Source organism: Sinohyriopsis cumingii, chromosome 4, assembly GCF_028554795.1.
Source record: "Sinohyriopsis cumingii isolate HCF-2022 chromosome 4, ASM2855479v2, whole genome shotgun sequence".
NCBI classification, from domain to species: Eukaryota; Metazoa; Mollusca; class Bivalvia; order Unionida; family Unionidae; genus Sinohyriopsis; species Sinohyriopsis cumingii.
This window is the reverse complement of record NC_142964.1, coordinates 46,207,835-46,279,923: the sequence shown is the minus strand read 5'-3', so window position 1 is coordinate 46,279,923 and position 72,089 is coordinate 46,207,835. Positions and strand designations below refer to the sequence as shown.

Sequence of the window (72,089 nt, the reverse complement as noted above, 5' to 3'; positions counted from 1 at the left end):
TAATATGATGTATTTATTGTTTGGTTGTTGTTGTTGCTTCTTAGACATATTAAAACTTTCTAAAAATTAATTATTATTAATTAAATATAAAATTTAAAATGCATCTCTCTCTCTCTCTCTCTCTCTCTCTCTCTCTCTCTCTCTCTCTCTCTCTCTGGACCATCGTAGCAAGATACGGGCTAAAATCTATGAAATGAAGAGCTTAGAGGATTTTCGTTTGTGTCATCCCACGATGTCTTTTGACTTATGATGGTAAAAGTTGTCAAACTGACCAATGGCTGAAAAAGAGAGAGTGAGAGGTCTTTGAATTTGGATGACGATAATCTCGGAAAATAAATTTACTTCGTCTATTATAAATAATATCAGCTATAAATATAAATATCTATAACAATGCAAAATTAATCTCAATCATAAACAAAGACGCTCATTACCTACATTACGTATGACATTAGAGCATATATATATATATATATATATATATATATATATATATATATATATATATATATATATAGGCTAGAGAGAGTTTTTGGTCGGTGGTACAGTTACTTAAGCAAATTAATGGCTTAGTTCAACTAAATATATTAAAATGTTTTAATTACCTTTTAATGGTTAGTCATTTCGCTTTGTTTCTATTCCACGTTACTTTTCATGCGCCGGTACCTGAATGGCTAAGCTTTCAGGTGAATTGCATAGCTGACCATGTTTTTTTTTTAGTGCTTTCCTTTTATCATTAAAACCATCTTTCATGTTTAATTCATAAGTGTGTATTATATTGATTTAATCAATGTAAAGGAAAATAGAAACTAAAAAACGGAAAACAATCAACTTATCAATATGCAAGGGTGATTGTAAATATGCCAATGTCAAACGTCGTCTATCTCTGACTTAATTAATGTGAAGAAACATAGAAATAAAAAACAAAAAAATCAACTTATCAATATGCAAAGGTGATTGTGAGCCACAAAAGACAGGTAACTGTATTTTGTAGCGGACACACTCGACGATGTGACGGGTTTATTCACTCGGTCAATGTGATATATATATATATATATATATATATATATATATATATATATATATATATATATATATATATATATATATATATATATATATATATATATATATATATATATATATATATATATATATATATAATTTTTACAACTATAGAAAATACCCTAAGGTGACGAGTATTCATTGCAGCACAATACAAAATACATTGTAGCACATTACAAAAGGGTACGTTGTTATTTATTTATTGAAAAATTGGGTCATTATGAGAAAACGTACGTCTGAGGTATGTGCTAGTCGCAAGACGTCATTGAGCTATACAAATTGTTGTTTCTACGTGTTATAGGCAGAAAATGCTAAGTTTAGCTCATCAAACAGTCTTGGCTGGCCATTTATATTCGGTAAGTCTTATCACAATATCTTTTATCATTCATATTGGCCAGAAATTAAAAAGTTATATTCCCAAATAGTGTAGATCGTGTTCTATTGTCACTTGGTAAGTTTTTGTTCTTTGGAACTAGTTTTTGGCCATTTTGTCCATGGACCGTAGGAATGTTTTAAACCGAAACGTCTTTTAACAGAAGATTCCGACACTATTAGTGTAGTCTCTGATTTTGAGGTGACAGCAAAACATCTTCTGTCTACTCTATAAAATATGCAATTAGGGAAAGTCAGAATCACAAAGGTAAGAACTTTTTAGCCTGGTGATAAAGCTCGGTTTCTCTTGCCAATACTGCTAAGTCTTCGGTTATGATATCATGGTACTTATAAAGTTTAAAAGAATGTGAGTTCAATTATTTCAACACTCATTAGAGGAACAGTCATGTAAGTATCTTTAAGGGGTATGTTAATCGTGTTAGGTAAATTATTCAATAAATGTAGTTGTTCCTGTCCCACACGGTGACGATTCAAATGGAGTATAACTGTATTTTAGTTACATAATTCAATCAGTCATCAAAAGTCTGAAATATTGAAGAATATAACATTTATTATATGTTCAAATTGTAGATTATAAACCTGTAAATAAGCATCATCACATGATGAAATCATTTCAAGCAGGAATGTCTGAAAAACGAAATTGAATATTTATTGGAGAATGATTTTATCGAACCAAGTGAAAGTAGCTGGAGTTCGCCGTTTATTATTTGAGCTGAGACCAGATAATTCATTCCGTATATGTACTGACTACAAAAATGTAAATAGAATAATTTCCTACATCAATAGTTTATTAATGGCTTGACAGAATTGAAAATGAGATGCAAAACATGTCGTAAATTTGTTATGTTAAAAGGACTCTGGTAGGATCCCTTACGGACAGAACAAAAAAATATACTCTCCAACTCCATATGAACCATTCCAATTGAGAGTGAGCCCACTTGGGACGAAACATTCCAGCGCTTAATAGATGAGTGTGTTGCTTTATCGACGACGTCAATATATACAGCCACTGCTGTAAAGATCACATATATACTAACCGGAAATTCTTTATTCCACTGAGTTAGGCACAATTGACAATTATTTTAAGCAAAAGTGAGATTTGGCTAACTGGTGCACAGTTTTAGGATGTATTGTGGGACATGGTCGAGTTAATTCCGTTGAAGGTAAGGCTAACGCTGCCTCAGTAAAAAGTAACTAATGCAAATTTCGGGTATGGCTGAATATTACCGGAAAGTTGGTTCCATTACTGCTGAACCTCTGACCAATTTATTGAGTAAGAAGATCACATTGTAATGGTCTTATCAATGTCAGGAAGCGTTCTTAAGATTAAAGGCCATACTTAAAAGAGCAATAGTTTCAGATTGCATTCGCATAATATGTTTGTTAATGCAAGTGTTAGGGGTGGTGCCGTATTAACTCAGGAAGATAAAAATGGCGTGTATCATCCAGTGTGCCATTTCTTTAAAAAATATTAAACAAGCACCAGATAAATTATTCTACTGTCGAGAAGGTGAGTTTGGCTTTCAATTTAGCTTTACGTCACCTTGAAGTGTATATTAATTCTGCTCCTTCTCTGATTATTGTATTAAGTGATCACGAATCCCTTATTTCCATCAACAAAATGAATAGTAAAAATGAAGGATTTTTGGTGGGTTAGATGTTGCAATAATACAATATTGACATACGGCACATCACGAGAAAATAAAATTTCATTACAGATGCATTTCTATATTGTTTTGTTTTGTATATATTTGTGTAAATTTAGTATACATGTTTCTGTGTAATTTCATTATTATTAACATTTGTGACATGACAACAATTATAAAGATAAGTATTGGTACCGAAAATTGATACGATGTTGGTCTGTTTGCACACTGGACATCAAAATAATTTTTCTCGTAATATTCTCTATTTTGCAACGTTTGAAGCAATGCTTAATTTGTGCCTTTGTGGCGGTGGTGGTATTAGTGGTATCCCATTGTCTGAACTATTCGGTATCTAATTTTTAAGCACGAAAGGTTTGTTGTTTTTTTTGTGCCCGGCGATGTGTTATTTTCTGTATCTCCACATCCAGCGCAAAATATGCCATTACTACTAAACACTTTAACAGTCTATACTCATCTCGAATAACTAATTATTATTTAGTTTTTACCTACTTCACTGATGTAGTTAGTTTTTCTATCTCAAATGCAGATGCTGCTTATTGTCCTAAATGTAGCGTTAATGCTCACTGTCGGCTAAAACTCTTTAATGTTAATTATCAACCTATGACACAATAGCAAACACATAAGTACACCTCTGAAAACCATCACCCATTTCATTAAATATTTGCCCTGTTTATGTTTTGCTGACTATAAGTCCAGTGGCGTAAACGTTTTAAACTTCTTGGGGAGGACAAGCGAGATAATATGTTATATATGGCCTACGTACATATGAAGTAAAGTCCACACCAAATTATAAATATATTCTAAATTGTGTCACTGTTTTAAGCTCCAATATCTGAAGAAAAAGTGCGGAACGAAACATTGCAAAGCATTCAATTTGCTTCCCGAGGCACTGGCTAGGAATGTCATGAGCATAGAGTAATAAAGCGTCTAGAACAACACTGTTTAATTAAATCACAATATATTTGTATGAAACGCATTCACACGAAATGTTTAACAAATCCTTTGTAATGTCATGAATGGAGGGTAAACTAATGCAGCATGGAACCTGTAGCAGCATGTGATGCAAATTAGACAATGATGGATAACCCCTCTTGTATCGCTCATAGTTGTTTAGTATTTAAGTGATTTGAAATGTTTTGGATTTCAAAAAGTCGACCGATTAACACTGCGCAGATACATAGCAATAATAGTAATAGTAACAGCTGACGTTCATCTTGATATTTAGCTCTATCGTTTATAGACAAAGGCATACATTTTGTAGTAGTATTATGCTATTTCTTCAGAACAGAAAGTCATACATACTATGCGTTTCAAACAAAGATTCCTTGTGATGCCTAGATGATCCTAAACGAACCTTGTTTCCTGTCTGACAAATGTTCTTTATATCTGTATTGTTTATACAATTGGTACGTGATAGTATTTATATTTTGTCTATACTTTGTGTAATTTGTGTTCATGGCTGTCGATTACAATGATCATCTATAATGAAGATATTAGATAACTAATTTTTGTACATTGGTACAAAATTTTATTTTAAATTATCAAGAGCCCATATTGCGAGGACCTGTAATAGGTGTCTAGGTGTGTGTTTACAATCATTAAAAATAATATTAATAATAATACCTGTTGACAAGCTTGGGATAATTTCTCACTGGCTGGTGGGGTCAGTTGGGTTCATAAATCTATTACGTTATTTCCAATTGGATTGGTTAGGTAAGTCGTGTTCTATCAATATTGGGAAATATTTGCAAAATGCGATGTCGCTAGTAGGAGCTCAATATGTTTTCACCTCTTATGGCTCTCAATATATAGATAGAAATAGACAATTTGGTCGTCGTTGTTTATTATGTTCTTGATGAAATATCAGACCAAAAAAGTATTTGATGTTGGGTTTATACATTATTTGAGAGGAAACATTTATTACGACCATTTATTAGACTTACAAAGTCTTCACAGGACTAAAATATTATTCTAGGATTATTGTGAATTATTCAAAGGAGACCTGGAAAAGACCATTTTGATACATCAGGACTCTTGGCAGACTAATACATTCAATGATCTGAATTTCCTGCGGCACATTCGATTCTCTTGGAGTTGAAAAGAATTTTTAGAATTATATTGGACTCGATTAATTTTACTGTAAGTTCCCCTTTAACGTTTCATTTTATAAGCTTGAAAATTCAATTCCTCAAATTTAATTTTTTTTTTTGTTGGTTTTGCTTCTTTGTGTCACTTAGTTTGTGACCATATAGTCGTAACGCAGCCGATATTGTTGCCATGGCAGCTATCTTGAATATGTTGTTATAGTTGCTCTTAGTGGAGTGATGATCGTGCTGGAGTTTCCTCAAAAGACTTCGTCTAAACTCTATTTGGGTCTAATTAAATATGTTGTATATCTTAAAACCAGTCTGATCCTTTGAAAACCAGTCTGACCATTGAAAATCCTCTTATGATTGCTATTAATTCCTCCTGACTGGATGGTTGTACCAACATAGACTTTTCAGTAAATAGCTTTTTATGATGTCTAATTGGTGCAAAAAGGAGAATTGCCTATTTTACATCCAGTATGGCAACCATCTTGCCCATCAGAGAAACATTGTATTCATTTAAGGCTATCAGTGATGGTTTCTACAGTAGCTGAAAAGAATAAATGCTCTCTCTTGGATTCCTGGACTTGTTTTCAACCGTTATAGCGTCAGTGCCTTCAAGGGACTCCTGTTTATAATACAATGTTCCTGATATAATTTATATTATTATTAGTAGTAGTAGTAGTAGTAGTACTTTATTGGGAGCCTGTGTAGCTCAATTGTTCAATACACGGCGGCCTCGATGTGCCATTTTGGAAAGGCGGTTAGATTCCATTTCCTCGTCATGATATAGATTATAGCCGGTTATCAATGCCATGGAAAACAATAACGTATTAACGTATCATAATGATAATGATTACACCATTAATTTGCGACAATATGTTTGAAGTTCATTTGTCATAGCAGACTACGCAGAAAGGCTGTAATATTTAATACGATGATTTTTAATGAGCACCTAATTTGCGAGAAAGTTTTCTGCTGCTGAAGTGGTGGGGTGACTTAAGAATGTTTTCTCTGTTGCCCTGCCTTCTCGAGTAAAGAGTGCACTATTGTATTTGCATTCTTGTTATGTTTACGTGCATTCCATATAGGAATGTATCTGTGACATTCTAAAATCTCATCTGTAACTATCAATCTATATGAGATAAAGATGGAAACGGTGCATGCCGTGGCATCATAATTACAAGGTGTACCACGTAGCAGATTACAAAATATACGTGTGTTAAAGTTAAGGTCTGCGCTCAGTATCTGATGTTTTCCGTTATAATTTACTTCCAACACTAAACATTTTCCTGTATATCAGAAGAAACAACTTAACGGAGGTAGCCGGTTTAATGTGAATTGTGTTTCGTGTCGTTTTGAAATCTTGGTAGAGGAGCGGTAGACGGGGACAACTTCGATTCAGTTACCATGGTGATTAAATCATCCTAATTTTATTCTTGAAATAGTAAAAGGGGATTTTTAACGCAGTTTTAACAATGTTTCAGTCATATCGCTACGATGTCTGCAGTGTGGCAGTTTATAGTGATGTCTAGCACTGGGGCATCATGCCGCAGACATGTAGCATGATGTCCCATCCAGTCACTTTATCCTCATACGAGGCCGACCAGTCCTAACATTAACCTCTTAATGCTGAGCCCCAAGCGAGGCAGCTGTTAGTACCATTTTTGTATGTCTTTGGTATGACTTAGCCGGGGATCAAACCTACGACCTCCCGCATCCGAGGCGCACGCTCGAACCACTAGGCCACCTGAGAGGTCTCCGAACAAGCTGTATTGTAACACTCATGTGAGGGATGATAAATGAGAGACCTTTCTGGTACTTCTTCGAAACCAACAAGTAACTATAGGACGTTCAATGCTAATTCAGACGTCTGGTAAGCACATTTTACCTATTATCAGAGGCTGTTGTAGGGTTTGACGCCATTTTCAGCACAATATAGGTTATATATGGTGGCCAACATAACAGGTGACGGAAGAATCCTGGAAAACCCCGGGAAGAACCACCGACCTACGAGAAGCTACTAGAAACTACTGGCAAGCTTACTCAGTGCGTAATAAAATATATTGATCCAATATTGTATGCCTTGGAGAAAAGGTACGATGACACACTGAAGTACAATGTAATAAAGAACCTCCTTAGCCATGGTCTTTTTTTCACATCTAAAACTGTCGTGGATGCACTTACGCTGATTATGATAAATTGAAATTGGCAAACACAAATTGTTGATCCAATCGGAAAGTCTTGATCCTGCTATGCAAGTTCTTAGTAAGATCTAAACTTGACTATGGATCAGTTATATACTTTTCAGCTTCTGAATGATACTAACAAACACTTGATGTGATGCATAGTCAGGTACTTACAATTTCCTTCTGAATGATACGTCCAGACACTTGATGTGATGCATAGTCAGGTACTTACAATTTATTTCTGAATGATACGTCCAGACACTTGATGTGATGCATAGTCAGGTACTTACAATTTCTTTCTGAATGATACGTCCAGACACTTGATGTGATGCATAGTCAGTTACTTACAATTTCTCTGGATGCAGCTGTACTCCAGAATGACTTCTTATTGAGGCAAACGAACCATCACTTTATCTTAGATAAGCGAACTTCAATTTACAGTAAAGGATAAAGTAATATATCCAATCCCGCAGATGATACAGAAATAGGTTATAATATTTAACCTTGTAGGCCTTGAAACACAATCGTATTCCATCTGTCTGCCCTTCGTTCGAAAAAATGAAAGATCAAGGTTGAAAATATTGCTACTGTTAAAATCATCAACTTATTTAACAACCCCGCTCAATATATTTGATCCATGCCATTTCAGAATGCTCGGATGAATAAAGCTTGAATGTCTTTATTTCATCCTTGTTGAATCAGTATTTTTTTCTTTTCTTCAAACGAGTGATTTTAGAGCACTTGACGTAACCTTTTACAAATTTGATGTATCATTCTAACTGACAAGATAAGCAGTGTGAATTCACGCAAGGATTTAAAGGCGATTTAAACATAATCTAAAGTTCATTGCAATAGCTGATATTAAATTACAGTAGCTGTTTGTTTTAAATCCCATTAAAGTAAAATGTATATTCCAGTCTTGTAATAACTTAACACCAATGACAATTTAAATTTTCATCCATTTAAAGAGCCATTATGCTGTGATGGTGTGGGGGCTTAATATTTGCAGGCAAATTGGGACACGCTGCATCAACAAGTCTAAACCTGGCGCTACACTGAATATATTTTGTCAAAAACGTTCCATGCAAAGGATTTCCAGTCCATGCATTCGGAGTCCCTCGTTTATTACTTCAAAGTGTATATTTGAATCAATTTCATCCATGTGTTCAATGTAGAGAATCTGAGACTTTGGATATAACAATTAAAACTTTAACATCATATTAGTTTTCCAATTGAAGTCCAAACTTTAAACCATTTTAAAACATTAAAGAAAACTCTACCACTGACTGTGAACTACTCTTAGATTCCAGTTCCCTCTGGCCTCGTCTGAACATTCACCATTTTCATTCTTGAACTACGAATCGAGTTTCCATCAGTTTAAGTTTGCCAAATATCCCGAGGGCATATAAAACGCTCGAATATTTTTTTAAATATTTTTACAAAGATGTAATCGTCTATCATTGCTTTTTAGTTTTGAAAAACCTATGACGCATAAGACCCTCTGTCACCTTTAACTTTTCACATATCGTCGGCCTCGCGCCTTGCTATTATCCAAACGTATCACTCAAACAACAAAACACTCAAGTTTCATAGAAAATATTAATGCACCAATAGTACAAATATCAAGAGAGCAAATTAAATATTGAACAATTATTTTATTCACATAAAAGGTACTAAGCTATTACTAATGTTCTTATAAAACCAATCAGACGAGTTTTTAGTATCATTTTATAAATTGATTGGTACCTTAATATATATTATTTAAAGAAAGACTTTCAGTTGTTGTCAATGGTGTAACAGTAACATAATAATACAATAATAATAATGTTTTCCGATCACCAAGTTGATAACATCGTGTGTTCAAAACCCGTGTCAGACATAGTTCTATTCCAGCAATTATTTTTTCTGCTGGATCAAGTCGTTCTGTTGTAAACACATGACAACAAGGTGGTGCCAAGTATGTGTGCTGAAACTGATTAAGTTTCAAATGATGGCATCGTCTTGCTGCCATAACATATAATGAGTTGTTCGCGAAGTGCTATCGCTTGACTAATTTTCGGAGATACTAGAGTAGGAAATGGCAAAGCATAACCACAAGGGTTTATGGTCAACAATGTATTTTAAAGAATCAGAACAAAGTCTTGACCGAAAAAGGAAAAGAAAATGGGTCCTGTTCCTGGATAATTGAACGGAGTGAAATATTATGACATAATGTTACACAATATAGATGTTATATGTTATATCCGTAATTGTTGCCCAAATTATGGGAGTGTATCTTGCAATGCCGCATGTATTCTACTGCTTATTGAATGCATCTATTATGATTTGTCAAATGCTACAGTGGCACGAGACGTAGAATATGCCATGCGTCGTAATGTTCTTTGCATATTTTTAACATATATATCAGGTGCAAGAGGCATATAATGCTTTGAATCCTATCCAATTATACGCAACGTATTTCATGTATAAGTGAAACTGTTTTAATACCCATCCACATATGACAAATTCTTTTAAACAAGATTTCAAAAGCTAATATGTAGGAGAAAAATACGTTTTACAGCGCTCTGATGGCAATGTATTTCTGAAGAAGTGAACGACTTATATCAACGTTCTTCAGTACAAAGTTGTCTCGAGACAAAGTTATGATCAGTAGACCATGTGAAGACCATGTTCAAGACAATAATTTATTTTAAATCTTTGCTTTCTTCTGTCTTAATCAAGCCAGCTAATACTCTGCAATCTCTCTCTCTCTCTCTCTCTCTCTCTCTCTCTGTTATGCATTTATATGCCGACACTCGTGTCGCGATTTGTAAAGAGGTGAAACCTGGGCCTTGCCCTGCTACTACCCGTGTGTGTGGTATAATATAAAGAAAACATTAAAACGTAAGGAAAAGCATGTACTGGAAATAATAAAATAACGCTAGAACAATAAAATGTACGTCTTTGTACAAAACAAAACCTCTGTTAAAATATGTTAAGGAGCAAAATGTTGTTAGTTATATATAAAATATTACTTAGATCTAGTCAATATCAGCGAGTCATTTCAACTGGAGACATTTTGATTTCTCTCCATGGAATGTATAGCGAGATTTAACAAGCAATAAAGTTTATTTGATTTGTAGATTGTACCGACATACATTATATGATTATATCACTTTTTGCTGTCAAATTGTGGTTACACATATGTATTCTCAATTGGCTGGGAATACACAATATACAAATGGACAGATTAAAAATTGAAATTTCGAATCAATCAATATATAGTCTGTAATCATGAGAGAGAGAGAGAGAGAGAGAGAGAGAGAGAGAGAGAAAGAGTAAGAGAGAGAATGATATACACACAAGTAATCCATTCAAGTAATCAAAGAGCTATGACTCTAAAATTAACTAGCTAAAGTTACTCCCCCTAGTTTATGCTGAGTGCGTATGTTCCTACCACAAAACTAACCTCAATAGCAATATCATCAATAAATATTACTACGACCACAACGAAGTAAAAAAACACAAAACAAGAACAAATTCCAGAATTTCTGCTATTAGTACTACTACTACCTGTCCAACACTACTAACTTCTTTGTATAAAAATAGTTAAAATATTAATGTTTTTTGCGTGATTTCGATAACGTGAAGAAGTGTTTGTCAGCTGATCTATTTTATTCACTGAACTGGATATAACTTGCAACGCTATTTTTAGGCATCCCTTTAAAACCGTTGTCTAGAGCAATATACACTTCTGTGTTACTACAGCAGTAAATATATTTAAGAGGTGTTTACACTAGACACCGGATCCCCGAGTGGCCGAGTGGTCTAAAGCGCTCTCTGTTACGGATCAGTGTCATCTCACCTCTGTCTGCGTGGGTTCGAGTCTCCGATTCGGACAACGTGGGTATGTGAGAAAGCTTGCCAGTAGCTTCTCGTGCGTCGGTGGTTCTTTCCTGGGTTTTCCCGGGGTCTTTCTCCACTGTTAATACTGGCCGCCATGAATAAGCCTATCGTGTACTGAAAAATAGCGTTAAACTCTACAACAACAACAATACTAGACACCGAACTAGTTCAACCTAGGTTCAGTCCGATAGCCATCTTTTGTTATCTGAGATTGCTTATCTCTCAGTACGAGGCTTTTTCTTGACGAAACATTGTTTTTAGAACTACAAATGCCCTCAAATTCAAATCCAATAAGCATAAACTACTAATTTAATAAATACCCACATCCCTAAAGAAAAGTATAAACCGGTGCTGTATTTGAAACTGACATACAGAACCACTAATGAGTAAATTCACGTAAGGGATACGATGTTCACATACGTTATCTCGCATTTATTGAAGAGAACATAACAACTCTTGAATTAGTAAATGTAGTAATGTCTTGTAGAAATTTACAGTCACACGTCATCATGATATTGAGCTTTAGCTTCTAATCTAGATCTGTTATGATCATGTGGACAGTATGGCCATTAAATCTGCACTGTTTTAAAGTTTAAATGTTCGTAAATGTACAACACGAACTAATTGTTATTACTTGTTGATGTTTCTGGTTCAATATATGCTAAACAGTGTCCAACAATAATGCACGATTTTACACGAATTATTACTAAAATATATTACTAAAATAAAGTCCACATTTGTGTTTTTAAGAGAATTTAATATCACGCATGTGAGTTTGTTCTAATTATTAATTAGTTTAGATTTTTGCCGTTCTACGTTAGTCTGTCATGGGCTCTTTTTCTAATTGCTTCCCAAACGGTTTTTAATCGAATGACAAGTACAATTTAATATTTAATGGTATATACCTGTACCCAATAATATCATAAATTGTGTGTATACTTTTAAAGATACCTGACCCTTAATAGTAAGTATTTAATTGAACAACATACCATTGTAACTGGTCAGCTGTGATACCAGTAATAATATATCGAAGATGCTTAAGATCTTTCATAATAAAATGAATGCTTGACAGATTTCAAATGTGATAACCGACAAAAGACTGGCAAAATATTGCACATGTTCCTTTGCATTGCTTCAAAGCGCTTATACTTTAATTCAGGCAACTGACCTATACACTTGGTGTGAATAATGTTTGGTTGAGAGCTTGAGACCAACACTGTGGAAGAGTTCGTGGAGAAATTTGAAATTTGCATTATCTACACACGTGAACAAGGTATGATAGCACCCGAATCGGACCCTAACATTGGATTTGACACAATCAAGGCAAAACTAAATAAAGATGGGAAGTAATAACCCATGTTTATATTTAGGATATATTCTTCTTCGTGCAAGTGTTATTGCATTACCTTTATCCAGCTCCCAACGTTTTTAAATCGGCTAGACGAACCTTTTGTGAACTTTGTCAACTGTTTGAACAGATCACAAGCTAAGAACTGCCAAAAGCGAGTTGAAATCAAAAGTAGGTGTTTAGGCATTGCAAAGTCTGGCTTCAATCGGTTCAATAGCTTAAGGGCTTTTTATGAAAGTCATGTTTGTCCGATTGCGTTTGAAGAATACCTTCAACAATCCTTTTGAGAGTCAAATATATCCGTACTTACAACCTATCAACGAATTTGCTTAACTTTGGCTAATGTTGTAACAGACGCCTAACTAGAAACTATCAAACTGGGGATGAAATCAACATTCTCTTTTAAAGTTCGACTAAAATCTGCTCAAAGAATGTAACGGTTAGTACTGCCAGTGTCCGTAAAGACCCTCCAATTAATACAATCTGCTCAGAGAATGTAACGATTAGTACTGCCAGTGTCCGTTAAGACCCTCCAATTAATACAATCTGCTCAGAGAATGTAACGGTTAGTACTGCCAGTGTCCGTTAAGACCCTCCAATTAATATATTCGCTTTCGAGTAACGACGTCAATACTGCTGTATAGAGTCAAAAGTATTCCTAGCTATAAGCTATACAAATCCATATCAGGATCATTTTAGAGGTGGACTGAAGAGATAATATCATGTCGATTGAAAATTAAAAGAAGAGCGTTAATGAAGGCGCTAGAATATTCCAGTTCGATTCTTGCTGACTCAGAACCTGGTAGGAATAACAATTATACCTGCCACATTTTGAGCTTCCGATTTTGCAAAATCGCCTAGACGAATTTTATTTAAAAGTTTCCTACTGTTGGCCCAGATCCCTAACTAAGTATTTTCAAGTCACAATCTTATAAATACAGCTTCACTTAGTGAAAACTATTGATTCCATCGATATATAGTGTGCGTGTGTTTCATACCAATACGCTGCTCCTTCTATCACTGATTCCCTTTGATGAAATTAATCAGGACTTCTTTCGTGGGTCTTTGTCTATCCATAGATATTAAAACCCTTCCATTGGAACTCTTTGAAGAGGGAATGTAATGGTCCATGTGTATACATAACATAATTGTCTAAAGTCATGTGTTGTACCTGACCCCATTATCTAGTCCCAACTGATAGAAATCTGCTCTATTGTCGGAAGAGATCCCTCGATAAGAACTGTCAAAATGGGGTTTAAATAAAAATGTTCAAAGTAGGGGCTCAAGCATCTACAATTTGTTCAATAATTGAAAGGTTTTTCATTCTGCCTGCATCAGTAAAAACCTTGCAATTTTTCTGATTGCTTTCAACTGACGTATTCAATAGTATTTTGGGAGTCGAATATATCGCTTCGTAGATGTAATAAAAGAAAGATCCATGTCAAAAACATTTTAATGGTGAACTGTAGATTCAAGATAATGGGTGAAGATGTCATTTTCTTGTCGGCTTTGTTATACCTACCAAATATTGTGCTCCAGATTTCTCGAAATCGGCTCAACAAATTTTCTTAATCTTTTCCTACTATTGGATCAGATCCCTAACTAGATACTTTACTAGAGGCGTTGAAATCAACCTCCTCGTAATCATTATACCCTGAACTGTATGGTCCACATATGGACTGAAGAGGTAATCTCTTGTTGGCTTTCTTATACGTCCCAATGTACAAAACTCCTTATTTCTCGAAATAGTCCAGACAAATCTGTTGGAACTTATCCCATGAAGCAACTATCCAAGGGGCGTTGATATCAAAGTCTTTTCTGGAGGGTTTCACTTAATACACCATGATTATTCAATCAATCCACATGGTGTATGTTTTTATGTTCAATACCCATACGTTGCCCCTTATTTCGCTGCCTAATCTCAACGAATTTCGCCAAAATATTCTTTCTTATGGCAACAATATCATTGGAGATAAAATGTCACTTCTAAAATATCGAAGATGTGACAATGTCAAACCTCTTTTTAGTTTGTATAATATGGCCCATATGTATACGTAAGACCGAAACACCCTAATTTATCTATCCCCAATTTCTTAAGTTTGGCTAGTGTAGGAACATATTCCCAACAGGGAATTGCCAATTTTCTCTAATTAGGGTTCACGAACCACACAGTTTAGTTACAATCTGCCCAGCGACTGTAACAATTAAATACTGCCAGTATCAGTCATGATCCTTCCATTTCTCCGATTACTTTCACCTAACTTTGTCAATACCGTTCTCGACAGTCACTTATAGCAATTGTAAGAGTGTAAATTTTTGTCGTTCTATAAAGAGCACATTATTTTGGGCAAGAGAAAAATTAATTAGATTTATGGGGACAAATGCGTTTTAGCTCGCAATGCTGCAATGATTTGTAATGTCTGTGTCGTGAGAGGAAGTGATTCTTAATTAAGCCTTCGTTTATTTAACCGTCAGACAGACTGGAAGGAAATGGTTAACGTCGATCTTTATATCGAACAAGTCAGAGTTGAAATTGTCCAGAATCATTTATTTGGAAATCTAAACATCAGGCTGACCACAATTTGGCACCTGTTTATAAAAGGCAGTAGACATATGTAATCCTGACTGGTTATGCTAACTAAGGGCGTGTTCCTACATGAAAAATCTCGGTTTTGATATGCTGAACTTTATAGAAAGTAAGCAGAATGCAAACACTTTAAAAAAGACACTTTTTGATGTAAGGCTAGTGACAGAATTCTTGCAGTCACAAAATGAATTCAGGAATTTACACAAAATACACCCATCTGAATTGGATCAGCACCTGGCTGGTTTTATACTCATTGTTAGGAGAAAAGACGGATATGAGTTTGAACCGAACAGCTTAAGAAGCATCATCAGCTCCATTGATCGCTTCCTTAAAATCAAGAAATATGCAAGTACAATCATGAGAGGAACAGACACAAATTTTGCATTAACAAGGGAAGCTCTTCGGGCTAAGCAAAAAGATTTAAAATCTAAAGGAAAAGGAAATGAACCCAATCGGAGTCAACCGATCACAGATGAAGAAATAAATGCCTTGTATAGTAAAAAAAACTAATGGGGATGGAAACACCTAAAGCCATTGTTAACACATTGTGGTTTAACAACTCTGTGCATTTTGGTTTGAGGGGAGTGACTGAACATTACAATCTGAAATGGGGGGATGTTACACTAAAGAAAGATGTGAATGGCCTCGAGTATCTTGAACTCAATGAAAGGCAGACATAAACAAGAACAGGAGTCAATGTCAAGGACATCAGAGTTATTAATCCTAAGATGTATCAAATAAAAAACAGCAAAAAGAGAGATCCACTTGCTATCTACAAACGGTATGCTGAGCTAAGACCAGCAGACTTTTGTCAACGTGAAGATCCTTTCTATATTGCGCCCAACACTATGCCAATCTCAGCGACAAACCCAAAATGGTTTAGGAAACAAGTCGTTGGAATTAACAAACTTGGATGCATCATGAAAAAAAGTAAAGAGAAGGCAAATATTACAGAAAGAAAGAAATTAACAAACACAAGTAGCCGCAAGTACTTAATTCAGAAGTTAAGAGACAAAAACATTATCCCAACTGATATCATGCATATTTCTGGCACAAAAACGTGCAGTCTATAAACAGCTACTCAAACATTAGTGAAAAACAACAACAGACATACTCCAATTACCTGAGCAACACCGGCCACACAAGTAATGATAATGTCAACCCCCACCCCCACAACAAAGAAATTTCCAACTGCACAGCAGCAGATTAATATCCCTGATGTCCTTGACATTGTCTCATGCTCTTGTTTTTGTCTGCCTTTCATTGAGTTCAAGATACTCGAGGTTGTGACGAGTCCACTCCCCTAAAGTGCGCTGTTTGTGGCCGCCAATTTTATATCCCATATAAAATGAAGACTTTTGATGTGGTATAAATAAAATATATGTATTGTATGTACGCTGTATCAATGATATACCACTCGTTGTATACATTTTTCATTCAAAGGAAACTCGAGCAAGCCTCGTCCTCGTTTCCTTTCAATGAAAAGTTGATAAATCACGTGGTATTTTATTGATACAGCGTACATACTATATATATATATATATATATATATATATATATATATATATATATATATATATATATATATATATATATATGTGTGTGTGTGTGTGTGTGTGTGTGATATAATACTGGTAGCAAGATATCAATGATTCTATAACTTGGCCCATTGTTACACTGACTCTTCTCCACAGTGTTAGTACTTTTGTTGCCATAGAGAAAATGAGTAAGCTGTTTTGGCCAAATGATGTAGTTGCCCTTTAGGCCAATTGGACAATTTGATTTATTCATATTCTGTCATATTCGTAACATAGAATCGACTATTACGAGTTTTAAGCCTATATAGTGGAAAATCCTTGTGTTCTTTTTAACAGTTTTATCTCCAATTCTTGTTACATCATACGATCTAGTCTAAACTGTACGACTTCAGTTTATTCGAGGCGTGTTTTTATTACATCCAAAAGATCGAAAAGATGTATTAAGAGTCACTCATTGACACCCTGTATCAAAAGTCTTTGTGGTAACGATTAGTGTAATATACACGTGATTACACTTTGGCAGTGCACGAAGGCAGGAGAATTATACATATGCGGATCACCAAATTTCTGCATTAGTCGTTGTACTTTGGACAATATTGAATCTTATCTATGTCCCCTATAAATGGTTTCTTATGATAGGTGATAATTTTTACCCTAGTTATATTCTGATGTATGTTTCTTATCGGGATACATAAAAAGTGTTCCAGAATTAGCTTGATTTCTGATACGCATATCATTGGCTCTTATAGTGAAATTTCGAAAGAAATAAGCTATTAATCCAGCGATCGTCCTCTCTGGCCATGAAATTGAACCAGAATGAATATACTTGCTTATGAAAGTGCAATAATTACACCATAAAATACATATTTTTTAAGAAAACGAGCTTTCGAGAGTTTCATGTTTGACATATAGCCAGTCTGTATACACCTAAACATAAATTACACCCATCAATCTAACTCATTATATAATATATGTTTTATCAATACCTAGGAAATACAAGATCCACGATATATAAAAATGATTACCAGTTAAAAAAGCAGTTATATTTTCTTTCAAAAGCAAACCTCATGCAATGTTCGAAACTGAAGACGTACTTACAATTAGAATAAAGATTAAAAATATAAAGCCATACAATATTCCGTCTGTATCACTAACGATATACCTTTAAACATGAAGTGTCAGCTGTATCGATGTAAGCAAAACCAACAATATTAGCAAACAATACTCAATATGATAAGGAGTTTTGAATTTGTGTTTGTTTCGCACTAAGTGGAACTGTTTGCCGGGTACGTTAAAACCTGTTGACACATATTGCTTCTGTCTTAATTCTGTTATGTATCATTCATTTATTGATTGGTATGTTAGTTTGAAAAAAGTATTTCATTACATGCTACTGCAATGTAATTTTGTTTACTGGGTTTGAAATTGTCCAGAATAGAGTTAGCTGATGTTATAATAAGAATTCTGTTAGTTGTGCCTTAACACTTGATACTTCAAGTTGTTTGTAGTTGTGTAGGACTCAATTCACGATTCCAAGAGCAAATAGATGTCTCTCACATCAAATTATAAGTTAGAACTAACTTCATTTTCTGAGATTACGCTCTCTTTTAATGATCAATCAGTTTTAAAGTTTGTATTATAAATAAGCGGTTAAACTACGTTTGTTATGTTTCAAATAAAGAACAACAAATTCATCATTCGAGAAAATTGCAAATGATATTACTTTTTAGGGCATACAAAGAAATTAAATGAATCAGAAATGATAACGAGCCATTTAGTGAATGTCTTTGCCAAGAAAGTTAAAAAAGGAAAGGGGTTTAAACTATTTATGTACTTTGAAAAACAGTATATATGCAAATAAGAAAGTCCTAAACTTAACTTATCGAGACGGAACATTAACAAAACACTGAGATAGAAATCCTAAAGGAAACTGAATTACACTATGAATAAATTAGACTTGAATCACCATATAGACGCAATTGATCTTGTAGTTTCACTGAAATTTACAGATGTTCCTAGTTACATAACACACACTGCAAATTAACGAATAACATAATTACACTAAGCGAAGAACAGCAAGTCTTAAAATGTGACTAATAATAGTTGTCGAGGGCAATATAGAATACAACTGGGTTCTTGAAAGTCCTTTGTGGAGATTAGTGACCATTTTGTACAAGCGATTCATTTCGCTTTCAATAATGGTGAGCAATCATCAATTCAGACGGTATGTGCTATTATATATGTCCCTAAAGGAGATAAACCAAAACAATTTTTAAAAGCAGAAAACCCATGTATTTATTAATAATTTAATAAATTTCGCGTCATCATGCATTAAAAATCGACTTCAACATAAACTTCCATCAATTGCAAGTACTGAGGAAAGGAAATGTTATCAAAGACAGTTGAATACGACAGAATATCAGTATTATTTATGACATTATTTGTTAATCGAAAACATGCAGGTTAACGTTATTTCTTCTTTTGAACGATGTTTAGAAAACGTTTGATTATGTTCTATATTATATTAATTAACTGATTAAGATTAAAAGTTTCTAATCTTTACCAAGGTTTTCCAAGTGTTTTTCAAGCCGATTTATAAAAATATTAAATAATGTTTCGATGTAACTAGACATTATTCACCATGGTTTGAAATCAAGAATGAATGTAGACAAAGTGATCTCATTCCCCATAGGTTTTTTTCTCATGTGCGGAGATATTAACTCATTCGATTCAGAAAATCCAAATATTAAAAGAATGAAAGTTAAAAATACATAATATATTTTTTCACTGTAATGACAATGCTCTCGCCCTAGATGGCTCAGAGACGTCTTTAGAGTCAGCTATATATAGTATTTACCAATATTCTAAGTTTTTAGGTTTCTGAATCAATGCTGAAAAAATAATGTGCAATAATAGGTCGTACAAGTGTAATTAATATAAGGTACTTTCAAGAATATCATTTAGATTGCAATGCATCTTATATTACACATTGTCATATTATATTTGTCATTGGGTTACATGATATGGTCAAGCTAAATTATGAAAGCATACATAGAGAAGTTATATCCTTACTCTTACAGTGGTCAAAGAGAACAATTTTCACACTGTGAAATTCTTTTTAGTTGTGCTATGTTTAGTCTTATGTTACTAACCTCTTTCTAAGTTTACCAAACACACCTAAAGCTAAACTTCAAGAGTTTGATGCACGTTTCCATACATGTGTACTGATTGGTGGCAATGATCAAATAAAATCTAAATGTTTTTGCGAAGAGTATTTTGTATTATGGAGGCGATGATCAAATCAAATGTAAAAAAATTTGCACGGTGATCTGAAGACGATAGTTGTAAACATTTGATTGCATTCTTTGAAAGTAACATGGATGAAAAGTTATCACCTCTAAATCTCACATTTAAACAACTTATTTGCAAACTGTGGGAAAAAATTACCTTTACCATAGAATCTAGGACAAAAGTGAGAAAAAACTTTGAATATATTGAGAACAGATGCATTTACAATATATATTGCTTCATATATAATACATTTACGAATAAAAACTCAGACAATTTTCATAAAACCACAATTGGATGAATCTAATATTAAAGTTGTAATTTCTAGTAATAAGTAAGTACACTGGGTGAAAAGGGGATTTCTTGTATAATCAATTTAGTCAATATATACTGTACACTGATTAACGTAGATATTTTTGTAACAAGGTTGGAATGCATGCATTCTAAATTATCAAGACATATTTAGCGCCATCCACTCATGTTATAAACTTGATACAAACATATATTCTAATATAAATGGCCCTAATTAATATCAATCTGTATTGTTGCTTATTGAGGAAAAATGGGCAACAAAACCACATGAGAGTGACTGGAATCATTCCATAAATAATTGTTGAAGACTGATATGGTTTCTAAGAATGATATGCATATATCGTTACCAACAAATTCCTTTTTGCCAACAAAATCTATTTTAAAACAATTGGAAAGTCTCTACAAACATGTATTTAGTAATGATGACGTAGAGACGTTATCTCGTCATATTAGGAACTGAGGCATTACTAAAACAATTCAATTGGGTCGATAGGAACAAGTCCAAGAATATGCAAAATCGTTTCAAGTTTGTTTTTTTTAAACTTAGTTTTGGAATATTAGCCCAAAACAAAAGAGATGCAGTGATCGGTCTCCCACTGTTGCAACTATAATTATGAAACTATAATATAGATTTTACAATGAAATATCAAAGATGACTCAATTAAAAAAGAATTCACCTTTTACATTATGATACAAACATATTATTAGCTATATATGGGAAATAAATGAGGCAGCTCATATATATTGATACAGGAAATGAGAATGTGCGCATTGATTTATGTAAGGTCTTATTTAAGGCTTTTGTTGAGTGTATTAGATTATTTGTCTCCTAATGTATAATGTACGTTTTAGGTCAGTGGTGCTAAAAGTAAATAATCATTTAAAAGAATAACAGAATTCAAAAGCTATCAAATAAGCGAAGACATATTTTTTCATAAAAAGTCAATGTGGTGGCAAACATTAACATACCTATGTGTATATGTAAGAAGGAGAGAGAGTGACAGAGAGATAGAGAGAGAAAAGATTGATATAGAGAGAGAAAGAGAGAGAAGTAGAGATAGAGTGAGAGATAGCGAGAGATAAATAGAGATAGATAAAGATAGAGATAGAGAGAGATAGAGGTAGAGAGATAGAGATAAAGACATAGAGATTGAGAGAGACTGAGAGAGATGATGAGAGATAGAGATAGATTGAAAGATAGAGAGGAAGATAGATAGAGAGATAGATACAGAGATAGAGAAATAGATAGATAGAGATAGGTAGATAGAGATAGATAACTAGATATATAGATAGAGCGATAGAGCGATAAAGAGATAAAAAGAGATATAGAGAGATAGAAAAATAAAGAGATAGATAGACATAGAGAGAGGGATAGATAGAGATAGAGATTGATAAACATAGAGGTAGAGAGAGATAAATAGAGGTAGATAGAGAGATCAAGATAGAGGAATGGAGATAGAGAGATAGAGATATAGAGACAGAAATAGGAAAATAGAGAGCAAGAGATAGAAACAGAGAGACATAGATACAGAGAGAGAAAGAAAGATAGAGAGAGGGATATAGAGAGACAGAGAGCTTAAGAGAGAGATAGAGAGCGACATAGAGAGAGAGCGGTAAAGAGAGAGATGGAGAAATATAGAAAGAAAGATAGAGATAGGTAGAGCGATAGAGAGAGATAAACATAGAGTGAGAGATATATAGAGAGAGAAATCTAGCGAGAGATGGAGAGAGATATATACATATAAAGAGATAGATATATAGTGAGATATAGAGAGAGATAGAGAGATATTCGCGAGATAGAGAGAGAAATAGAGAGAGATATAGAGAGGAAGATAGATAGAGAGAGCGAGAGATAAATATATAGAAAATAGAGACATAGAGATAGATACATAGTGAGAGAAAGAGAGAGATATAGATAGAGATATAGAGAGACAGATAGAGAGAGAAATAGAGAGAGAGAGATGGAGAGAGATATATAGAGAGATATAGATAGATAGAATAACAGAGAGGAAGACAGATATAGGGAGATAGATAGATAAACACATAGAGAGATAGATAGACAAAGATAGAGATAGATAGATAGAGAGAGAGAGATAAAGAGAGATAAAGATATTTACGAAAGAGATAGAGAGAAATAGAGATAGAAAATAGAGATAGAGAGAGCGAGAGAGCTAGATATCGAGATAGAGAGAGATTGATCGATATGTATATAGAGAGATAGATAGAGAGAGAGACAAAGAGATAGAGAGATAATGAGATAGAAAAATAGAAATATAGAGAGATAGAAAAATAGAGAGATAGAGAGAGATATATACATAGTGAGAGATACAGATATATATAGAGATATAGAGAGGTATAGAGATATAGATGGAGAGAAAGAGAGACGCAGAGAGATAGAGAGATGGAGAGAGATAGAGAAATAGAGATATATAGAATAATAGAGAGGAAGAGATAGATAGATGGATAGATAGATAGAGAGATATAGATATATATATATTGAGATAGAGAGATATAAAGAGATAGAAAAATAGAGAGATAGAGAGATATAGAGATGAAGAAATAGAGATAGAGAGATAGGGAGAAAGAGCTAGAGAGATAGAGAGAGATAGATAGAGAGAAAGAGATAAATAGATAGATAGAGAGATAAAGAAATAAAGAGAGATAAAGATATTTAAAAAAGAGATTAAGAGAAATAGAGATAGAAAAATAGAGATAGATACAGATAGAGAGATAGAGAGAGTGAGAGAGATAGAGATCGATATAGAGAGAGATTGATTGATATATTTAGAGAGAGATAGAGAGAGATATAAAGAGATAGACAGAGATAATGAGATAGAAAATAGAGATATAGAGAGATAGAAAAATAGAGACATATATAGAGATAGAGAGAGATATATACAAAGTGAGAGATATAGATATATATAGAGAGATAGAGATATAGCTGGAGAGAAAGAGAGAAAAAGAGAGACAGAGAGAGATAGAGATCGAGAGATGGAGAGAGATAGAGAGATAGAGATAGAATAATAGAGAGGAAGAGATGGATAGATAGATGGATAGACAGATGACTAGATAGATAACTAGATAGATATATAGGTAGATGGTAATAGAGAAATAATTGAGCTCTTTACAATAATCTATTGTTACGATTGGAGATTATTTGCTCAAGGTTTATATTATGCTCGCGCCGCCATAAAATACCATGAATCAACGAAAGATTGAATTTGAAAATATCGGCGAAAAACATGGCATATTTTTTCAGTCTGCTGCCGTCCTCTATTTTTGGCAGTTAAGAACGTGGAAGCTATAGTGCTTAAAATTGCACGTCTCAACATTATGACACGTAGTACATCAAGAAGGAAATTAGGTTTTATAACCTTCAATATCAGCCATTCGGTAGTCATGAAGGACTTGGGGCAAATAATTTTGTGTGTCCTTGAGAAAGATGCATAACTCGCGTTTCCTTGTCATGATACAGCTGATAGTGTGTAAAAGGTGCTGTTAAAACCACAACACACAAAACAAACATTGAATAAACAATGTTGTTGGTACTCGCTGACAAGATGAATGCTCATTCTGACAACTACAGTATTTTTCATTCTGCAGCAAAGACTGAGTTATAACGTTTGGTCGAATGACAAATTAGAGAACAGGTAATGACAGACAGAAAGGGCGGAGAGTGGAGAACATACATGCAAACACTACAGTATTTGTCCGTATCCTCACGGGACTTTCTCAGGCAAAGCAAAAGTGCATGCCTCCCGCTTGCCCAACTCACTAGCGGATGAGCATTACAGTTTTAGTACAGTTCTATCTTTGTCATACTTGACTTAAATATGGTACTTGAAAATCAATTGAATATATTTTTGAAAGTGATTTTATTTGTGCAGGGGAACTAAAGAACATGACAAGAATTACATATGCATTTTAATACAAAGCATAAAATGAAACGATTCCTTGATAGCATCTTTCTCCCTCTGTAAACAATTAATATTGTTATGTACTGCTCGGAGCTTAGTTTCCTGTAGTTGAAAACATTAAGCTGATCAGATTCGTGTCACTTGTAGTAATGTCATATTCACAAATTAGATAACTCCTATATATTCGAAATAAAGGCTTGAAATCTTGGAAATGGACTTTGTCAGACTTTTCAGATTGGTGTCATTATTCTATCAATAACTACAGCAACAACAACAGCAACAACAACAACAACAAAACCTTATATGTCCTCAAATAGTATCCATCAATAATGTTGAGGTAGTTTCAAGGATATATACAGAGTAGAATATCTCTGGAAAGGAAAATAATAACAGCAATAAGAACAATAACAGATGCAGTGATGATAAATACAATATAAATAGAGAAAACGGGACAAGGGTTATGTTTGGGCCATGTACTGACCTAAAACGTTTTAGTGACGCTGTTGTGGTCCTGTGATTTATCTATTCCGATCCTAGTGTAACCGGACTTTGACTTCGCTAATTTACGATGTATTCTGATTAATGTTTCATCAGTTATCACTGTGAGTATAAACGATCCCCAGAAATGATATTCAAAACATTTCTAATCGTAGAATTTGTTTATTAACTACAATAAAGCGAAGAATAGAGATAATTTGAAAAGGCAATTTCCTAAAAATCTGTCTGGACACGGATAATTCTCTTGTGGGCTCAGCATATGGGCTTATACCTAAAATGCGCACAAAGCATGCTCACACAGTCTTTAAACACGACGAAGAGCATGTGGCAGATAAATGTGCATGCTTACGCGTTTCTAAATACTGCATTTTTAATTAGTGTATGCTAATTTATTTATCTTGTGTAAATCCAGTGGTACATATTCTAGTTTAGTATAAAGAGGCTTGTAAGAATGCGATGGTAAATAAGACCCATATGGAATCAGGTAAAGATGAAATAAATCCCTTTCCATCCCCAAGTGTCTAGTGATTACTTCCACTACATTAACCATGAGCGATAGACGTTCCTGCTGAAGGGTTGCCATATTAAGCCACGTGATTCATCTTGTTGATACTCAATACGTTTATGTACCTCATGGAAACATGTACGTGAAAAATTATCGAGACGATCAGAGTGTAAGACTTATGTGCATCCAATAATTTATCCGTCGGTTAAATCGCTGGGAATCTTAAAACTTTTGTCTCATGGAATTGTACATTTTTCTCACGAAGTGTCTGCTAGATATTACATATCCTACCCCCACCTCTTCCTTTGTTTTGTAAAGACAAATACTGTAAGTATTCAATGGTCCAGGATATAAAATGGTTATACTACGTAGTCTCGGATGCGGGAGGTCGCGGGTTCAAATCCCTGCCGAGTCAAACCAGAGACTTAAAAAAATAGTACTAACAGCTGCCTCGCTAGGTGCTCAGCATTGAGAGGTTATTGCTAGGACTAGTCGGCCTGGTATAAGGATAGTGTGACTGGGTGGGACATCATGCTACATGTCTGTGGCATGACGTTAGACATCACTTTAAACTGCCACACTGCAGACATCGTAGCGATATGACAAACAATTTTAAGCTATGTTTAAAAATCCAAATCACACACAGACAGACACACACACACACACACACACACACACACACACACTTACTGTAGTACCCTATAGTCGAGCACTCTCAATTCATATACTGCTTATGTTACACTTTCTTCTCCAAGTCAACATAACCAAAATTGATAATAATACTCTTAATATGAAAAGATAACTTTGTGCACGTTGTTTAACGGTTGTTTGAAATAACTTCAACTATTCTGAGAGATTTACTCCGAGAACGGACAGACTGACATAGCTTGCTAAAGACAAAACTACATTATCGTTTATGTTCCGAGTGGGCGGAAAGAACAAATATGATACGGCGTAGGAATATGTCAATAATGTCAAGCCGAGACATATGTTCCTAAGCCGTATCAAACGAGTTCTTTTCCGATTCGTAAGAAAACAAGTGGGTTTTATTGATTATATATCCCCTTTATATTCACACATTCTTTCAATTTTGTTAAATGTATACTTAAAAACTTAATTAGGCATCGGGGGTTTCATAAAAGATATTAGACAACCCTCAAAACATGGTCTCATACTCAAATCACCACGAGGTCCACACGAGGACTAGTGCATTGGCCAGTGGGCCACATCACTGAAACGTTTTCGTTTGCATTATTAATTGTTTTACAAATTCCAGGTGTCGTTGCGGACGCAGGAAATAAATCCACGGGCCGCGTGTTTGAGACTTCTGCTTTAAAAAGTCCCAACATATGTTACATGGGCTAAGCCTAGAATTATACTATGTAGTTACGTAATCGGTCTTTCTGCAATGCAGATGAAGTTATGTACTCTTCAGCTTTAAATTTTAACAACAGTGGTGTATGGGACACACGAATAGATTTGAAAAGCAGTCATAGACATGTGGATTTGTTTTTAATTTCTCATATGGAACACGAGTTTTGGACCGGAAGCTGATCCTTTTTCTTCGATTCTACTTCTTGTATACACACGTTATACTTCCAAGTACATTTCGGGGCTAATTTCAAAGACTAACTGCTATACAATATATTGAGTTTTATACAGAAAACTCATTTACTTTCAAACTCTCTATATTTATGTTTTCATTTAATACATGGAATTACTGATGCATTCAACTTAAAGGTGATTCTTTTAAACATATATAAGATTTGGTCTCTTTCTAACATGAGATGAGACTTTTTATAATGATTTTTATATTTGTTTAACAAAAAAAAAATGTAAGCAATATTATCCTGTGTTCTTCTCTTTATTTTCTATTTTAACAGTGGTAATAATTTAAAATGTATACAAAGTGACACTTCCCTGCATGTGCCCCAGCGATGACAAAGCCTAAATAATGTTAAAAGAAGATGTAATTATTTTATATTTGCATCAGAGTCAAAAACAGCTTCTGCTCCAAATGAGATGTCTACGTTTATGTTGCAAATGTTTGTCAGTTCTCCCCTCAGATATACTAACCAAATGCAATTCCTCTCTAGTATTAATAAAGTGAAAATTCGTACAATTAAACTTATTCCTCAAAAATAGTTTTGAAACAAATCTCTGAAATTGAAATGGGCTTGGTTATGTTTGGAAAAAATAGCTGATTGACACAGAGGAATGTCTCTTCTCCTTGTCTTCATTGCTATTGGTAGGAACGATATCACGGGTGCACAGTTCAAAAGTTTTTTTGTTCTTTCTTGGACCTTTTCGTTATGATCGTTGCGCCCAGTATTCTGCAGTTTTAGGCAAATATCAAACTCGTTGAAGTTCAAATATTGTATCCATAGTTCATGTCCGTTAATAATATGTTTATCTTGACATGACTCCCTGAGACTTTTGTTTACTTATTTTTTAAACTTTCGATACAAGTTTTATACTGTCTGTGCCTCTGTCTGTCTCTTATGTTTGGCGTCACTTTGTGTATCAACTACATCTGAGAAGTCATCGTCAAACATTCTGTCCAAACTAGGGTTGTCAAACAAAGTGAACTACCAATGTCTCGGAGATAGATACCCTGAAACGTCCATAAACTTCTAATGGCTACTTACGGTACAGCCCACCCACCCACTCCACCCAATTATCTCCAGCGGCAAAAGCGGTCATTTCCACCGATTATGAATGCATTTCTTAACATCATAAACGTGCGTTGGCATTTTGTAATAAGAAAAATGTATAGCAATTAATGATTCCCTGTATTTTATAAGTAAAGTATTTTTAAATATCTAAAATTACGAATGTAGTTCCGGGCTGTGTATTTGATACGGAAATTTTAGGTGTACGGTACAGAATCATAGATTGGACATCTGCATCGAACGCCAGCCAGATTATCCATATAAAATTAAACAGGTATGTAATAAATCCTCGTACTACATAATGGATGGGGTGGGTGTTGGGGGTGGTGGTAATAAATTTTTTCGCTAAATACTTTGATTATTTATATCAACATCTCACGCAACATCTCGCACTGGTCGTTCCATTCCAGATCGTATGACAAAACGTTGAAGACGATAAATTTGATAAAACAGCATACTGGCTACCCTTTTTACCAATACGTCCTAAACGAACACAGTTACGAGTTACAACTGTACACAAGAGTTATAACTGTGCATTTGAGTTATAACTACATTTGAGTTACAACTGTACATCTGAGCTATAACTGTACATCTGAGTTATAACTGTAGATCTGAGTTACAACTGTACATCTGAGTTACAACTGTACATTTGAGTTACAACTGTACATCTGAGTTATAACTGTACATTTGAGTTACATCTGTACTTTTGAGTTACAACTGTATACTAAAGACGCTTTCTATAATTCTCCACCGAGTTTTAGCGTACATCATCCAGAAGGGTTGTATTTGGACTGTCCATTTCCTATATATTAACGTCGTGTTGTTTTAAGTCGCTCAGTAACCTACGTGTATGTTATTGAGATAAAAAGTGTCAGCATGGCTCATGCTAAAATTATATTTGTGCTGGGGACAGTTTTATCGTTCTTGTCAGTAGATGGGGCTTCTCCGACATCGTGTCCTGGTGGATTTGGTAAGACCTCTATGTTGAGTTTTGTTTGTTCTTGTTTTATTCTCTCTTCTTTTTTGTTTCATTAATTTATTAGGACCCATAATAAAATAGACAAGATGTTTATATATTCATGGCAAATAAATTCACATGTGCCCATTCATTGTATTGAGTTAAGTGTGAAGATATTAAAAATTCTAATTAAACTGTTTATTGAATAACAAGCAGTTCCGTCTGAAAATGAGTGCGTGCTAATATTTGTACAACATAGTAGGAAGAAGAAAAAAAAACTAATTTAACTCGAATTGTTTAATTCTGTAAAGTAAAATATTTTTTGTATAAAAGAAGCGAATATAACCTTTTATTGCAAACAATTTAAAATAAAATTCATGTAAACTTCGCAACATGTCAAAAATAAAGAAGAAAAAGAAGACGGTTTATCGATGTAACATTCATAAAACTCTTCAGTCTGCAGCCAAGTCATATTCACTTTTAACGCGTACTGTTTTACAAACCTGCTTCAAAAAGCACCAGCTCCCAATATAAAAGGACGCATTGCAATATGTCTTAAAGTTCCTTCTTTATGTAGCTGGATAAGAATTCAAATATATAACGATTACGACAGAAGAAGGTTGCATGCGTAATCATTGTTCATTTGTCATTTAGATTCATGCTTGTTCATTTGTCATTTAGATTCATGCTTATTGGCCACAACGGTTAGTTGTGTTTCAGGATGGAAAAGTTCAGATTGGCATGGAATAAATTCATATGCATGTTATATACATTATGAAGTTTACGTCATTATAATTTGTAAACTGTTAGATTGTGACAGTACCTTCAAGCTCTTCACTCACCCCACCCCACCCCCCAAAAATACAAATACACTCCCTTTACTCGGGGCTGTCATCGTTTTCACCCTTTTTGTTTAGTATTACATTTGTCTGATCAACATATCAGTTAAATATGCATGTTGCAACATAACATTTTCACTTTCAGTTTATGCCGAATGCCATCTACAACCAAATCCAAATATAAAAGATCTTCCTCGGACAATTAACGGAACTGTGTATTTTCGTCAAAGAGTGGTTAGTATGGTAACGCTGTTAGCGATGGTTGAAGTGGTGACCATAGTAATAGTTGTATTAGTATCAATAGTAGTAGTAGCAGCAGCAAGCACAGTAGTTGTGGTTGTGGTGTTGATAATTGTGATAGTGTTTGACATCGTCATTCAGCACAAATTGAGAACAATAATATCACTTACAAAAATCGCCCATTCAAATCCCACTCGTACAAGCACGAGACCCAGGATGGACGAGTGTTTCATACACACTCGCCTTTCCTGATCACTAACACCTCGCCTCAGTCCGCGTGGGATCGAGTCACGACTCTGCCACCTTGTGTATGTGAGAAAGTTTGCTGATCATTTCCAGTGGGTCAATGGATTTACCAAGAGTCTTCCCGTATTCTTCCTCCAATACATATACTGGCGGCCATGTATATCCTATCACGTGCTGTAAATTGGCTTCAAAAACCACAGAACATACAAACCATACATGTAAGCATGCAAAGGACACGTGTAAAAGCCAGGAAAAAATGTAAGGCTTGAAGAGTTTTCCCCATTGTTCCCTTACAGTGGTCGTAACCAAAAACAAAGAACTCTTTTATTTAATTAAACAGGTATAAATGTAATCTAATAAATATAACTCCGATCTGTGTTTCCGCATTATACGTCTGTTTCTTTAATTGTGTTACATAATTTTAGATAAGGTCTCACTTTCGATTGACTAAAAATCATATATACATATGTCTCTTGTTTAACCTATCCGATCAAGATTTGTCAAACATCTTGCCTTTTCTTTTTGCATCTATTTTTCAATCAAGCTAATTTTATTTAAAGCTCTTATTTGATTTTTCAGACCAAGGATTGCAGAAGATTGGGGATGCTTGGTATTCGTATCGAAATCCAGGGAATCCCCACGAATGACGGAACTCTGTACCACGGTATACACGTGCATGAGTCACGTGACTTGAGTAACGGATGTGAATCAATGGGTTCTCATTTCAACCCTTTCAGTACAAGTCATGGGGCTCCGACAGATACACATGGGTAAGTAATGCACCCGCTATCTAACAGTAAAGCAATGACAAGTTCAAAGGTTAAATGGATGAGTCGGTCTCGTGCATTTGAGCGTGCATAGTATTTCTTTAAGTTGACAATAGTTGTTGTTGTTGTTGTTGTTGTTGTAGGGTTTAACGCCATTTTTCAGCACAAGATAGGCTATACATGGCGAGCAGCAGAGGGGGCGAATCGGACATTTTGTCCAATCGTTATTTTGCTTAATTATTACTTTCTGCACTCAACGATCAAGCGTCGTCAGCGCCTGGTAAAAAAAAAACGACGTCGTCGTTGGGGGATCGTCCAAACGTCATTTGGTTTAATCAACACCTTCTGCGCGTCGATCCCCAGCGTCGTCAGCGTCCGGTAAGCACGTCGACGACCGCGTCGATGTCATCGCCCCCCTGCTGCTAAGTAGTTATTTACAATGAAAATTATTTACAACTAACCGAATATTTGGTCAAGTCCGATACGATATCGTGTCCGAGGATCATGTAAATTTATCGTTACAAATCCATGTGGGGTCGACTGAGCATGACTAAAAAAGTTTCGAAAAACATTAAAGTCCATGTCACCGCCGCACCATGTCTGCCAAATATTTCGTAGCGTGTGTGTATCAACGCCGTTGAACACAGCAAGAATATTACAGTTGTCTCTAATTACTTTTGGAATCTGAGTGTATCGTTGAGTGACATATATCACGTCAGTGTTTTTATGCCTGCCTCTGGAAAATATCCTAGCTGGGTTTTTTTGATTGTCTAACATAACATCATCGTACACGACTAGATTGTTAACGTCGCCATCAATATCATCAATACCCGGTGCATCATTGATATCCGTAATAAACTCAATAACATTTTTTTTAGCGATCGCTGATGCATTCTCGTTGAAATCTTTCAACACCTCGTAGCATCGTTGATCATCTACGCTAGGAGCAACCAAATACAACTTATCCCACTTCATCCATCTCATTATTAAATTGAGTAACAATTGCGTCTTGCCGGATCCAGATGGTCCGATGATAATCATCCGGATCGAGTTTGGTAACGCTGCAACATGCTTAACTGGTTCTCTTGTTTTAGTCGCCGAAAAATCAATTATATTCATATCTCTATACATAAATTATGGATCTATATTGTGTGAAGTGTAGAGTACGTACTGGCACAAATGATATGACAACCGCTACAACAAGAAATAACAGATCGGCCCTTACTGGCAAGTGTGTACAATGCGGTACAAAGAAATTTAGATTTATTTCTATTAGACCCGGAGATGTTTTAAAAAAAAGCGAGGAGGTGACATCGCAGCCAGGTTATCAAAACTCCCCGGAACACCGTGGGCAAAGTATCCAGGAGAAAAACACCTCCCAGGATATAGCTATTGTGGCCCCGGAACACGATTAGATATTAGACTCGATGATCAAAATCAGCCCAAACCCGGTGAGTATCCAATAAACGCTATCGATAAGGCGTGTCATGCTCATGATGTTGCTTACAAAAGTAGCGATCTGCAACAGCGTCATATCGCGGATGTAAAATTAATTCACGCGCTAAATGCTATTCCTGATAAATCCGTCAAAGAAAAATTGGCCTCATGGTTGGTAAAATCGGCTATGAAAGGTAAATTAATGATTGGCGCTGGTAATTAATAACAATCATCCAAGAAAAACGATGGAATCCATCTATTATTCTCCGAGAGGATACTGGAAGGGGAAGGCCGCAATTGGTAAGCTTGCAAGCGCTGCAAAGGTAACAAAGACCACTGCGGCTAATTGGTTATCCAAACAGGCTATATGGCAAATCTATCTACCACCGCCTAAACAAATCAACTTCTCGCGCTTTGATGTCAGCGTACCTAATGAAGTTCATCAGGCTGATATACTATTTTTGCCGCATGACAACGGTTACAAATACGCGCTAACCGTAGTTGATGTTGCGAGTCGATACAAACAAGCGGAGCCGTTAAAAACAAAGTCAGCAACTGAAGTAGCCGATGCGTTTGAGCGGATTTATCGAAGAGGTCCTCTGCGCTGGCCAAATCTATTACAAGTTGATCCCGGTAGTGAATTTCGCGGCGCTGTTTTATCAACGCTAAAACATCATAGCGTCGCGATACGACGAGGTCATACTGCGCTACATCGTGATCAGGCAATTGTTGAACGATTCAATCGGACTCTCGCTGAACGGTTATTTGGATATCAATACGCGAAGGAATTTATCCAAGAAAAACGATCTCGTGAATGGGTTAAAAGGTTGCCAGGTGTAATCGCAGCGTTAAATAACGAGATTACCCGAGCAATCAACATGAAGCCCAGCGACGCGATTAAATACGAGTATATACCCGGAAGATCAAAAATAGATAGCGTTTCCAAGCCGATTCTCGGCGATGTCACTGTTAGATATCTATATGAACCAGGAGAGCTTGAAGGCGGTAAAAAAAGGGCTACCGATCCTATTTGGAGTGTTACCACACATAACATATCAACGATAACACGATCAACTGGTAGACCACCGATCTACAGACTGGATTCAACTGCTCCTCAGCGCGGATTTACACGCGAGCAACTACAAGTGATACCTAACGATACTCAATTACCCCCACGTGGTCTTAACTAGCGCCGTTGCGTCTATTACACTCAAGACAGGTCAACCTCACATTGTTTTTGACATGACCGAGAATGTTATCAATCCTATCCACGGTAAATTGGCGAGTGTCTTTATCCGAATAACGCCAACTCATTATACAATTGCAACTCGCGCAGTGATTATTCTGTTGTTGTCGTAGCGAGATTATTAATTCGGCATCAATATCAAAACGCCGCTGTTTTTTTTTATCCTGTTGGCGGTAACCCGAGAGTTTTCTATCAATGACGCTTGCATCGATGGTGACTTTGTCGCCGGCTTCGTCAGTGACTCCGTCACCGGCTCCGTCAATAACAATTCTTCGAAGCTGATTTATCCTTCGTACTCTGGACACTGCAAGATAGACTAGATTCGACCATTCGATGCGATTATCAACTATCCAAACAATTGTGTCCGTGATGGTTAGTCCCTGCGAGGAATGTATTGTTGTTGCGTATCCTAGCGTCCACGGGGATTTATCAGCACGTAGCGCGTCCTCGACGACACCGATATCAACGAGCACGATATCATTCAGCACGAGAATTTGTTTTTCTGTCCGGCCTGGAATTTCAACTTCAATGTTCTGCCGCCGTGTCTCCGCGGGTCTATAGCATAACGGCACTGGGCGCGTTGGAAACTTTTCCTTATGCAACGTAAACAACTTCCGCTGAAGTGTGTCTCTGACTATCTTTCTACTCGCTACAATCAAATCGTTTGGTCTCCATGTTTCCCAGAATTCATTCAACGGCGTTTCCGGAATCACCTCGCGGATTATTTCACACTGAACTCTATCCGGCTGTAACCTGATTAGTTTTTTAACCTCGCGCAGTTGTTCATCAAGTGCTCGGTAATCAGTATCGGTTTCTTCATAATAGTCCACGAACCCGCTCAACCAATCATGTGGACCCTCGCCGACAAATGGTGGTGGTTGGCCATGGTCCCCACACATGATTACCGCTGTATTCGCGCGCAGCAACCACTCAAGAAACATTTGTAAAGTATCTAACGAAACAGTACATATCTCATCCCAGATGATAATGTCGGGAATAAATTTTTCACCCATTCGATCAGGAGTCCACTCGCCGCCGCTGTATCGAAAAAAGCTGTGATAAGTAACGGCGTCAACATTTCGTTGTTTTATTTCTCGCGCTAGTCTATGGGTCGGTGTAAGCACGATTATACTTGCCCGCGTTCGAAATAATTCAATTGCCCGAGTCGTCTTTCCTGACCCGCCACAGCCGCTTAAATAAACCGTCTTGTGTCTACAAATTGGATCAGAACACGATGGTGCATTAGACCATTCTGATAATTTATCACCGCGTAAGTAGTCGTTCTCAACGGTGACATCTGCTGACGGGGAATAATCGCGTCGTATTTCATTTTTAATTCTCCATGTACCCCAACTCTCGTCCGGACTAGTAAACTCGGCTACGTTTCCCTTATACGCTACGTCAACATAAAACGAATCAACGGCTACTCTAACCGCGGTATCGGGGAATCTATTTATCATCGAGAATAAATTGATAGCGGCATATCCCAGCATAGACGCCCTCAAATGTGGATACGCCGGGCTGTCTCCATCGCTGTAGGTAACAACTGTACCCAACCTCGTTCCATTGGACAAGAAAGCTGTTTTGCAGTTCACGTATCTATTTTTTGCCACTGCGTCCTTGATTACGAAATCATATTCTGCGTCATCTATAATCAGCCGTGAGCAATATCGTTTGTAATCGCAGTTTTTTCCACCTTGTGTAAACTTACCAATTATTCTTCTACCGAGATCTTTTGCCTCTCTGTTTCGTTGGTTGAATATCTTCCTGGACCATTCGACGATATATTCCTCGTCGGCATCAATGTGTTTTCTGGACTCGTCAATTATGCTATCTAGACGCTCCGGTTCTGGTAACCAGACTTTAGTCTGCGCCCGGTATGATATAATCGCGTCACTGACAATCAAAGAAACTAGCATGCTACAATCAATCATATACCGTAGCAGCGCTATTGGCAGCCACTTCTTTTCAGCCATGTGTCTACCAATCCAAATATAGCAACAGCGATGAAGTCCTGCCGCGAATTCAAATGATACTACGCGAGCGAATCCGGTTAAATCAAAATCAGGCAGTGGTCCATTAATAGCAACACGAGTCATTTCATGTCTGGGGTGTCCAAATCGTCTAAAGTACTCAGCGGCGGATCCATACCCGAGAAAACTCGCTGGATAACAGGCAACCATATCAACCGAGATCATAGCGTCGCGGTTGTATTCAGTGTTCCATAGTCCACCGTGATAATACTCCAAACAACTGGATTGTACATCCGGCAGAAATTCCTTGCGCGTTGGTCTCCACGCATTTTTCCTTGCTGCAACATGAGCTACAACCGATGGAATCGTAAAACAATTTGTTAGCAGTTGTTCATCATGCTCCTCAAATTCCATGGCGGTTTTTTTCATCCTGTTGTGAAATGCTTCAGTGCGATATAATTCGCCGTTTGGTCTTACAAACTGATCAAAGGTATCCGCATCGTTTTCAGCGCTGCGAAGTAACCACACTGATACAGGGTCGTTTTTACACAAGTAGGCAATAGCATCAAATAGTTTCCTCTCCGCGAGAAAACCATCCTTGGAGAATTCTTCTCCTAAAAATTCTTCGGGTACATACTTTACTGTTCTATCCCGTGGAAATATTGTGATCACGGGCGTCCATGCGTGTTCGTTATGATCAATAATTTTGATTGGGGCTCCCTTCGATTTATACTTCGATTCGTATAATACTTCACCGGTTATCGTTGTAACGGTTATTGGAAATCTCAGCGATGTTTCTAATCTCGCTATGTCGCTGATGGTTGCTCCACGCTCTTTTACGGTTAGTTCCCACTGGTTGATTTTGCTACGTCGTAAATCAGTCAATTTGTTTCCTCGACACGCATTTGTAAAATGCTCTATTATTCGTTCTGCTACACAATTTATCCCCGTTGACTGTCTCATTGGTTTCAGTTTTCGGATATCAGGTTTCTTATTTAACGGGTATATTCCATAAACAACTGCTGTTTCAGGATACGCTCGTTCATAGTATGGTCTGTCAATTCCGGTTAACAGCCCCGGCTTGGAGTCGCGGCTGACAGTGACTGTTTTCTTGTCGCTGAGAACTGGTTCAAATTTATCACGTATGATCCAATCACCTGATTCCACCCGGACAATGAATTTTACTCTGAAGAAATACTTTTTACCGTCAAGTTGTGATATTATCATTGCTGCGCGGTTGTCGTTCATGGTAGCATCAACAACACCATCAATTCGAAATGTTGACCAACTATGAGATGCACCATCACGCTTGAATTCATTGATACAATCGCGTATTTTACTCAATAGGGTTTTATCGTTTATTAACGCTTTTGGTGTGTCCTTGAGGACTCTATCGAGATTGAACTTAATATTTTTCCAGGGCTTAATTACTGCTAATCTCTCAAACTCATCCATATAATTAAAACAAGTATTTAAATAAAAGAATATAGTATAATGAATAAATGCAAATGGTTGATGATTGGGTCGACAACCCCGTGCAATAAATCATGCAGAGGTGAATTCTGCGGGTATCATTTACAAAGCGTTCGTAATGGTTCTCTTGGCCCCCTCCCGTGCTTGGTTTGCCACGTCGGTGTAAGAGGAAAATCGCAGTTGTGTATTAATTGTGGCGGAAAGCGATACAGGGAACTAAAACGCTATTATGACAAGCGAATAAAAAACGCCGTCATTGACCCCACCGCTGACTTCGTCATCAAAACCCCCCAAGACTACGTTGAAAGATTCATAATTAAACCAAATAATAAATTAGACAAGTAGTATTATTATACAAATGGACCTAGAATTTCAGCCGCATCCCCTGCTCGTCAATTACGAGGCATCTCGCGACGGCATTGTTAGAAACCGCAGACTGAAGAAGCCGGTTGGTACCGTAAATAATCACGGATATTTGATATTTGGTTCCGGGAAAAAAATCTATCTTGTTCATAGGGCGGTATTTGAAGCATTTAACGGATTAATCGAGAATGGGCTTGTTATTGATCATATTAATAATAATCGAGAATGGGCTTGTTATTGATCATATTAATAATAATAAGACTGATAATTCTCTTACAAACTTGCAAGCTATCTCGCAAAGTCAAAATACCAAAAAAGGGGAAACTGGTAAATACTCAAAGAAAGCAAAACCCGTAAAGTCATTTGATACAACAACTCACGAGGAAAAAATATTTCAGTCGATGAATGAGGCAGGAAAATATTTTGACATTTGTATCGCCTCAATACGAAGAGTTGCAGAACGAGTATATCAAACAGCGATCTCAAAAAAGACCGGACACAGAATTCGATTTTCATATATAACATCAAAGGGAGATAACTCGTTTTGTGATAGCGTCGCATGACAAGAGTTATGTCCCTTGAAGTCCAATTAATGTTGCGATTAATTAATCATTTTACGATGAAAACTAATGAAATACACGCTGTTATCTAACAGCTGTATTCTTTTTTTTTAATGTTTTATTTGAGTATTTGGTTTCATTTAAATGCCGTGAAACACCATTAATAAGTATTTAATGATTCAACGATTCAAGGGAATTCAAATTAACACACACCTTGTGACTGACGCCGCTGTATTAGTCACTTTATATATAAGATGACTCGTTATAAGCCTGGGGCTTTCGAAAGCCAATTCAACTAATCAAAACTAACCCACGCTCTTGACCCAGGCGTGTGGTTGTCTTTTGTTCACAATCATGCAACCGGGTTAATTTAATTGGGTTGCTTTTGATTGGTTGAATTGGCCGTAGAGTTCCGCCCCGTCGTTTTATGTTTGTGCTGTCTTGTGTCGTCCCATCATCCATCAATCATTTCATCCTTAATTAAGTACATGTAGTGATGTCCCCCAAGCATATCTTCTGGGCGGTCTACGATGACGTTTGTCACCCTAGGCCTCCCTCTCGGAGATGTATGCTTTGGGGTTCCAAGATGTGAATGTCCTTAATTAAGTATATGTATATGCCTGCAATCTGCCACAACACTCGAGTGGAGATCTACGGCATTGTACTGTCCATGTATGCCTGCAATCTGCCACAACACTCGAGTGGAGATCTACGGCATTGTACTGTCCATACAAAAAACGGGGTCAAAAATGGCCCCAATAATTTTATTAAAATTTTTGATATTAGAAATAAGATGTTTTATAAGAATAATGAATATCGAAGACATCAATAATATATTAACTGAGATTTCAAAATTAAAAAATCAAGGAATTGAATTATCTGATGGTCTCGACAGTGAAAAAATATTATCCGATTATGAGATTATTAACGAACAGTCGAAACGGGGGCGTTTTACCCTGGCCCGCGAGTATTTTTTTATAAAACGATTACAACATACGATTAATGAGAACCTGTACCACAATGACGCAAATGCATTCATTGGACTATTTACTGCCGTTGAAATAATACGAAAAAAACTCGGACGTGTTTATGAACGACGCCGGGAGATTTCTAGTAAGATCAAAAACATTAGAAGGATTATAGACGAAAACTCCGTGGAGCTCCCGATGGTACACTCGGCGGAAAATTAGAAAATTGCGGATCAATTTACAATAATGGTAGGTGAATCACTTACTACTCGGCTAGCCAGAGAGCGGCTAGCAGCGCTTAAAAAGTTTATACCGTTACGAGACAGAGTGAGAGAGAAACTTCAAACGCGACAACAAATGCAAACCGATTTTACTGTTGGAAGCGAACAGTTATTTGCCCCGGTAACTAAAGCGACTAAGGATGTTACAGCTGCAACAGAACGAGCAATATACGGGGATATTCCTAAGGAGGGCGAACGGAAAGAGGCGCCTCTTCTTCCTGTACTTGAAAAGATAGCAGCAGAGACAGAACAAACACAGCAACGGATAAAACAACTTTCCAGTGATATAAAAACCCAACGAGAGTATGAACGATTAGCTGATATTGATGATTCTGAACAGGGTGATGTTGGTGAACTTCAAAAAATTTCCACTCAAAAAGGAGTCCCCTTTATAGATAAACTCACTGAAGGGGCTATAGCACAAATAAAACGACCTCAATTACTGAAATCCGACGAGTATAGGGTTTTTGGTAATTTTGCCGCTCAAAGCTATTATTCAAGAAAAAACTTTTTAAAAGACGAGTATAAAAACAGTAATATAAAACGAGATGACTGGGTTAATTGGTTGTATAAAACGAATAAAGAGATTGATCGCTTGGATACAAAAGAATTGGGATATAAAGAATTTAAAAAAGGAATTGATGATTATGATATACGACAACAACAAGAAATACTACAACAGCAAAAAGAAGAAGTCCGAGAAAAACGTCAAAAAAAAGCTGGTTCTAAAAAAACAAGCGGAGAGGGGTATCCAAGTGGTAGTGGTCTAGTTGAAAACGCTAGTGTTACCTGCCCTAATAGTGTTCTCAGTGATATATCACGGCTAGAGGTATTAATTGGAGGAAAACGAGCCGGAAATAACTCTACGGAAATAATCAATGAGGCTGCTGATATTTGCAAGCGGTTATTTGCAGGCGGTATCATAGACATTAATACATATCGAACGCTCATAGACGAACTCGTGGATGATTAATTGGAAAACTGGTGTTTTTAATAAGGATGATCATACACTACAACCATGATAAACCAGTACTCGTCTACGTGGTAAACTCGCGATTGCCTATTTACCGCGCGTACTATGGAGATGGTCTCGGTAGCACCATTGCGGGGTTATTTACAAGAATGGCTCCAAAAGTAGCGCCGTTAGCCAAACAATTAGGAATGAAGGCTATTGATGTTATTCGTGATAAGGGAATTAGTGCTATTGGAGATGTTGCCGGAAAGGCGCTTTCAGCCGCGCGGGACAAACTAATGTCGTTGGTGAAATCCAAGAGATTTTCAAGAAAAAAACAGATGCCATCAACGACAGTGATGCCTGCGAATGTCAGTAAAGTAATAAATAACGCCGTGGAAGAAAAACTAGAGTCGTTGGTAAACAGTAATCAAGATGACACCGCAAACATAATAGCGGGGAGTGGTTTAAAACGACGACGATGATTTAGATGCATCAGCGTATTATTAAATAAAATGTTTAAACGAACAGCTGATCCGGCGTTTGATATGGACGCACCAGTGCACAAGGATGATTCCGTCCGTAATTATCAATTTTATTCCTATTATGCAGTACAACCCGACATACGATCGCGAATTGAACTTCAAGTCCATGATACCAGTAAATACTTTTTACCGTGTGAAGCGTTTATTGAAATCTAAGGAGAACTTGTAACAGAGGCCGATACTCCTGCTGTACCAGCACCGTATCCAGATGGTACCAAAGTTGGCTTAGTCAATAACGGCGTAATGGCGCTGTTTGAGAGCGCAAAATATCTCATTGACGGGCGAGAGATCGAGTCTATAGAACGCGATGTTGATGTTGCTACAACAATAATCGGGCTAGCAAGATATTCCGACGATTACACAAGATCAGCGGGTCCATCTATGATGTTTGCAAAGGATACTAGAAACACTGCCGGAAACTCGCAATTTGTGGTAAGACGACCAAGAAATAATGCTGGTGACGCTGATGCTGATATTGAGAATATGATTATAAACAGCGATCCTAATTTCAACATCGGAGCCGTAACACGCATATCAATGTTAACAGGACCGCGTAGATCTTTCTCATGCGCGATTCCACTGCATCATATATTTGGATTTTGTAGGAACGTGCGAAAAGTTATCTACGGAGCAAAGCATACCGTGGTACTTGTGCGAAAAGGTGATGATAGAAATGCAATTTGGAGAATTCCAGCGGATACTGCAAATCCAAATAATGACCCTGGTAAAGTCGTTTTAACTAAAATGTCATTGTGGATGCCGGTGTTGACTCCATCCATTACCACAGAGGCACGATTGCTATCCTTCATGGAGCAGGGAGGAAAATCATTACTAAGTTGGCTAACAACAACAACAGATACTAAGCAATCAAATATCAATGGTATATTCACATGGAACCTGGCATCACAACAAGGTATTTCGGCTCCGCGTCATATATTTGTTGCGTTGCAGGATATGACGAGAGTTGATAATCAATTATCCAGCCATATGATATTTGATCAATTAGGCGTTACTGACGTCTCGCTGAGAATAAACGGCCAGCAGGAACCATCTGAGGATATACAACTTAATTACGGTCAAAACCATATCGCACGTGTGTATCATCGATTGCTGTCATATATGGGTCGTGATCAAAACGTCGACACCGGTTTGCAAATATCACAACTTGATTTTAAAAACCTGTATCCGATTTATTATTTTTCGCTGGAACATCTTGATTTAACGAGACAATCCGTCGTTGATATACACTTCCGAGCTCGTATAATACCCCCGGGTGGTGCCAATTATAGAGCGGTTGCTGTCATTCTCAGCGATAAATCAATGCTGCTAGAAGGTGTTGGTGGACGAATGAGAATCGTTGATGCGCCAGTGGAAAACATGTAATTGAAAGCACAAAACGCGTTTACAATAAAATGTCGTATAGTGTCGTCAATGTAGAGTTGACTGATGGTCAAGTCAAGAAATTACGATCAAAGTCGGCTAAACAATGCGGGACCACAATAACGCTGAAGCCGTCGCAGATGGCGGGTGGTAATCATAAGATATCGTTGACGGCGCGTCAAATAAAACATTTCAATGATGCGATGAAGAATAAAAAGGGTGTTCAAATAGATTTTTCAGCCGCAGCAATTAAAAACATGGAAAAGACCGGTGGGATATTTCCGCTGTTAGCTGCGATTCCAGCGTTGATTGCCGCGGCGGCCCCAGCAGTGGCTAAGGCGGCGGCGTTAGGAGCCGTTGGTACCGCGGCGGGAATGGCATTGAAGAAGGCAACCGGGAAAGGCTACAAAAAAAAACGACCCGTGGCCGGAAAGGGTCTAAGACTACCGGGGACCCCGTATTCATGGTATTCGGGAAAGGGTCTAAGACTACCGGGAACCGTTTATTGACTCGGGAGTTAATGACTCCAATGTCTAATTTTGATTTAATAGACGCCGCAAACGCGCTAGCGATAAAAAACTTCAGAGGTGTTTTTATGAGGGATCAATTACCGGCGGCACCAAGGAATATTGAAACCGGCATAATTAACCTCGATGGGTCCTCCGGAGCGGGAACTCATTGGGTTGCATACGCGATTGATCCGCGTGCAATCGTCTATTTTGATTCATACGGGTTAGCTCCGCCGAAAGAGTTCATGCGGTATATCCGGGCGTGTTCAGCCCGGGCGTGTTCGGCCCGGGTTTTTTATTCCACGCTGCCAACACAGCGATTAAGTGACCCACCGATATGTGGCCGTGAGGTATTGAACGTACTTGCGGCGATTTCATCATCGCGGAAACCACCTCATGTGGTTGTAAACGAATACACTAGTGGGGTCGTAGAAGCTCAACGGATTTTAGAGAATAACATTTACAATAATAATGATTGATATCTGGGGACGACCGGTTTCGGCGCTGAAAGAATCCAAGGAAACGGCCGCCGCCGACATAAAAAAACTAATTGAGGATGAAATCGCTGATACGTTGAATTTAACCAGTGTTGACCCGGACGAAATAGTTGTATTTCAAGACCGCCAGGGTAAATTGAAATCCGGAAATGTGTCACTGAATGACGTTTTAACACGACAGCGTGATGCCGCCGAGAACGCTATCGTGTTGTATACCGGCGACGGACGACTCAAACCGGGTGAAGATATATCGATGATAACGGATAGGATAATATCCGCCCAGAACGGTTTTATAAGGTTGGATAGATTGGTAACCGATATACAACTCACTACCGCTAGTTTTTTTCGGACCCCGCCGGTAACCGAACCAAATATTGCAACAATAAAGAATACTATTTCGGAGTTTACGACGCTGTCGGGTCAATTTACCTCGATACGAAAAAATTTTAACAGGGTTGATAACGCCGTTGATAAATTCTTTTGGTAAAAAAAATGTCAAACCGGATGAGATTACAATAACTATAAATGATATCACTGCGTATGGACAGGAAATAAAAACAATCAACACTAATGTTGCAACCAACAAAAGGAGTATAGACGTGCATGAACGGGAAATAAATACACTCATTACTAATGTTACAACGATCATAAATAATGTGGACGCGCATGGACAGAGAATAGAAACAATCAACATTAATGCTATAGCGAGCAAAAAAAGTATAGACGTGCATGAAGGGGAAATAGAAGTACTCAAAATTAATGTTATAGCGAACAAAAAAAGTATAGACACGCATATACAGGAAATAAATACACTCATTACTAGGGTTGCAGCGAACAAAAAAGATGTGGACACGCATATACAGGAAATAGGAACGATTAAAACTGATGTTGCGGCGATTAAAGACAGACTACCTAAAATGACAGAGCAACTCGAAAAAATAAAAATCCCTCACGAGAACACCGTCAACACAGTATACACAATTCGGCATGGATCATTCGCTTGGACTCCTACACGGAATACAGTAAATATCACCGCAACTGTTAAGGGTATTTATCGATTGACACTGGTTTCAATGATGCAGTTTAATATATTATCGTCGAGTTCATCCGGGTTTGACAATACAATATCAACAATTATAGACAAGGACGCAACTGAACCGTTCACAATTTATGCCGTCGATAGAAATTTAACCGGGGCAAACATTACATTGTATGTGGAATTTGTAGCGAATCTAAGTGAGTAATTAAAAACACTAGCTCTTTTAGAATAAAAATGACCACCAGGGTAATTGAATCAGAGGCATCACCAACGTCACATCAATATCGATTCGATACCGCAAAAGAATTCTCCGCGAACTTGAAAACGCTTTCCGAACAATACCGTGTAAAAATAAAAAAATACCGCCGAAAAATAACCACCATCGACGCGGTCGTGTACTCGGTGTCGGGTATAGTGGCCGGTACCGGCGTCGTTTTATCCACGGTGACCACAATAGCCCCGATCGCTGTTCCAATCGCTGTCTCCGCGATGACAACAATTGCTGGAGTCGCCAACGCAATCACTAGGAAGATATCATCGTGTTTTCAGAAAAAACTAAACGAATATACAGTAAAACATCAAATAGTATCCGACGCGTACTCGAAATTATCCGGGTTGATCTCGTTGTCGATCGATAATTCGTTTATATCCGATGTTGAATTCTCCACGATGGTCCAGTTGCATAACTCCGCGATGTCAAAAATCGAGGATTTTCAACTGGAAGCCGGAACCACCTTAATGGGCTCTGGTTGTTGAAATTAGACACAACGAATAATAATAATGTCGCTGAACCCCGAAGGGTTTCAGTTGCTTCAACGGATCGCGGAGAACACCACTCCGGTACAAACAAGTATGATATCGATAACGTCAACGAAACCCGAATTCAGTGTGAACTTTCCATCACCGGTTCCAGTGAAGGAGATAGCGCTGGCAAAATTGCGAGTATATCACAGTTGGCCTAATATCCGAGCGGAAGCATTCAACGGACAACAACCTAATAACTCGCTGGTTTTCGCATGGACAAATAAACCCGATGAAACCCCAGACTGGAAGGAGGTTACAATACCAACTGGGTCATACCAAATAGAACAAATCGATAAAGAATTTCAACGCAGGATAAAATCGATCACAGGAAAAGAATCAAAAATCGCTATTACGGTTCATGAACCGACGTTATCGTCGACGATTGAAATAAGCACACCGGGGTATATGGTTGATATCTATAACAGTTCAATAAGAACCATACTAGGATGGCCTAAGAATCCACCTCATGAAATCTCCGCGGACTTGCACACGAATGCGCAATCGTATCATGAGATTAATCCCGGGTATCGAAATGATTGGTCTATTATAAAAAGCACGTTATTACCCAGTAGGTTTATATTTCAAAACAGGAATACCATGCAATGGTATTTTCCGTATAAGGAAACTCCTGAATCGTCCGCCGTGGTCACAGTTAGTTTAAATGATATCAATAATTTTTTTATCGAGATTAATTATATTTGCCAATCACAACTAGAACAGCTACGGAAAACAAAAACACAAAAACACGTTGAGGTGTTAAATCAACTTATATCAGACATGGAATATATTAATAAACGAATCGTTGAGACAATATCTGCTAACAGCGATGGTAATAAACAAAAATTTCTAACCCAGAATAATATTATAGAAGCCAATTTACCCAATTTTAGGTTTCCAGGATACAACGCGCCAGAACTAAGAAAATCATTAAGAGATTTTCTCAGTCCATCAACTCATATCCTCAGACACGATAACGGAGATGGTGGTAGGCATATTGCCCCATACAACGTAAATATCGCATCGGTGATAGCAATCAATCTAGTGTGTGATGCTATCGAAGGGAGTTACCAGGTGGATACCAAGCAATCAAATCAGGCTCAACAGGGGTATATCCTTTATTCGTTTTCACCAACAGCCCCTCCCGGATTTTTAATAGTTGAGAGTCCGATTAATCCGGTCTATATGAGATGCCATAATCGGTTTTTAACGAGAATTAATTTCAGACTCACCGATCAGTCAAATAACCTAATTGATCTACAAGAGGAGGAGTTAGTGGTTACTCTGTTTGTAAGATCATTGTAAATAACTACTTAGCAGCAGAGGGGGCGATGACATCGACGCGGTCGTCGATGTGCTTACCGGACGCTGACGACGCTGGGGATCGGCGCGCAGAAGGTGTTAATTAAACCAAATGACGACGCAGACCACCACTGCCGCGAACCTTTTCCGAAGACCCACCAAACCTTAAAATGTAGCGTGCTAAAATCAGTAGGTTGAAAGGGCCAACTATTAACCTGTCATTTAATAATTTTTTCAGCTTTTGCAGTCAGCTACTCAACTGTGTGTCTCAACAAAAGGTTTTGTGTCGGTGACCACGCCCGATATCTATTTGGTTTTGAATACGTTAATACAAATTACCCCCAAGTAGCATTTATATCAGTTTGTATGTCTAAATAATTTAGTCATTATTCATCAATCGAAAGATATCATCAATTTTTAACCATCATTTTCTTGTTTAGCATGTCAGCTCATATTTGTCGGCTGAGTGCGACTGAATTCTTTTTCGTAAAATTAATTAAAATTTTCAACTAACACTTTGTCAAATTGCTATGCGAGGAAATGCTTTTATTTGGTAATATTTTTTGAATGTCGATATGGTGAAATTCAAAAGAAAGTTCACAAAGAGATTAGATATAGACTTAATTTCACATTATTTATTAAACTAGCGTTTTATTATTAAATATATAATCTAATACTTACATTCATTTCCTTTTTCAGTGGGATTTCCTTCAATTTCAGTTCGTTTACGTTTTCGAACATTTTTTTTTTCGATAATTAGACAGGTCAGGCCGCTGTCGTTTACTATTGCTAGAAAATCGAATTAAAATTACGAGAACACAAAACCTTTAATGAAGATGACCTGCATTTAACTTTTTTAAAGGTGTCTCAAAACTGTTTTAGAAAAACAACATCAAACCTGTTCCGGAATGAAAACGCCAACAGGTTAGCAATAGATTATACGCGATATAATCAAAAGAAAGGCAATTTAAGTAATTTTGGATGCTCTCTGTGAGCGACGTTTTGTGTAGCCCCCGTGTATAATTACTTATTTGTGAAAATAAACACCTTAATAAGTTACTAATGATTTAGAGGCGGATGACTTGAATTTTCGCTTCAAATGCAGCTATGAATGTCCTTATTGTAAAGTCCATAAACTTATCAAAGATCAATGAAAATATCCAGTAATAGCTACACATAGAGCCTCGCGGTAAATCACAGGAAATTTCAAAAGCAAAAACAATCGCGGAGGTTTGATTTAGGTCTCTCAATGACCAAAGAAAACTTGATCGCGACTGTTGAACAATAATTATTGACAGAATGAAGTGGCATATTATACTATTACGAAGCCTTCTGATTACCTCAATAAAATCCCCACCCTGAAGTTTGATGGTATCATCTTTTACTTAGAATAATATTTATAAAAACGTATTGAAAGCTTATCTCATTTCATCTCTCCCCCACGTGATTCGCTCATTCATCATTTTGGAGTATCCAAAAAAAACCTAAAGAGAGGAAATCTGACTTCTTATTGTCAAGCATTATTCCAAAAGGGATGCCCTCAAGCATAATTATTGGTCTCAACCACAGATTTCTCATGGAATCAAGAATTATTCATTACAAACTAGCTTAACAAAATCTGGCTATGCTAACACATTTTCCTTGTAATAAGTGCATTTAAAATAAAATAGTCAATCCGCAGTTTTAATACACGGGTTAAGGTGGATAAAATCATTATATTTATTAAGACAGATTTTTTTTAAAGTAAAAGTAATAAGATTGAAATTTTCTCTAAATTGTATTAAAAATAATTTTTCATTAAATTATATTAAATGTAATTTTCTACGAAATTATATTGAGATTAAATTCATTTATTTCGGTTTTACAATTATATACTATTTAATATAGATTGCGCCCTTATGAGCAAAAAGGCAAAACTCTCTTGCACTATACATTTCTCTTGTATTGTAAGTCAGCAAAAAAAACTACACTTGGTAAGTTATGTAGGTAGCTGAACTAACGAATTCCGAAAATTCCTCCTGAGTGGGTAAATAAGCCGATGTGGCAAACTTTTCTGCCTAATAACGAACATAAATCCAGACGGTAGTCTGTAAGAAACCACGAAGCCTCACCTTGAAAGTCTGGCGTAAAATCAAGAACTAGACCTATGACCATATTTGGCTGTGTCCTAAGAAACTTTGTATAAAAAGAGAGGAGATTTGCTTGACGAATTAGTCCGTTCGTCTGATTATCAAAAAGGGCTTGTATCATTATAGAATCCCATACTTTCGCTTGCCATATTCCCCAGACGTTGCAGACATCGTAGCGATATGACTGAAAAACTTAAAGCTACGTTAAAAATTCAAATCGCAACAACAACAATAAACATCGATACGCCTTCTCTGCTTTAAAAACTGGAATACCGTAATGCTATTGAACTGCGTCATGGTCTCAGTTTATATCATAATGTTGTATGTAAGGTCATGACATTTTGCACTTGATGGATCTTAAAAGATACTATTTACTGAGGGCAAAAGTAAGTCACAGTGAGCCGCTTTTAACATTCTAATGACTACCATAACCCTCTATATTTAGCTAAATTTACTTAACACTATTGTATATACTTGATGGGTACTACTAAGTACTAACAAAAAGTAGGTCTCACTGTCCTTCTGTCCATGCTCCAGTAATCAGGTCAACGATTTGGTCACTTAGTTTAGTTGTTGTGGCACTGTTGTCACTACAGTCATGTCGTCTGGTTAGTATATTTGATTGGATGAACTTACACATCGCGGGAAAAAGAAGGTCACACCTACCTAGTTTTCTTGCTCTATCAACTCTGAAGAGATATTTGGAATATGTCATGGAGTAGTAATCGAGAAGTAGCATTGCGCGAAATTATTTCGAACTATTGCTCAGCTAATTGAAAAGTGTTTTTTACTTGCACGGTAGACTTGTTATAAAGAAAAGGTACCGGTTTGCTGAGATGAATTTAAGGGAAGTCAGGCATGAGCAGGTGCGCTGGTGGACATGGCACAATTTGTCAAATATTATATGCGTGTTGCGGAATTCGACTGGGCATTTTTTAACTCCTCAAAACATTGTGTTTACGAAAGAAGTAAGTATTTGGGCGTTCCACTTTCTATGCTTACTTACTAATATAATAAAATCCATTTGATGCATGCATATGCTCAAAAAACTATACTATTAAATTTTTGTTGTGTTCAGCAATAATTTACAGCAGCAATGTATACAGCTGCATTAGTACATTTTTGTCTGTCCGTTTGTCAGCAGGGTCGTAGAGAGCGATCACTGGCCCTGGGTAAGAAACATCCGGGCTTCTCCTAGTTTTTTTTTAAACAAACTTTTTGTTTTATAAATATAAAAAGTGTTGTTCGCTTTTATCCCCGGTTGCTCCCCGGTTATCCATGTTTGCCAGTGTGTCTGTTCGCCTGGTTACGTTTTGCAATCAGTTCAGCTTCTTAACTAATGTAGTGGGGCATACGTGTTCATTCAACACATAATCAGTGTAGGGAATGACCGGAAGAGGGTGAGCATTTTCATCACAGATTAAAGGAAATGTAATGTTTGCTAATGTAACAAAAATCTATTTCAGAAAGCGTCATCTCGGTGATTTCGGAAACGTAGTCGAGTCGAAACGTAACGGAGGTCGTGTGGCTGACACTGGTTCTGACTATTTAGCAAATCTGGTCGGACCTAACTCCATTCTCGGCCGGGGTCTCGTGGTAAGTTATGTATTTACTTGCTTGTTTAATTTATTTGTTTTGCATTTTAATTTAGAACTGATATAAACGTTTGTGAGAGCATGATTGTTGGAAAAGCGTTAACAAAATGGTATTCTACGTACAGCAACAATTCTTTTTCTTTTAAATACACCTAAACATGGCCATACATTTTACGCAAGCTCTTGTTTTGCCAAATATCTACCTTACACTATAACTGCCGGAGTTTTACTTTTACAAAATTAATCTTTTTTAATTTTCTGTCGAAGCCGTGATGGCTCAGTATTTAAGGCTTTGGACTTTGGCAAGATATTTACGAGTTCGATTCCTACCATCGGATCAGATAGGATCGGCTATCGTAGTTTCCCCATAAGCAAATCACTTTATTCTTCTTGCCTAGACACAGTATAATATTCAAAAGGTCGCTGTTCCTGAAAAATAATCTTCATCGGACATTACTTTGTTTTTTTAGTTGGTTTTATTCATTTGAATGGTCATGATAGTTGCACGAGCTCATCAGCTAAATTTGTCATACCAACTAGTAATATGGATATATCTTGCCAGTTATCAAACCATGTCAAATTCATCTTCAACACCAACAATGTTTCTTGGTTATAAACATAAAATTTGCTTTTTGGATAGAACGAACCACATTCCTAACAGTTCAATTGCAGGCCCAGGTACAACCCGCCTGTCACTTATCTAACTAGTCATGCAGGCTCGGATACCACCCGCCAGTCATTTATCTAACTGGACAGCCCTCCGCAGATACAGACAAACGATCATTTGTCTGGCTTTCCATGCCGGCTTTGCTACAGGCTACTGGTCATTTTCCTGACCTGCCGTCATTAGTAGTCTTACAGTAAAAATTATTTAGTGACTTTTCCCGACTAATAAGCCAACCACCCATATTTTGATTGTCCCAACCAGTGAAAGGCATTTACTCAGCTGGTCACATTCTTGTATCAGACCAGCAAAGATGCATTTTCCCCCTGTCGATTTCAGTTGTCTGATCAGGCAAAATCCATAAATCTACCAGTCAAATTCATTTGAATGTGATTAATTTATATATTAATTTGGGAAGCCATGTAGCCATTTTATATAAATGCTCCCGAAACCCACATAAGGCACATCGTATTGGTTGAAGTGACAAACTCTGTTACTGATAACTAGCACTCATTTATTCTTAGTGCCGCTCAGCGAGACTCTCGCGTGACTCCGAGAGATTTATGACACGCAAGAGGCGTGAAAAGATTTGAATATTGATTGTTACCGACGTATGTCGCTTGCAGCATGGTAGAGAGATTTTCGTGCCGAAGCAAAACTCAGTTCTTCATTTACAAGTTTTATTTACTCAGTCTAAACAAAAGTCGTAATGAAAGCATAGTACATATTTACACTAAATCCGAGCAAGCTGACCGTCTGATCTTTGAGTTGAACATCGATTATGGCCCAAGTCCACTCGAACAGCTGGCCTTGGATCACGCGTGATAGCGCAGACGAGTTTTCACAGTCATAACATGCATAGGCAATACACACTACAGTGTATTTCTATGAAGCGATTAGACCCTGATAATATTAGAATAAATGAAATTAATGACCAACCAGTGTCGTTAGCAGATTTTTGGAAAGCCTCGTTTTGAGCGTTATAATCATCATTTGAGATAGTTCAATCATCGACCTTAATTTTATCCAAGAAAGTTAACTGATTTTATCCAGTAGACTCGTGTGATCAGACCGGTATGTTGTCGATAATTAATTGAAGATGGCTTAGTTGAGGGTTCTTTTCCCTAGAAAAATAATCCTTTTCGAGTGATTTTCCTTAGCGTTTATAATTTGGATTATCAGATATAGGTGATCGTTGGAAACATGTTACATGAACTTGCTGCTAAACGGCCAGAAAGGAATGGAATTTATTTCATGACATGAACATTGTAATATAATTCTGTAAAGTTTGAAACAAAATTTTATTTTAACTTCCAAATTTCATTTTTGTTTTATAATAATTGGTTTTAGTTTTCAAAGAGTTGCAAGATACAATTATTTTCCAACTTCGGAAACAAAAGAACGACGCGGAACTTTCTCAAGAGTTACGTCGACCACTGTCTTCGTCCGATCATATATCCGTGTCGAAACTCTTCATGGATTTTTCAACGATATTCCCTCGCAAAATATTTTGATGAAGTGATACGGCATGAAAAGGGAGAAAATGTCTGAGAATCCTGGAGAGCTCAGCCACTCTCTAATATACACAAAGCAAAAGCTGACTTTTGAATTGCATTGATTTCTAGAAATGTCCAAATTAATTAAACTGTATTACTTTGAGTTCGAAACAATTATTTCTTTGGATAGTAAATTCCTACATACCAATGTGCGACCGCGGTGATTTTGTTCGCGGTGTATCTGACTTGACATCTTCAAACCAATAAGTCAGTTGGAAACAATTGTATTTGTCATGTTTGATGTGCGACTATATGTATTTAACTTCACTTGGTTCAGTACAGTTTGCGAATAAGCTAACTCCACACTTACCTTACAACCTCTTATGAGCTTTTAAATTTGCAACAGTATTCAAAGATGATTTTATCATACGTGTAATTTTAACTTACAAATGGTGGATTTGTTGTTGTTGTTGTTGTGGGGTTTAACGCCATTTTTCAGCACAAGATAGGCTATACATGGCGGCCAGTATTAATGGTGGAGGAAGAACCCGGGAAAACACCGGAAAGAACCACCGACCCACGAGAACTACTGGCAAGCTTTCTCACATACCCACATTGTCTGAATCCTAGAGTCGAACCCACGCAGACAGAGGTGAGATGGCAGTGATCCGTAACGGATAGTGCTTTAGACCACTGGGTCACTCGGGGCCCCAATGGTGGATAAATGGTAGTAAGTCACTAGTGATATTTCGAAATTGATTTGTAGTTCCTGCTGTTCTGTGTTTTAAACGTTAAGTGTTGTATTTTCCCTATTCTACCTTGTGGTTAATGATAAGTTTTTATTACTGACTTATCGTTAGTGTATCCAATGTGCCAGTTCAGAAAAAAATATGATAAACAACCGGACCATTTAATTCTGCACAGGGCCAGCAGCTTTTCAAAATTACATGATCATCAAGGGATAAAAGACAGTTTAATACACTTCTAATATCGATGTATTTTACATTCCGAATTATCAAATAATCGTATGTGACATGATTCTAGGGCGATTAAACTTGCAAAACTTGCACTAGGGGATTTTTTGTTGTTGTTGTTGTAATAACGTTAATTACGAGGCATTATACATTTAAAGTGTACAAGAACCGCGAGGGCTCAGTAATTAGTGTGCCGTACTCGCGACTGAAAGATGCGAATTAGAATCCCATCACTGTCAGTCCATGTCGCCTACTGGAATATGTCCTTGGGCAAGGCGTTTCACTCCAAGTGTCTCGACACTATATAGCCCAGTTGTGTTGCTGTGTCGAAAAATATCAAACTAAAACCCAAAAAATGAGACACGTGATCAATATACGTGATGGGGAAGCAACTTGAGATAGTTGCAATCAGCCTCCGATGCACATTTAAACTTTGTCGCTAGTATAGAGCTATATGCACTTGCAACATTTTTTCTTAGAGGAAATCCAGTCTATGCACGGATAATGAACGATATAGTTAGTTCCTTAACTCTAGAAATCCATTTCCGCTCATAAGTACACTTTATTATAGTTACTTTAAAGTTGAAATTTCATTTAATTTTTGCACTTAATTATCAAAAGAAATTATTGGCCTTAAGAAATGCTACCTGGACAACCTCTTCAACACCAAGTTCCGAATTTCAAAGGCAAAATCACAAAAAATAATCTTTCTAAAGCAAACTCCAGCATATGTTTAAAATAACGACAATATTCCCGGCTTAAATGCTTGCAAATTAACTGACCTACTTCCCTTATCTCTCTGTCTCTCTGTCTGTCTCTCTCTCTCTCTCTCTCCTGGACGCTTGTCCTTCAAAACCAAATTTTAAAAAAAATTATTATAACGAAGCCTACACAAGTTTGGAGAAAAACTAATTTATAACTGAGTGCACTTTTTAAAATATTTTCTTCTTTTTGACCTTTAGATGAAAATACTAAAAAATTTTATTAGTTCTACAAGCTATGCTCATATAGGCATGCTAAACTTGGAAATTATTTAACATGTTTCATAATTGTCATATTTAATGAACACTCTTTTGATATATTCTATGTATAACATTTCAGTTACACGCAAAGAGGGATGACCTCGGTCTCGGTGGTGACGCCGGAAGTCTTACAACCGGAAATTCAGGTGCACGTCTAGCTTGTTGTGTTATCGAACAGACTAATCGCCCAAAACTCTTCTAAAAACAGTTGCTAGAAAATAAAAACATGCAGGCCCTTTCTCCGCGATAATTTAGTATGTGAATATTCTGTCTGTTTCTTAAAAATATTAACAATAAAAATATCACAATAATATATACCTTACACGTTTTTTATTGTCTACATTGGCAAAATGATGTACTGGAATTATGTTTTTCGATAAGAATGAAAACATCGCCGGTATAAACACATCATGCGCTGTCTTTTGAGGTATGTAATATGGTTTTGATGGTGGTAATATAATGGATAATCAAAAACTATGTATTGTTATTGCATGTCGATATTTTGAACTTACTTCCAGGTTTTTCATTTGCTGGAAGCTTTATTAGAAGCTAAAATGTTCCTCATTGTCTGCTTAATTAAATTTCTTGATTTTCATTTTATACTCAGTCCCAAAATAATTATTTTTCTGTTACGTACAGCGTTGAATTATTTGTCTAGTTCTCATGGAAAACTATTATCAACAATTTGCGGTCGTAAGTAATCTTCAATTAAAACATAATTTGCGAGAGCCTTTCTAACTATATATATATATATATATATATATATATATATATATATATATATATATATATATATATATATGTGTGTGTGTGTGTGTGTGTGTGTGTACGCGCCGGTGGACTGCGTTTAACTGAATGTTTCGAGCATATTTGCATTTCAACGTTGATAAACATAGCCTCCCGTGATAAAGAAGGCAAATGTGATGAAAATTACATGGCTACAGATGCAAAATTACAAGTTTAACATTCTGATGTGAAATCATGGGTGATATGTAACAAGCTGCAGATGAATGATGAAAAAACTGAGGCCATTCTGATCACAAAGACTTTCTCATTCACATCCTTTACCTCAAACAATGCAACACCAACATTAAATTGACACAGTCAGTACGAAACCTAGGTGTTACTCTGGTCAGTACTCTCACATTGCACCAACATGTCATGAACATATGCAAGGCTGCATATCTTGAGCAGAGACGCATCAGCTCAATTCGCAAATATCTTTCAGCTGATGCCACTAAAACACTTGTGTGTTCAATAGTACTTTCAAGACTGGACTATTGCAACTCAGTTCTCTCTGGTTCATCTCAATATCTACTCCAGAAACTTCAAAACATTCAACACACAGCTGCTCGGATCATACTTAGAGTACCACGATCAGAGCACACCTCCCCGCTTCTCTGTACCCTACACTGGTTATCCATTCGATCCAGAATCAAACACAAAATTTGTTCTCTGTGCTACATTTCACTGACGGACTCTAGTCCAACATACCTATCCGACCTCACCTATGTGTATACACCAGCAAGATACTTACGCTCCTCTTCTGACAATCGTATACTCATTATTCTCACTATGAAAACAAAGTCATATGGACAGCGTTCTTTTGCATACCAGGGCCTAGCAACGTGGAATGAATTGCCCACTGAACTTAAACACAAAGACACAGTGATCCCATTCAAAAGTGCTCTCAAAACTCACTTATTTCGACTGCAAGAACAAATTTAAAGACCTACTAATGTTTCCTACCTTAAATATTTTCAGCATGTTTTTCATGTTTTCTAATTTCATTGTGTTTGCTTTTGTAATCATATCATTATATATGCTTTTTTTCTTATAGGTGTTGACTAATGTTGTAAAGCGATTAGAGCTTCTAAAGATTAGGCGCTATACAACGTCCTCATTAGCAGCTGAGGAGGAGAACATACATTTTGCTGAAACGTCATTTGCTTAAATAAAAAAAACCTCATACGACAAAAATAAAAAATAAGGTCACTAACGCCAAACCGAAACCTCGAACCAACCGAGTCTCTCTCCAAGAGTCTCTCTTCGGGGGGGGGGGGGGGCTTTTTTGTTACTTTATCGTTGTCATTAGTGGGGTTTTTTTTAAAAAAAAATTGTTAGTGATTTCGTTTACCCATATGACGTCGAATTGAGGTTGCACCTACTCTGCTGCTATTAACTAAATATTTTTTCAAGACCCACACGATATCTTGTTCTTGGATCATGTAAATGTATTGTTATAAATCCGTGCGGAGCAGATTGTGCATTGGAAAAGAAGTTTTTTAAATTTAATTATGTCCATATCTCCGCTACACCAAGTCTGATAAATATTTCGCAACGTATTTGTATCGACTCCATTAAACACAACCAAAATATTACAGTTATCTCTGATCACTTTTGGTATTTGTGTGTATCGCTGGGTAACATAAATTACATCAGTGTTTTTGTCTACCGCGTGAAAATATTCTAGCAGGATTTGATTGTTTGTCCAGCACCACATCATCGTTTACAACCAAATTATTAATAAATCTGTCTAAATCATCAACACTCGGCGCTTCATCAATATCAGTTATAAAATTAATAATATCATCGCCATCTTTGTCCAACAATCTTGCATTTTCATTAAAGTCTTTAAGTACTTCATAGCATATCTGATCATCAACTGACGGAGCTACTAAATACAACTTATCCCATTTAAGCCATCTCATTATCAAATTAAGTAATAACTGCATCTTACCATTCCCTGATGGACCTATTATTATAATTCTGATAGAATTTGGTAGCGCTGGATGATGTTTGACTGGCTCTTGCTTTTGTGTCGCTGAGAAATCAATGACATTCATGTTATATAAATATAATAAGTAATATGGATTTATATTGTGTTCGATGTAGGGTACATACCCATACGAGTATGCTAGCAAAAATAATAACAAAAAAATAAAAAAAGCGCGCACTTATAGCTAAATGTGTGCGATGTGGTACCAAAAAAAAATACAAATTTATTTCCCCTGAAAAGTCAAGGCAAATTGGTGTTGATATCGTTACTTCATTAGGAAAATTACCAGGAACTCCTTGGGCTATATACCCTGGAGAAAAACATCTTCCAGGATATAATTATTGTGGTCCTGGTACTCCAACTTGATAACCAGGATCAACCAAATCCTGGTGAATATCCCATAAATGATATTGATCAAGATCAAGGTGTAGCATATAAAAGTAAAAACCTACAAGATAGACATATTGCAGATGTGAAGTTGATTCATTCGTTAAATTCCATAAAAAATAAAAATATCAGAGAATCATTAGCTAATTGGTTGGTAAGATCTGCGATGAAAGGCAAACTAGCATTAGGGGCTGGTAATTAATTAATCAATTATTAAATAATGGAATTATTTTGTTACAGTCCAAGGGGATACTGGAGAGGCAGAGCAGCTATTAGTAAACTCGCTGATGTAGAAATGTTACACGTTTTTGCCGCCGCAGCGTGGTTAGCACGACAGGCAATATGCCAAATTTATCTACCACCGCATAAACGAATTCAGTACGCACATTTCGATGTCAGCGTTCCTAATGAAGTTCATCAAGCTGATATTTTATTTTTACCACATGATACTATCAAAATTGCAGGACGCCGATTAACGTACAAAAATACGCATTAACTGTCATTGGCGTAGCAAGTGGATATAAAGAGGCAGAACCATTATCAACTAAAACAGCAACTGAAGTTGTATCTGCTTTTGAACGAATTTATCAATGAGGACCATTACGATGGCCACGTTTACTACAGGTTGATCCTGGCAAGGAATTTCTTGGTGCATTATCATCGTTGATGAAGCAACATAATGCCATAATATGACGAGGACATACTGCAATTCATCGTGATCAGGCAATTGTTGAGCGATTTAATCGAACACTTGCTGAGCGGTTATTTTGATATCAGTACGCGAATGAAATAATTCAAGATACTAGATCTTGTGAGTGGGTTACAAGATTACCGAGTGTGATAGCTGCATTAAATAATGAAATTACTCAACATGAAACCTATTAATGCAATTGCAACCAAAAAAAACACGTACCAATACAACGTGATTTTTCAGCGCAGCCAGCATTAGGTAATGTTACTTTAAGATATTTATATGAACTTGGTGAACTTGAAGGTGGTAAAAAAAAAAGAGCGACTGGTCTTATTTGGAGTATTACAACACATAACATTTCTAGCGTGGTAAGATCCACGGGTAGACCTGCAGTATACATATTAGATTCAACTGCTCCTCAGCGAGGATTTACACGTGAACAATTACAAGTAATTCCTGAAGATAAACACTAGCACCTCGACGTCGATTACATTCAAGACAGGTCATCATCACATTTTCGCGTGTATGAACAAGACTACTATCTTTTCTATCTAAGGTAAATTGTTTTGGATTATTACTCGAGTACTGCCACAACATTATACAATTACAGCTCGCACAGTCACTATTTTGCTGTTGTTTCAGCATCATTATAAATTCAACATCAAGGTCAAAGTCGCGTGTTTATTTTTCATACTGTTTATAACCGGCTATTTATTTATTTTTTCTTATCATATCACCTTGACATTCGTCAAGGCCTCAACATTATCGAGGACATCGCCAGTGGCTTCCGTAACATCTATAATAACCTTCCGCAACTGAGATATTGTTCTAACTCTAGACACTGCGAGATAAACTAGATTTGACCATTCGATACGATCATCGACGATCCAGACTCGCGTATCAAAAATAGTTAACCCCTGAGATGAGTGAATTGTCATTGCGTATCCCAGTGTCCACGGGTATTGTTCATTTTTAGCGCATCCTCAACTACACTGATATCAACCAAAATAACATCATTTAATACGAGATTCTGTTTCTCAGTTTGTCCTGGTATATCAACATCGATATTCTGTCGTCGTGTATCAGCTGGTCTATAACATAATGGTACACGTAAATCCGAAATCTTTTCTTTATGTAACATAAATAATTGTTGTTGACGTGTATCACGAACTATCTTTCTACTTGCAACTATCAAATCATTTGGTCTCCACAAATTCCAAAATTTGTTAATAGGGGTTTCTGAAATTATTTTACGCATTACTTCACATTGAATTTTATTCGGTTTTAGTCTGATTAATTTCTTAAACTCTATTAATTCTATATCAAGAGATCTATGATCATCAGTTATTTCTTCATAATAATCCACAACATTCTTTAGCCAATCATGTGGAGATAACCCAACAAAAGGAGGTGGTTGACCATGATCGCCATACATTATCACAGCAGTAATTTTTGTTAATAACCAGTCAAGAGATGTTTTAATGTTTCTAGCGACACTGTACATATTTCATCCCAAACGATAATCTTCGGAATATATTTATCTCCCATTCCATCAGGAGTCCATGCGTAACCCTTGTATCGAAAAAGCCATGATAAGTACATGATTTAATATTTCTTTCTCTCATTTCTCTTGCAAGACTATGTGTAGGAGTTAAAACGATCATATCAACAGAGTTTGACGAACTCTGCCGAAATAGTTCAATCACGCGAGTTGTTTTACCAGACCCCCTGGTCCATTAAGATAAACTTTTATTACTAGTCACGGGATCATACACTGGCGGTGCAGATGATAACTGTAAAGTCTGATATTTTTTGCAATAAATATCTCTGATTTCAACATCAGCGGATTCAGAATAATCGAGTATATTTTCTTCTTTTATTCTCCATTCGCCCCTTGATGATGCATAGTTACCGATAATTAATTTTTTCAACAATCCTGACAAATTTTTACTGACAAAACGAATCCGTAGCGACTCTAACGGCAAACTAGAAATTCTGTTTATCATCGATAATTGATTTATCGAAACCTGTGCGAGCATTGATGATCTTAAAGGAGTAAATTGCAGAGACTCACCGTCCACAAAACTCACAATTGTACCTAATTTGGTTACATTTGGCAAGAAAGCCATTTCTCTGTTTATAAATGTATTTTTCTTCGTCGTATCAGCGATTATAAAATCTAACTCAACATCGTCCATAATCAATCTTGTACAATATCGTTTATGATCATATGATCCTCCCTGAGTGAATTTACCGATTATTTTTCTGCCGAGATCTTTTGCAATTTTATTGGTATGGCTAGGTAGCTATCTTTCATTATAGTTTTAATGTGAGCTTGTAAATAACGTACTTAGTGTGACTAAGTAGCTCTCTTTCCTTATAGTTTTACTGTGAGCTTGTAAATAACGTATTTCGTGTGGCTAAGTAACCCTCTTTCCTTATAATTTTACTTTGAGCTTGTAAATAACGTATTTCTTGTGGCTAATTAGCCCTCTTTCCATACAGTTTTACTGTGAGCTTGTAAATAACGTATTTCGTGTGGCTAAGTAGCTCTCTTTCCTTATATTACCTTTTAGAATTGTCCATGTTCTTGATTTGGTAAAACTGATAACTTGCCGGCACATAAGATGCTTATACAATACTTTTAGAGAACAAATATGGCGGACTATGGCGGCTGATGCTTATGCAGTACGTTTAGAGAATAATGATGGCGGATGATATATTATAATTTAACACAAAAATGATTGTCAAGCGCACAAGAGTTACATCCCTTGCTTGTATTATATTGTTATACATACAAGAGTTACATGTCTTGCGTGTATTCTCATTTAATGCACACAAAACTAACCTCAATGCCTGCATTATATTATTTGCAATAGAAAAGCATGGAAATTTCTCTAACTACAAAACTGACAGAGTATTATAGTATATATTTGTAAAGGACCCGAAGCCAGCTTAATAGTAGCTGTCGAAAGGCCTGGTGTCTCACATGGTATTCCACTCTGTCTTGGCCTTCGGGTTGGAGTCAATCTGGGATTTTGAAACGTTCGTTGGGTACGGCCTGGCATCCGATGCGAAAGCGGTCCCATTGGTCCCAAGAAGTTAAGACGTTTACGGGGAAATAATAACGTTTGGTAAAATCTTAAATCCGCCTCCGAAAACTGTTCACACTAGCGACCTGACACAGTGCGTTAGCGATTGCGAACGTTCCATAGCTGTTAATGGGAACAGAAAGATAAGCAAAGCTAGCACCCGGTACGATGACATGGCTTTTATTCTGCGCAGATACGACCGCCTTCTCATATGCTACCTGAAAAAGTCGACATGTTATGTTGTCTTAGGTCAGCGTTTACAAAAATTGTGCAATTAGATGAAGATACGTATATAGCATGGTCCGGAATGAAAATCAAACCTACAGTATGCATGAGTCGATTGAGAACGGATACGTCTGATGTATCTTATTTCTGAGTGTCATAACGGTCTCATATCAAGAGAAATAATTATCAATCATATAAATGTCACCATGTCAGACAATCGTATCGAAAACCTTAAGACCGTCTCAAGACAGACGAGTAATTTGCACGGAGATGTTGGTAATAATAACAAAGACAGCACATCGTGTGGAAGCGACATATATATATATATATATATATATATATATATATATATATATATATATATATATATATATATATATATATATATATATAAGCGTGCTCGTATCCTGTATTAGACTCATCAAAAGGAACCCAATCAAAAAGCTTAAAATATTCAGAGGTGAGTACAGAAAACATGATTTTCCAACATTGTTACACAAATATTCTTTCTAGACCAGATCCCGTCATACTATTTGACATGGATGATATTTGACTTAGCGTCTGCAAATGTAGCTCAATCAAAATTTTTTAACGGAGCTCAGAAAGTTTTTTACGGCTGTGTTAATCATTACTCGCTTAACCTCTTTTGTTGGCGCAATTTATTTCTTTGACAACCTCTTTGACTTGTGCTGACTAGGGCGAAATGTTTTGTACGATATTTTTCCCTGCTACACTTCCTTGCAAAATTAGATGCAACAGCATTCCAAAATATTCTTCAACTATATTTTTGCTTTTAATTCTGGGCTTCATTACACAACACGACTATTTGTTTTGGTTTGCAAGCACAGATACAAGTAAAATATCACACACTAGTCATTCAAGTTCACATTGTTTCGGACTCGTCTGTGATCGACATCGAGAGTTCTGGTATGTTCTAGCCATTATTTACTGGATATTAGATTATTGACGAAGGCTTGACTGTCATTTTTGTTCCTGGTGGTGTATGGGGACTAAAGCTGCAGATAACATGATTATGATCACCTCGCGCGCTATATGATCCTTCAGCTGCAGAACAATTTATGAGATAGCTGTTTGCATTGCTGATGTTGACAGGAAAATCGCCATCTTGAATACCGTCTTTCTGCAGAATGTATTAGCTGAATCCCAGCAAATCTCGCAGGCTATTATTAGTAACAGTAAATCAACTTGATAGCCGTCCTTAAGTGTCATTCTCGTCTTGCGTGCGGAATAATTCGGCACAGTATGTTGTCGCCAACGTAACTTAGCTTTGACATAATAATAATAATAATAATAATAATAATAATAAATAAATAAATAAATAATAATGAGGATTTTGTATAGCGCCTAATCTTTAGAAACTCTAAGCGCTTTACAACATTAGACAACACCTATAACATAAACAACATATATAATGATATGATTACAAAAAACAAACATCATGAAATTAGAAAACGTAAAAACATGCTGAAAATATTTAAAGCAGGAAATATTATTAGATCTTTAAGTTTTTTCTTGCTTAATTCTCTTTATTTCATCAGTTAAATCAGCAATGTTGCAGTCCCCTGTTATTATACTTTATTAGTGTTCGTGCATGGTTGCCCGAAGTAAGATACCTAAATTTATTGCTGCTTTCTGTAACGTTATGAAATTAATTCCAGATCTCAGCAGAAATTAACCAGATCTCCTAGCTTGCGCCCTGAAATAATTATGTCAGTATGCAGTATCCCATAGTTAATTCATTGCTAATTTCTTGTGTTAGCTTGGAGTCGAAGAGATGAGTTTTCGACATAGATATTTTAGATCATTGTTCAAAACTTTGTAATCAGATTTACTATGTAAATTTTGATGACGTAAGTTATCCAGTATCTCGATAATCTCTTTGTCAACTTATTTACTCATGTTCCCAGTTTGTTTACTTACCACCAGCAATTTTAAAAGCGCGTAAGTTCAGATGGGCTTCTGTAGTAGTTGATGCCAGTGCCTGTCCTGGCTTTGGCTGCGGCTCAACATTTAGACCTGATGCTTTTGATCCAAGTTTATTAAGGTTTATCTCGAAGGTCGCTCTGTCTTTCTTGCTTTCAGCAACAAGCTATTTTACCACCAAATCGCTCTTCCAAGCTTTGTTGATAAAGCATGCATTCGCTTCTGCAATGTCTTGTCTATTAGATACATATTTGTGCACATTTGATGATAACGATCTTTCATCTTTGATCTTGTCAGACCGTATAGAAGTATCCTCAATAGGTTTTTGTAGCCCTCTTGAAATCCTGAAGCCAATCAGTATCACGATCAGCATTTACTGGCTCAGAAATGGACTCCGGAAATATTTCTTCAGATTCGGGTGCCTGCATTTCTGACGTCTGCGGCGTTAATTTTTGTAGTTCATGAAGCTGCTGTTCTGATGTCTGTTCCTTTATCGGCTTGACATTTAGCTGCAGCAATAATATTGGCTGGGATAGTATCAGTTACATTTTGGTTCGTAATTTGGTTGTCCTGATTGTATCGTGTGCAGAAGTCACCCCAGCTGTTGCTGTTGTTACTTGCTAAAGTAATATTTAGCTACGTCGCTCTGAAATTCTAGCCTGCCATTATTTTGCAAAAACACGACTGTAAAGTGTCGGATTTTGAATTGTATTGAACCTTAAAATTGAATGCATTGAGCATTAAAATTTTATCCTAATTAAGCCAGAAAAGACATTATGAAGGGTCCTTTCTTCTTTTCTACCCCGTGTCATTGTTAAAACTTGAAAGGCTAACATGTATGACTCAGTGAGATTTGACCAGCGTGTTGCAACGTTATCCTGAGAAAGTAAACATTTGAGCTACCAACCATAACCGCTTGATAGGAACCCATGTCAAAGTAACATTTTCAAAGGGAAATTTATATGCTCCGCAGTTCACAGATTCTAGTCTAACAATATCTGACGAACGAAATGATTATCTTGTGAAATATTTAGGAACCGCTGCTTACGACTGGGCAGAGTAAATTAAGGCGTACACTTTGACAGTAATGTGAATTTAAGATGACGACCATGGTCGAAATTCTTTAGTCTTACAAATCCCGAGAGAGGAGAAGTAGTCACTAGGAAGAATAGTGCTTTCCTCGTTAAAGAAGAAAAGGGGAGTAGGTGGCTGTCTTGTAGGAAAAGGCAGGGTTTAGTGCTAGGACGCACAATTTCTGAAAGAGAACAGCATTAAGGAACAGCTTTCTTTGGAGAGACGGAACAGACCAAGAACGGAAGTCCTAAAAAAAAGGAGTGAAGAGCTCGGAATAAAGAACTGGGGAGTCCAGAAAGGGGTGAAGCATAGAGAATTGGAAGAAACGAGGAAATAGGAAGACTTTAATACATGGTCAAGGAAGGAAGGTGATGCAATCAGTCGTGGACATTGCGCTCTTTTCACCACTCGTTATTATGATGAAATAAATCCAAATTAGACACTGCTATTAACTTCCGTTAACATAACTTCGATTGAATTGGAATTGCTGCTATTAATTGTTATTGATTAATTCTTGTTATTTTTCTTGTCTAAGGGGGCTTTGATTGCTTTATTTCTTCCCAATATTCTTGCTCAGTTCTCTGTTGAAGTTCTACCTTTCCACTCCCACCGGTCTATAATGTTGAGGAAGGTCATCCTCTAGATAATGCCAGCCAAATCCAATTAACCACCCCTCTTACTAAGTGGGCAACATTACAACGACTGTGCAATTATTGCTGCTGTTCCAAGTATTTTCTTATAATCCCAGCCTGTCTTTTGACTACTCTACCCAGAAAAAATGGCATGCATAATAATCTATATCACAGTTGTCTACTCCAGAAAATAGAACAATTCAGCCCGTGTTGTGTCTAGTATATTTTGGTACGTCATAATAAGACTGCGCCAAGTATATTGACTTGCAGCGTTTGTTCCGTGACAGAGAAAAATTCCTTGATTTTATTCATATTATCTCTACCGATTTGTGTGTCCCCAAATAATATGGCAGCATCTTTCTACCATCAAGTTATTCTATGGGAGTTATTTCTTCTGGTTCTAATAAGTGAAACTTAGTGGCATCTGAGCTGCTTACTGCTTCGTCAAAGTTGTACAGAGTTTTGCAAGTATCTTGGCTTACATTTAGCGTATAAATACATTTTCATAGCTAAGTCCGTTATTTAGTAGCATATTTATAAGCCAGTTTATTTTGCCTCGGCCAGTTTGACAATCAGGAAATAAAACAAGTCCCGTGATTTCTTGACGCCCTCTGAGTCAAAGTTGATGATAAGCAATTTCTGTCAGCAGACGATGTATAATGAGTCATTACGCAGCTTTGGCGCCATTATTTGAAACGGCAGTTCAAGTACAGCGTCAACAATTTCTCATGCGTAACCCGCTAGACAAGTACTTAATAAAGATCACAAAACCTTGGTCCCGCCTGCTGTTCATTCAGAGGCGACAAATAAAAGCATAATGATGATACATTTCTTGGACATTTTGTTGTGCGTAAGCTACCTACTGGTGTCAATTTATGGTGTCAATGAACAACCAAATAATGATACCGCAATGGTATTTCCTTACGCGCCAAACATGGAACTATATTATGGACGATTAGATAGTGGCAGCTACTCTCCTATTATGTTTAGAGCCGCGTGTGGCTTCAGGTATGTGGATGCGGAATACGTGCATCGATGTTTGAGAAGTATTTCTCGCATTACCTCAGATGTTCATTCAGAAATGAGCAGCAACAAGATTACAGGATTGGCGACGCCTTTTGATAACACAGCTGCAGAAACAAATGAGGACGCATATGAAAGGTTTAGTCCGAGTGATGATAGTTTGTTTAGCTTACCAACCAGATCAACATGTACATTAAAATGACATCAGACACCACCTTTTTCGGGGTGGGGGGATGGTTTTCAAGCAAGGTGGAATTTTGTTCGGAGGTCGTCTACGGGGGGGGGGGCTTATAGTTCAATAGTTAATAATTAGAAGGCTTTATAATTTCAAATCAAGTTAATGTGCATATATCTAAGTTAGCACTGCATGTATAGACGTCGAAAGTACGACAAAATATGTTGGTGAGCCTCGTGCTTACAATTTCCACAAGTACAGTCTCCAAAGAAATTTCAGCTAGATTAAGTATCATAGAGGTATGCAAAGATTCTCCCACTGTTTATGTTGCACATGGAAAAAAAACTTCACCTTACACTTGCCACTCTCTCAGAAGAACATAATATCTGTAGAGCGTATCCGTTTGTCTAAAATCATTATATATCATCTTCTGGCACCATTTAATAATAATAATAATAATAATAATAATAATGAGGACTTTGTATAGCGCCTAATCTTTAGAAGCGCTAAGCGCTTTACAACTTTAGACAACACCTATAAAATAAGAAACATAATAATATTATTACAAAAACAAACAACATGAAAGTAGAAAAACATTAAAAAATAAAATAAAAAACATGCTGAGAATATTTCAATTAGGAAACATTATTAGGTCTTTAAGTTTGTTCTTGCAGTCGAAATAAGTGAGTTTTGAGAGCACTTTTGAATGGGATCATTGTGTCTTTGTGTCTAAGTTCAGTGGGCAATTCATTCCACGTTGCTGGGCCTTGGTATGCAAAAGAACGATGTCCAATATGACTTTGTTTTCATACTTGGAATAATGAGTATACGATTGTCACAAGAGGAGCGTAAGTATCTTGCTGGTGTGTACACATGGGTGAGTTCAGATAGGTATGTTGGACTAGAGTCCGACAGTGAAACGTAGCACAGAGAACAAATTTTGTGTTTGATTCTGGATCGAATGGATAGCCAGTTTAGGGTACAGAGCAGCGGGGAGGTGTGCTCTGATCGTGGTATTCTAAGTATGATCCGAGCAGCTGTGTGTTGAACGTTTTGAAGTTTCTGGAGTAGATATTGAGATGAACCAGACAGAATTGAGTTGCAATAGTCCAGTCTTGAAAGTACTAATGAACATACAAGTGTTTTAGTGGCATCAACTGAAAGATATTTGCGAATTGAGCTGATGCGTCTCAGCTCAAGATATGCAGCCTTGCATATGTTCATTACATGTTGGTGCAATGTGAGAGTACTGTCCAGAGTAACACCTAGGTTTCGTACTGATTGTGTGAATTTAATGTTGGCGTTGCTGATATTTATTGTTTTAGGTAAAGGATGTGAATGAGAAAGTCTTTGTGTTGTGATCAGAATGGCCTCAGTTTTATCATCATTCATCTGCAGCTTGTTACATGTCATCCATGATTTCACATCAGAAATGCACCTCTCTACACCTTGGATGGTAGCATCAACTTCAGTTGGGTGGCTAGATTTGTATATTTGCGTGTCATCAGCGTACAATTGATGAGACACTGGATGATGATCTATCACACTTGAGAGCGACTGAGTGTACAGGATGAAGAGAACAGGTCCAAGAACAGACCACTGTGTAACACCACAACATAGATCAACTGGATTGGAGTGTATTCCATTTGCAGATACAATTTGTGTCCTGTTGACCAAGTAGGACTTGAACCACAGTAAGGCTTTATCATGAATGCCAAATACATGCTGGAGACGGTGAAGTAATATATCATGGCCTATTGTGTCAAATACTGCAGACAAATCAAGGAGGGTGAGGACTGTAATCTTTCCGCTATCCAACGCAGAGAGAATGTCGTTAACTACTTTTAGAAGAGTAGTTTCAGTACTGTGGCAAGGGCGATATGCAGATTGTACATTGCTAAAAAGACTGTTTGAATTTAGATGAGATACAAGCTGGGATAGAACAACCTTTTCTAAGATTGTTTAAATGAATGGGAGATTAAAAACTGGGCGGTAGTTCTTTAAATCGTTATGGTCTAGTGTTGGTTTCTTCAGCAGAGGCTTTACAATGGCAGTTTTGAAAAATGATGGGAATTCCCCAGATGAGAGAGAGGTATTAATAACATCAGTTAGTGAAGGCAATACTGGATCTAAGCACTCAGGCAGCAGTGATGTTGGAATTGGATCAAGTTCACATGGCTTTGGTGCACTCTTCATCACGATTGTACGTACGAAATCCATAGAGACAGTTTCAAATGCTGCTAATGGTTGCCGCTCAAATTCTGTATCCCAATTGTATGGTGACGACGAGTCAACTGAAATTGTGGTGTCAAGCTTATCTCTAATGGTTTGTACTTTGTCACGGAAAAAATTTGCAAACATGTCCGGAAGGTCGACTGGAGAGAAGGTAGTTGGAAGTGGTGTTGATTTTTTCCTTGACATTAGTTTGTTAGTAATCTCGAAGAGCTCTTTGCAGCTGGAACTTTCTATGATCTTAGTAGTGTAGTGGCCTGTTTTCGCTGCATGGACTATATTTGGGACATTCTTCTTAGCGACTTCATAGATTTGCTTATGAATAGTGAGTCTGGTGGAAAGCCAGAGCCTCTCAGCTTTACGGCGGTCTCTTTTAGCAGTGCGAAGCTGGTCCCTAACACTGCTATACCATGGAGAACACTTTTGAATTGATACTCTACACTTGGTAGCTGGGGCATGTTTGTCAAGTAATGAACGCAGACAGTTATCAAGTTGTTCTGCGGTAGGAGGTAAGCAAGTTGTTAGGTTAGCTTGGATGTCGTGCATTAATTTGGTTCTATTTATCATACGGAGGTTTCTCTTAGTAGCAGATAAAGGTGGAGGGTTAGGGACTGATACGTCAAGATGGCATATAATGCAGAGGTGATCTGATGCAAGGTCATGGGATACCAGGGAGGACCGTAGAATGTTATCATCAGGTCTATGAAGAATCCAGTCTAAAATGTGACCATGTTCATGGGTGGGTTGGTTAATTGACAGTTTGATGGAATCTATGAATTTTGATGTATTTGAGTTTCCGGGACAGTCAAAGTGAAAGCTGAAATCTCCAAGAATAATCAGGTTGCCACCTATCGAATTTCCATAGTCCAGGAGATTCGGAAACGGCTCCAAAAAGAGAGAGTCAGCCAGCTTGTTTTTTCTACTAGGAGGAGGGCGGTATAGGCAAAAAAATGGACTGACCTTTGCTCAAACACATTGTATAAACATCATCTGTCGTCATTTTTGTCAAACTCATTGTATAAGAATCATCATATGCATGCTAGGTCATCAGTTTTATCTACACAGGAATACAGGCGACTCTGAATGGTAGGATACAGAAAGAGGGCTGCATGTCCACAGCCAGTACTTTATTTACACTCGCACAGCAAAACATTTTCCGTTAACAAAATTTGCAGGCAAAATTTGTTTTCATATCTGGGGTCATGGTAATGCCAGCATCTCAGGATGAATACTTATCTTATTTGCTTGTTTGTATGTTTGTTTCTTGCATTGTCAGTTGTATTTCTTGCCAGAGCAGTATCATTGCCTATTTTTCTTTTGTAATTAGTTGTTGTTGTTGTTGTTGTAAGGTTGAACGCCATTTTCAGCACAAGGTAGGCTATACATGGCAGCAAGTATCAGTGGTCGAGGAAGAACCCGGGGAAACCTTGGAAAGAACCACCGACCCACGAGAAGCTACTGGCAAGCTTTCTCACATACCCACATTGGCCGAACCTGAGACTTGAACCCAAGCAGACATAGGTGAGATGGCAATGATCCGTAACGGTGAGCGCTCAGGGCCCCTATTATAATTAGTTGTTGTTGTTGTTGTTGTAGGGTTTAACGCCATTTTTCAGCGCACGATAGGCTATACATGGAGGCCAGTATTAATGGTGGAGGAAGAACCAGGGAAATCACCGGAAAGAACCACCGACCCTCGAGAAGCTACTGGCAAGCTTTCTCACATACCCACATTGGCCGAATCCGAGACTCGAACCCACGTAGACAGAGGTGAGATGGCAGTGATCCGTAACGGAGAGCGCTTTAGACCACTCGGCCACTCGGGGCCCCTTATAATTAGTAGTAGCAGTAGTATATTGACATACACGGACTGGTAAGATTTTGAGAGAGCAAAATATTGTTTTTCAGTGCTTGAACATGCAATCTTACAATCGCGAGACCAGGGAGAAACGCGAAACCTCACAAGTGTAAAGTAAGTGATTTAGTACTGTGTTTCCAGGACACATGTAATAATAATAATAATGACACACACACACACACACACACACACACACACTATATATATATATATATATATATATATATATATATATATATATATATATATATATATATATATATATATATATATATATATATATATGTGTGTGTGTGTGTGTGTGTTTTTCTTTATATATATCTTTATATATATATATATATGTGTGTGTTTATCTTTATATAGATCTTTATATATATATATATATATATATATATATATATATATATATATATATATATATATATATATATATATATATATGTATATATATATATATAAAGATCTGAATAGTATACACTCCGCAAAATCTCGACTGAATTTAGCTTGTAGAGTGTTTATTTTCATTACTTTTGGCAACAAAAACTAAATTAATTTCGCTCGAACAGAAATAGTCAAATAATAAAAAACTAAATTTAAGACAGGGTACGCCTGGTCCATAGCATGTTTTATAATTCGTTTAACGATCTTTGTCCTGTACTACCAATCTCACAATTGAATGTACTGATATCTTATCTTTAAATTTCAACTCCATGCCAATACAATGCCTAGTAATAGCGTAATAAGACAGAACAGGACTGCACAGGTCTTGTATAACGTGAGAGAGGTTACGTATTGTTTGAACAAGTCTTACAAATAAGATAAATTTATCAACAGTTGAATGGGGGGAGCAAGTTGGGGGTGGTTATTAAAACTGATTTTATATTTTCTTGTATTGCAGTTTCAAACGAAAATTGGTATTAATATATATACATAACTACCTATGCCTTAAAGTAATCTCCCCCCCCCCCCAAATTGTTTAACAAAAGTCTTGATGATGACAGTGACGATGATGATGAATAAACCGGGCTGCATAGAATAATTTTAGAAATGAATATTCAAGTAAAGTAAACAAAAAGTAGTGGTGGTCGCAGTATTAATACAGGACTGCACAGGTCTCACATAACGTGAGAGAAGTTACGTATTGTTTGAACAAGTCTTACAAATAAGATAAATTTATCAATAGATGAAAGGGGGAGCAAGGTGGGGTTGGTTATTAAAATTGATTTATATTTTGATCTATTGCAGTTTCAAACGAATATATATATATATATATATATATATATATATATATATATATATATATATATATATATATATATATATATATATATATATATATATATATATATATACGCTTTGTGTTGAGGCTATTTTCTTACTTATTGTTGACGCCCCAAGTTCTGTAAATGACAATATTTTAGCACCATGAAGTTTTACAGAACGTTTGAGTGAAGATGGTTTTATGCCATTTATGCAAAATAATGTGTATGCTTGTCACATGAAACTAACCCATGTCAGTGCAAGTGAACACCGATGAAATTAAGTCTAGTCACTTTACTTTGAAATTTCAGATAAATTTTGTCACTGTGGGCAATGAGGTTTTTTTTAAATAAAAACATCAGCAACAGAAAATACAGGGTTTCTTTAAGACAAATCCAGTCACATTTACTGAAAAAGTATTGAGTTTTCTCTATAAGTTTTGTTCATCATCTAATTTAGTGGCATACTCAGATTTGCTGAGTTTGAGCAAAGAGTTTCAGTTTTAGGGAAAAT

General features: G+C 36.7%; 1 protein-coding gene across 1 annotated transcript; it reads left to right on the top strand.

The window, feature by feature from the left end:
• The first annotated feature begins 28,799 nt into the window (after positions 1 to 28,799).
• On the top strand, positions 28,800 to 54,502 carry LOC149801092 (superoxide dismutase [Cu-Zn] B-like). The gene is made up of 5 exons (XM_089954252.1): positions 28,800 to 28,918; positions 29,891 to 29,979; positions 30,811 to 31,001; positions 49,920 to 50,049; positions 54,284 to 54,502. The coding sequence occupies exons 1-5, from the start codon at positions 28,825 to 28,827 to the stop codon at positions 54,404 to 54,406; spliced, it is 627 nt and encodes a 208-aa protein (XP_089810378.1). The 5' UTR covers positions 28,800 to 28,824; the 3' UTR covers positions 54,407 to 54,502.
• The last annotated feature ends 17,587 nt before the right edge of the window (positions 54,503 to 72,089 follow it).

Excerpts from the sequence above, each read along its gene's own strand:
- LOC149801092 (XM_089954252.1), top strand. The coding sequence starts at position 28,825 with ATGGCTCATGCTAAAATTATATTTGTGCTGGGGACAGTTTTATCGTTC. Across the intron at positions 28,919-29,890 it reads ATCGTGTCCTGGTGGATTTG|TTTATGCCGAATGCCATCTA; the intron begins GTAAGACCTCTA and ends TTTCACTTTCAG. Across the intron at positions 50,050-54,283 it reads TTCTCGGCCGGGGTCTCGTG|TTACACGCAAAGAGGGATGA; the intron begins GTAAGTTATGTA and ends ATAACATTTCAG.